Raw genomic sequence first — 72,089 nt, 5'->3', positions numbered from 1 at the left:
TAGCTCATTAAGGTAAGTGTGTGATAGTTACAGACCTTAGGGTTAGGGTGCGGGTTAAGGTAAGTGCATAGATCGTAATGTATGTAAAGTTTAGTGTAGGGTTAGAAGTAGGGTTTCGGTTAGTGTATGTATGTGGTTTATTTATTTTGTTTGAGTGGGTAGTATGTAGCGAGCGGTGTGGTTGGCCAACTATGCTGGTTCGAGATTTTGAATTTCGCAGTTTCGGGCATTCAGTGTACTCGCTGTTTGCTCTACTAATTATTCCTTTTTTAACATCAGCTTCTGCTCTATATTCTACTAAAAACTCTACTAGCCTGGTCTTTTGGTTAGAATTGTACAATTGTAGTGTGTATCTTTGAGTGTTTGTGTGTGTGTGTGTGTGTGTGTGTGTGTGTGTGTGTGTGTGTGTGTGTATGAGTTTGAATGTCTTATGGAGTGGATTTGTTTTCTTTTCGATCCCTTGGTTTTCAAAGTTTTTGTTTTGTTCGGATAAGTTTTCTTTCAAACTGAGGGAATTGATGTATTTTGTGTCAATGTCTGTGCAGTTTGATTGAGTGTCCTGTAATCATAAAATATATTTAGATACACACACACACACACACACACACACACACACACACACACACTTTTATATCTGTGTGGTAAGTGCATGCGTGAATGTCACTTTTGCATTTTCAGACTGTAAAACAATGTAGAAGTGGTACTATAGATACATACATTTATACAGATGACGACAAAATTATACAGTCAACAAATCTGACAGGTCACAGTATCCTAAGAATTTATTATGTATATGTACGGTGTCTAACAATCTGAATGATAAAAGCGTCATCCACTTTTTTACAATTTTCTTTTTTGTATCCTTCCCCAGCATCCTTCATCTGCCATAAGTATTATCTCTCCTCAATGTTAATTTCAAAAGTAAAAGGAGATAGGGGAGTCCTAGTACATGGCCATCTTCAAAGTAAGGCAGGTTTTACCCATATTAGTCTATCTTTAAACACGGGTCTATGTCAGATGATCAACTTTTTGGAAACTCGAAAAAAATATCGAAGACTCCATAAGATCGAGTTTCTGAAAACACGAACATCAAAAACATACCTCCAAAAACCACAGAAACCTACCATTTTTACATTTTTGCACGAGGGCAAGACCTCCTGCACCCTCCACATCCCCTGCAAATTATATATATAAATTCTGAGATCGCATTACAGTGAGGAAAAGGGTAAATTTCCCAATCCCTACTGTACTGTGATCAGCATTCAAAAGCTTAAAGTTTTCAATAACTTGATCATATGGGGTTTGAGTTTTTGAAAACTCAGTCAACTGATAGGGGCCCCTTTAAATCCACTTTTAGAACACAGACTGATGCCTTTATAGTTAATATGTGCATGGTACCATTCAAAATGAGCTGCTTGGCATACCTCTCAAGTGTATCTCATTACGAGGCACGTACCTCTTTTGGGGTCTTAAAAAGTTCATGTTCCTCGAAGTACCTTGAATTTGCACATTGAAAGACTCTGTCACATATTCAGTGTTAGGAATTTTTTTAAGTGAAATCTGTGGTAAATAGAAATGAATCATATTAATTCATTAAAAGATATTCTTTATAAGTAAAACCAGCATATTTTAACCATCCTATGGCCTTCCTAGTTGAAGTTGTTGGTAAGCCGTTAGTTTGTGTTCCACATTTTGCCCATTTGTTCCATATTATGAGGGTTAGTGTTCCTCATTTTGGAGATGGAAGGTTGAGAGCTATGCTGCCTGGACTTTCATCCTACTTGAGGTAAAACTCTCAAATGATAGCTATAACAATATAAGAAACCTTTCTTTCGCCAAAGATGAATTAATCAGCATTTAGTCAACTCTTTCCCTAATAGTGAGACACTCCAAAGTCTTAGCTCACTGGAAAAACCCAGATCTCCTGACTCACACACTCAGGGATCCATCTGTTTGCACCAAACTCAGTGTGCAACCATTTCTTTTGTTATCCAGGTGTGCCCACTTTAAAGCAATGTCCTTTTTTAGTGGTGACCAGGGAGAATTTTCTAGCTAAGTGAATTATTCAGAGTGACTCAGTAGGTAAATGGAGGCTGAGGGAATCAAATTTTGTATTACTGGAAGCAGTTCACTGACAGCTTGTGACCTTAATCCTGTGCACTAATTGTGAGACTAGTTGACATCCCTAACAGAAAACAATGAAATCATGCAGTCATCTCAATGGGGCATATTACTTTTGTCATGCTATTTTATTATCATTCAGTGTTTTTTTTCTCCAATCTCAATTATTATTTATTTATTTTATTTACTGACATTTGTTTACCGGGTTTGTCCAACTGGGCTTGTAGCCCATTTTCAGTGGAGACCCGTGGAGAAAAGCTCCAGTAGTACATTTTTAAACAAGTACAATTTTAAACAATACTGATATAATTGCAGTTATAGCAAAAAGATTCACATATGTTGGGTAACATGCATAAAGTTAAAGTTGCATTAAAAAAGAAGCTTAGTAACATAATTTTACATTGATATAGTTCAATAGGTCAACAATAACATTTTTTGTTTGTATAAAATTATGCAAATGCATAGTAGACACATTGGAGAGAGAGGTGTAATGAAGTACTAAGTATGATCCTTTTGAGGGTACATAAAGGGAAGAAAGACTAGGTGGGGTCATGGCAAAGGCAGGTCCTGGAATTGAGAAAGTAAGCTTTTAGTTCATTTTTAAAGTGTGAGGTGTGGGAGATTGAACGTAAGTCAAGGGGAAGTTTGTTCCAAGCATGGGCAAGGGAGTATTTGTAGAGGTAGTTTGCCTACTGACCTTTTTGGGTGGTAGATATCAAGTAATTGTTGGTTAGAAGTACGGAGGGTCCAGGATGGGACGTAGATGGAGACTAAAGAAGATAGAGATGGACAGAAGGAGGTTTTGTAAACAATAGAGTGTAGCATATGAAAGTGATATGATAGCAGAAATTGGGGAAGTTCAAGCCATTGAAGAGAGTTTAAAGAAATGCAGTGGTGTGAGTTGTATGGGGAGTTAGTAATGAATTTGGCTATTTTATGGTAAGTCTATTGGAGTTTGTTTAGAGTGGCAGACTGGATATTTGTAAGAACTGGGGCGGCATATAAGAGGGAGAGAGGAGGAGTGCCTGTCCCAGGGTAAGTCTAGATTCAGGGGTTAGGAATATTTTGTTCCGATATAGCAGACCTAGTTTCTGGTTTGTTTTTTTTAGAGTATATGAAGATTGAACTTTAGTTCATCGATAATGACCCCTAGGAGTTTTGTGTGGGTGTCAGGTTGGATAGTTGTATTGTTAGAAGATTTAATAAAAAAAGGAGGTTTTGTGATGAAAAAGAGAACGGGGAAGGAAAAGTAGGAGTTTGGTCTTTTTGGGATTTAGGATCATTAGGTTGTAAGAAAGCCATTGTTCAGTGGATAGTAGGGCTTGTTGGGTCAGGGAGTGTAGTTCAGGAATATTATTTGAAATGGATATAAGTGTGGAGTCATCAGCATAATGAATAAGGGAGGATTTTTTGCATGAGGTGTAAAGATCATTGATGAAGATGTTAACAAAAGGGGTCTCAAGATGGAGCCTTTGGGAACACCAGTGAAGATGGGAAGGAAAGGTGAGGAGGATGAGAGCCATTTGACAGATTGCTCCCTGACAGATAGTTAACTATTAGACCAGGCAAGTGCGGAGGGGGATAGGTGGAGATTTGTGAGTTTGGATAGTAGTAGAGGATGAGAGACAGTATTGAAGGCTTTGGAGAGATCTAGGAAGAGACAGGAAATGAGTTTATTTTTGTTTAGGGCCTCTGCAATGATATGAGTGAATGTGAGGAGGGCAGTGGTGGTGCTGTGGTGAGGACAAAATCCATGTTGGGTAGGGGTAGGTAAGTGGTGTGTGAGGAGGTGATTGAGAAGCTGCAAGTGAATAAATTTTTCTAATATCTTGGAGGGGGGGCAGAATGGCAATTTGTCAGTAGTTTGAGGGGTCAGTGGAGTTTCCACCTTTATGAAGAGTGATAGTAAAGAAAGATTTCCAAAGGGTGGGGCCAGTTGATTCCAGAATAGATTGATTAATTAGTATAGATATAGGATAGGCAAGTGAGTCTGGCTTAGAGGTTACCAGATTTTGGATGGAAGAGATAAAGTGTTTATTCAGGAGAGTAACTGTTTCCTGAGAGGAAGAGTTAGGGTATGTGGAGGGATTAGAGGGCTTTCCAGGACAGAGGATGTTGTTGAAAGTTGACCAAGATCTTCGAGGATTGGATTTGTTGTAAAGCTGAGCAGACCTATAGTATAACTTTTTGTCATTAGTTGTATGTTCTTTGCAAGGTTCCTCAGTTGCCTGTATTTTTGAAGAAGAGGTGGTTGTTTAGTTTTAGTTCAGGTTTTCCAAGCACTATCTCTTTCTTTCATAAGGGACCTAGTGCCCTTGGAAAGCCAGGGAGCATGATTTGATTTTACTCTGATCTTCATAGATGGAGCTAAGGAGTGTAGAGTAGTCATGAAGATGCTATTGAAAGTGCTTACAGCATCGTTTAGAGGGAGGTGTTTTAGGATGGACAAATCTATGTTGTGGAGAATGGAGTTAAATTGGGATGAATTGAAAGTCAATAGTTTTCGACAGTCTTTGATAAGGTGGGGTTTAGGAATATGGGAGTAGTGTCTTAAGATGGTGGTAGGGAGATGATCACTGAGGGAGTCAGGTAAGGTGGTGGGATTGTGGTATTGGTGGGGGAAATTGGTAAGGATCCAGTCTATGATGGAGCTGGAGGTGGAATTTTTATTGAAGAGAGTGGAAGATGTTAAAAGTTGGTGGAAGCTGTGTAGGTGGATACTGAGTTGCGGGGCGGAGTCAGTTGTGAGTTTGGACCAATCAATGTTGGCATCACTAAGGATAAGTGTCTCATATTGTGGGAGAACCAGGATAGGGTGTTTTCAAGAATGGGCAGATTGTTACCAGGAGGAAGGTAGATAGAGGCAATTGCAAGTTTTTTGTGGGGATTCAGATGGCAGTTAAGGATGATGATTTCAGCTGGGAGGAAGTCAGGAATTGGGGAAGGGTATGGTGAGAGGTTAAGGTTGTTTGAGTAGAGAATGGCCACTCCACCCCCTTTTTTTAGGTCTATCAGATCTGAAGATATTATAACCTGGTGGGAGTATTTCACTATTTGAGATTTGTGGCTTGAGCCAGGTTTCAGATAGAGAGAGGATGTGAGGGGTATTGAGAGCTATCCATGAGTGTAGCTCAGTAACTTTATTTGCTAGACACTGAATATTCAATGAGCAAATAGTTATGTATTTGGATGGAGATGATTTTTGTGAATGAGGTTGGTGACTGTTAGAGGAGTAAGATGGGGCAGAGTAGAGGTAGTTTTGGGGAGAGTGAAGGTGGGGAGAGAAGAAGAGGGGCCAGGGTTGGGATGAATATCTCCAGAACAAAGTAGGTTTTTAGTGAGGAGAGAGTGTGTAGTAGATGCTAGATGGAGTTTGTATAGTTTTGACTAAGCTTTGTGGGAAGGTTTAAAAACCTATATTATGGATAATTTATATAGACTTGAGGTAGAGGTAGTAAAGAGATTAGGGGAGATAGTAAAAGATGAAGTAATTGGATATATGTTGTATGAGTGAGAAGGTGGTGAACATAGGAGTGGGTCAGAGAGATTGGAGTGATAAGAGGTGGAGATAGAGAGAATAAGGAGTAATTTAGAAGATATTAGAAAATAATACATGTTGGAATAAAATATGATCAGACAGAGTAGGTAGAGACAGTGGTATAGAGGAAGTGGTGTTGACAAAATTGACAGATTAGTAAGGTGATTGTGGCAATAGGCAGGAAGTGTTATTGTAGTGGTTAGTGGGACAGGAGGAGGGATAGTTAGGTATAAAGGTAATTGTAATGGGGTGGGTGGGAATGGGGTAGGATAGGGGAGTGAAGTGAGCCTGAGCATAACGAGGGCGAACGGAGAGGGGCTAGCACCCTGATCAAGATGAAGTCAGAGAAACAATCAGAAAAAGATAGTGAAAAACTAGCTTGAGAGACAAGGATATAAAGTTTCTAAATGTATAGTCACCAGAAATAAATAAAAAAGAAATACAATATGAGCAGACGTATGCTTACAAAAGAACACTGGCCTCAAGCCACACAAGTAGATTTACTTGAAGCAAACCCAGTGCTGTATGGTTAAAATAAGCTACAACAGAGAGGGGTTTTGGAGGGGGAGAGAGGTCTTACTAGCAGCTAAAAGCAGGGCAAAAAATAAAAAAACAACATTAATATGTAAGAGTCTAAAGACAGTAAAATAGGGCAGGTGTACTAACAAAGGCAGTTATGAGTGAGGCTAGTAATGAATTCAGGGAAGGGTAAAGTACAGAACAGGAGAATACACACTGAAACAGTATGAGGATAGTGGGTAACAAAAGAGAAAGGATAGGAGCTGCCGGCATCTGCTTTTCGTGGCAACTAGCAAAAAAAAAAACATTGTAAATTCCTGTTGTGCTTATACATTCTAGCATGAATTAAAATATTAGCTTATCATGTAGTAGTTATTCACTGGGACACATACTTCAATGGTATTATTTTAAGCTTAAAATGGTGGTTTCTGGACCGATGGTTAGAGTTGCAGGGTATCTGTTAAGGTCCTCAAACCTGTGTTGCCTGTACTGTGGCCAGGAGAAAACCGCAGGGAAAAATTCACTAGGGCTATAAAAACAGAGAGGAGGGGGATTAGTTATGAGCAAGTAATTCAGGAAAAGAGCGAGAGACAAAAATACCATGGGTAGATAGTAAAAATGTAATACAGGTAGGCAGAGGCAGTATACCAAGCATTCATTTTCATTGTATGAGTGTCTTACACACATAGCTACCTAAGAACACAGCAGTGTTTACACTTATGCATAAAGTAATGCAGAACAACAGTAGTTTTTACTGTTTTTGTCTCTATAGGTCTGGCAGGCTGGCAGTTGTTTTAGTGGATTAAAGAGCTGTTTGCTGTCATCAGTGGTGCAAGGTTTGATTCACTGAGCCTTCATTGCCTAACTGTGTGACTGAGCAAGTCATTTAATCAGACACTGCTCCTGGGTGGAGTCTGAAAAAAGTCTGTGGAGATCAGTGCTCTACCCCAGAAAACAAATAAAAATAAAATAGGTATCACATTTGAATACATCTGAAATGTAATGCAATTATTTTTCTTGGTAGTTCATTGATGGTGTGGAGTACAAAATTAGAATGACTTGTGATCTACTGCTTATTGAAAATCCTTAATATAGTAAATCTTCTACAACTACTTTCATAAGTATTTACTTGAAATATGTCTTATTACACTAATGTGACATTTTTAAATACAAGTATTTTAGTGAATCAGTGCATCAGCAGTGTGTGTATGTATATATATATATATATACACACACACACACACACACACACACACACACACACACACACACACACACACACTGTTGCACTGCACTATATATATATATATATATATACACACACACACACACACACACACACACACACACACACACACACACACACACCCATGCACACACATTGCTGTATTTGTTTATTTTCCTTTTCCATTGCATTTCTATCCATCTTCTCATTCTTAGTATGCTGACAGATGTGCCAGGCATTTTATAAGCCCTACCTCTATACAATCTGATGACATTTCTGCTCAGTAGGCTTGGTGGCCAACAAGGCATGGCCTATGAAGTTGTGTATGTACTTTGGCCTAGGGCCACCATGTCTCCTCTGTCTTTCTGCATGCCCAGTCCAGTGAGCTCTCCATGCATCAGCCTGCACCAGTGCTTGTCAACAAATTCACCCTCCTCAGCACATGCGCTTCCCACTAAGAAGGGAATTAAAATCCTCCTTGCCATTTTCATTAACAGGTATGAATTATGTGTAACTAAAGATTTAGGAAAATTTGACTAAAATAATTTATTACTAATGATAATCTTAACTCTAAAAATCATTGATTAATCTATTTACTTGCGTATTTATATGCTTGTCTATTTTTTGAAATGTTAACTAAATTGCTTAATTAAACTGCTCCTTCTAAAGCTGGGTATACAATGATACTGTACAAATCTTATTTTCAAACTCCACTGATTTGAACTTCATTTGAGAAGCACACATATTCATCAGTACAGTTTTCCTAAACTTGAAAACTATATTTATCTTCCTTTCAAATTACTTTTACTGCTGAACGATGCTATTGATCACATTTCCCATTACCATGTTCTTTAAAAATCAAGTTGCTATGCTCTCTCTATCTCTATAGTAGTTTGATTTGATTGTTATAAAGTATGCATTTGTTAGGTTGTTGTCTGCTATGGATAATGCTCATTCTAATGCTAAAAGTTTTGGTGAACAGTAGGGTTAACCACCTGATATGTTTTTTTCTTTGATGAACTAAATTATTTGCAGTATGTTTATAAAAATCAAATGTTTGGTTATTTGTTGATAGTAGTGTTCTCATGCATGCTATAAGGACTCATTGCTACATTATGAAGCTCTGCAATAACCAGTAATTCTCTACTGAACTTCTGTAATGTAGCCACCTTTTCTGACTTAAAGGATATTGCTAATATTGTTGCAGACACATTTTCTCTCAACCTCACCCTACTTAACCTCCCCTCTCCATTCCTCATCACCCCTCACCATGCTCAGTTTATATCAAGTTCTATTGACACTTTCCAAAATTAATAATACAACTTTAATGGTTCCTGACATTAAGCCCTGGAAGCACAACCCCTCCATCAGCTCTTCAAACTGTGTCTTTCCATGAGTTATATTTCTAAGGTATGGAAAACAGCAGTTGCAGTACAGTTGCATAAAGCTGGGCTCTCTGAGGACCTTGGGGTCCTATTATTCATACTATTCTTACTAGTGCTATGTGCAAGGCTATGGAAAATATTATAGCTAAACTAATTAACAGGTAACTCGAAACAGATAAAGCACGGGCAAGTGCCGAAAATAGTCCAACTTCAACAAAAGGCACTCGAGAAGAACAAGAGGCTCGACTCCTTAGTTGTGCTTCAAACACTTTAATGTGACTCACAGCACTCCAAAACACGTATCACACATAAACGCCAATTACAGAACACAGTGTGTTTTCGTTTCGTATAACTTCTTCTGATGTGTAACTGAATACATAATGGTTCCACCCCTATCTTTAAATATGCTTCAGGCTAATTAACTAATTGATCAATAAAACATTTAAATACTATTTAATAGGCACTTCCATAGGAAACAACCTGAACATTTCTACTTAACATATACAAACAACATCTATAAAACCATTTTAAAAACTACCAATATTGGCATAATACCTAAAACCAACTTAACAACCTGAATACTATTGTAAATACATTTAAATACATAAATAAGATACATAAATAATACAAATATAATAATTTAATACAATTCTTAATCAGCAGGTGTTAGCACCATCTAGTGTTCAAATATATCATTTACCTACAGATACTAAAAAATGCACAGTTCCTTAGCATGATGTAAAATATAAAAAATTCATACAGCCTCTACCTATTCAATGAACACAACGCGAACTTATACTAATACATAAAATTTTTTGGGTATCTATAATTTAGCTGCCCTCATCTTTAATACTGGGGCAAGGGAAACTGTGTCATTTAGTCCTGGGGATTTATTAGCTTCCAAGAACAACTGCCACAGTAGTTCTTTATATTCTATAGAAGTTTCCCATAGTCCGCCCCTTATGTCTTTCTCCACTACTTCTAATACAAAAACGTTAAAATTTGCCTCCTGGCAACTGATTTTGTGTCTATAAAGTGCATTATGTGTACATTTGATCCTAATTTCATAATAGTGCTCATATATTCTATTTTTCAGTTTTCTTTCTGACTTTCCCACATAAAATGTGTCACAATGGTCACACAACCCAATGTAAACTATACCACTAGTTTCGCAATTTGCAAAAAACTTACTTTGGATCAAAAAATCTCTACTTTTAATATAAATAGTTCCTTTTGTACAAATATGTGAGCACTGTGAACATCTTCCACACTTAAATGTTCCAACTTTTCCTTCCCTTGCTATATTCGTGCTATTTTTACCTTCTAAAATTGTCTTTAAACTCTTTCCCTTTCGATAGGTACATTTCGGTGGCTGTACAAACAAGCATTCAAGGTCAGAAATTTCACTAAATCTATTCCATTCTTCCTCTAGTATTTTTCTAATTTTTATTGCTTCCCCACTAAAATCCAACACAAAGTTACTTTCACCTTCGTATTTGTCAACTTTTAATTCATCATTATTCCATCTTGTTCTGTTCCGAAGGATAGGTTTAAATTTGTCATTTCTTCCTGTCCTAACCTCCTTTTCTATTGCCTCAATAAGTCTGATTGGATATCCTCTATCTCTAAACATATTACGCAGTAATGTACATTCATCATTAAAATCTGATTCATTCGAAGTCATCCTGCTACCTCTTACGAATTGCCCCTTTACTGTTCCTTTTTTCTGGTGGTAGGGGTGCGCACTGTTATATGCTAAATATGAATTAGAAAAAGTCTCTTTTCTATAGATTTTTGAAAAGAATTCATTTTCTCCTTTTCCTATCAAGAAGTCTAAATATTTTAAAATATTCCTATCACACTGGTAAGTAAATGTCAGAAAATTGGTTGAACTGGAGATGTAGTTAAAAAAAAATATTAAATTCATCTTCTGAACCTACCCATAAAAAACACATGTCATCCAAAAACCGCCTATAAAATTTCCAACAGTGTTTAAACTCAGAATTAATAATATATCTGTCCTCCCAGGCTGACAAAATAATGTTAGTGTATATGGGAGCGCATCTTGCCCCCATAGCTACCCCCTGGATTTGTTTAAAGAACTCACCTTCGTAATGTATATAATTATTACAAAGAACTAGGTCCATTAATGTTAAGATAAGGTAAAAGTCATTCTTATTGAATTGAATTTTGCATAATTGACTAGTGCTTCTTCAAACCATTTCATTCCTTCATTATATGGTATAGAAGAAAATAGATCCACAATATCGATTGTGATAAAAATAATATTTTTATCAAACATATCCTGTGTTAGAGTCTGTAGTAAATCCCATGAGTCTTTCACTACACCATTCCCCTCCATTGATAAGTCTTTTAATTTAACGTCTAGCCATCTGGCCAGGGGTGCGGTAACAGAACCTTCTGAGACTACTATTGGTCTCATTGGGGGATTTTCTGCATTTTTGTGAACCTTTGGGACTCCAAATATTGTGGGAACTTTAGGTTTTTCAACATGTAGGTACTTGAAGGTTTGGATGTCAATTGAACCTTCCAAAAGTAAATCATTAAGGGCTAAGTATATTTTTTTATTACCTATATTTATTTAATTTAATGAAGCCCTGGCATATCTCTCTGTATTTTCCAATAATTCCATCATTTTTGCTTCATAAAAGATTTGGTCCATAATAACAGTGCCGCCTCCTTTATCAGATTTAATCATTCTTATTGATTTATCACCCCGTATATCTCTTAATAAATTATTTTCTTCCTTGGTGAGATTAAATGGAATTTTGTTCTTGGTGAGGTCACCCCTTAGTTTCATTTCCATAATGGCCTCAAAATTTTTTAGTTGCGGGTGTAAGGGAGGGTTAAAAGTGCTCCTTTTCCTTAACTCCTCTGTTCTATGGCCATTAGAATTCTGTCCTTGGAACAAGAGTTCAAAGTTTTTCTTTCTTAAAAATAATTTTAAATCTATTAATACCTTACTAACATCAGCCTTCATATTAGGGACAAATTTAAGTCCTTTAGAAAAGAGTGCAAAGTGTACTTCACTAAGCTCTTTATTACTATAATTAAATATATTATAGCCTTTATATTTACTTATATGTCCTTGTACTAAAATTGACTCTTGAGAATTATCTTTTTCAATTTTGTTATTGTCACATCCTACCACTGTTGAAAACCTTTGTTGTTATTGTTGTTGTTGTTCACCCTCCCCCTCCCCCCATATTGATATTTTTTTTGATAATTATTTTTTATTCTTTCTGATCTCCTTAATGGTGGGAACTCAGAATAATCATTAATATTAGCTAACTCCTCCCTAATATCTTGTGGCTCACTCATGGGGTGCTCTTTTTGGCCCCAAACATTCTCAGACATATAGTTTTGTCTATACGAATATTCTCTAGGTTTTGGGTAGCACACTTTTTCTTTATATTCTTTTATATCCCTTTCTAATTTTCTAATTTTCCTTTCATACACATTCCTAATACTCTTTTCAATTCTTTTTAATGTTTCACAATATTTCCTTTGACTTCCCTCTATAGTAAATAGCAGATCTTCTGTTATTTTTGAATTAATACTTTCTATTTTACCCTGTAAACATTCTATTTCTCTCTCATTTTCTTTAATTATAGTTTTCAGTATATCAAACCCACAGTTATCAAAAATAGTAAGTAGTTCAAAATGGAACTCACTACCTTCCTTAACTTTATTAGGATATTTACAAACTCGTAAGCCTTTGGGCACAATTTTTAAGCTCAAACATTCCCTCAGATAAGCATTTTCCAATTCAATATTTTTATATTTAAACAGTAAATCATCCAGCATTTTAACATTATTATCATAGGAAATATTTACATCACTTTCCTCAGATAGGGGTATTTTTTTACCATTAAAACTATATTTCAAATGCATTATACTAGCAAAATCAGTTTTGTACCTCTGTCCATTATGTTTATTTCCTTGTATTACATTGCCATCATCTCAGTGGCTCATTGCACCAATGTTATCGTTGTTCGAGGATGTCCTGAAAATAAAAGGAATATCCTGGTCTGAGGTGCCTGGGATATTGCCTGAAAAAGGTTTAAAGTTGTTTCCCAACAGCACTCCTGTAGCTACTCCTTTCGCGCCGTTCGCGCTGTTCACTCTCCTCAATAAAACTTCCTGGTTTCCTGGCACTCCAGCCGATGACGTCGGCGATGGGTGGGCTGTGGGCGTTAACAGCTCGATTAGCTGTGTTAACTGGTAGGATATTCTGTCTATCTTATCATTATTGCCGCCTACCACCTCTGAACGAAAAGAAGTCGCTGATGCCTCCTCCACTTCCATACCAAGGAACTCGAAACAGATAAAGCACGAGCAAGTGCCAAAAATAGCCCAACTTCAACAAAAGGCACTCGAGAAGAACAAGAGGCTCGACTCCTTAGTTGTGCTTCAAACACTTTAATGTGACTCACAGCACTCCAAAACACGTATCACACATAAACGCCAATTACAGAACACAGTGCGTTTTCGTTTCGTATAACTTCTTCTGATGTGTAACTGAATACATAATGGTTCCACCCCTATCTTTAAATATGCTTCAGGCTAATTAACTAATTGCTCAATAAAACATTTAAATACTATTTAATAGGCACTTCCATAGGAAACAACCTGAACATTTCTACTTAACATATAAAAACAACATCTATAAAACCATTTTAAAAACTACCAATATTGGCATAATACCTAAAACCAACTTAACAACCTGAATACAAAAAATTTTATGTATTAGTATAAGTTTGCGTTGTGTTCATTGAATAGGTAGAGGATGTATGAATTTTTTATATTGTGCATCATGCTAAGGAACTGTGCATTTTTTAGTATCTGTAGGTAAATGATATATTTGAACACTAGATGGTGCTAACACCTGCTGATTAAAAATTGTATTAAATTATTATATTTGTATTATTTATGTATCTTATTTATGTATTTAAATGTATTTACAATAGTATTCAGGTTGTTAAGTTGGTTTTAGGTATTATGCCAATATTGGTAGTTTTTAAAATGGTTTTATAGATGTTGTTTTTATATGTTAAGTAGAAATGTTCAGGTTGTTTCCTATGGAAGTGCCTATTAAATAGTATTTAAATGTTTTATTGATCAATTAGTTAATTAGCCTGAAGCATATTTAAAGATAGGGGTGGAACCATTGTGCATTCAGTTACACATCAGAAGAAGTTATAAGAAACGAAAACGCACTGTGTTCTGTAATTGGTGTTTATGTGTGATACGTGTTTTGGAGTGCTGTGAGTCACATTAAAGTGTTTGAAGCACAACTAAGGAGTCGAGCCTCTTGTTCTTCTCGAGTGCCTTTTGTCGAAGTAATTAACAGGTAAACTTATATTTCTGGATGCACTGAGGCCATGGATCAGAAGTGTAGCTAGGGTGGCCAAAGTGGGCAGCTGCCCCTAATGCGAAGTATTAGGGGATGTAGTTGGGTCTTAATCTTGGTATTGCATTTGTAATCTACAATCTGAAATAAAGTAGAGCTTTAGTGCTCTATGTTTGACAAAAGAGCACTTCTTTAATTTTAAAGTGTAGCAAATTGCTTCTTAAATTTGTAGCTAGCAGTTTGCTATACTTTGTAATTAAAGAAGAGCTTTTTCATTTTTGTTTGTATTTGCCATTTTACCTGATTCTGAAATACTTTAGTAGCCATGTCTGACATAAACTGCAGCAAATGGTTTTCTACTGTCAAGAAGAGTTTAGAAAAAAAATGGACCTGACTTCTAACATTAACAGTGCCTGATCAGGGGAGAGAGCTTTTTTTCACTTCTCAAAGAAATTAGTATAGATTATTTAATATGGGATGGGAATAATGGACTGGCTTGTTCCAGTCAAGATTGTGGAATAGACCTTTTTTTCTCCTTAACTTAAAGATGAGAATGGGGTGCCAGATCAGGGGATGGTAGCAGGTGCCAAAAAAATAGTTACATCTCTGCCATGTATAAGAGACACAAAGTGCACACTGTTTATCTGGACCTTGCCAAGGCCTTTAACATTATCCCTCATGTTTGGTTGACTGACAGAATTCATGTCATAAAGGTCAGAGGTATTTGTTCTAGATAAGATATTACCAATGGTGTCCCATAGAGCTCTGTCACGTGGCACCTCAACCTCCTTTTTCGTATGTATTTCTCTGGCGTAAAAGCTGCAGCACTCTGAAATCCTTGACCTAAATATAGCAGTAGAACCACTGGTAAAAGTGAACCACCACTCCAGAGATTTAAATCAGTATTACCTCATCAACAACTCCGGATGGCATGACAAATACTTAACAAAACATATCTCCCATTTCTAGAATATGCTTCCCTAACCTATCAGAGTACTTCCCTAGCAACCTTACCAGTCTAAATGACTATATATGTGAAGAAAGTCTGCTTAATGGAAGGCAGTGTTAGTCTCCCATCAGTACAGGGGGGGGGTCAGCTGAGCTTCTTAATGTTTTCCTTGGCTGTAAGCTTAGTAAGAACCTATGAAACTCTATGGTTATATAGAGTGTTGTTCTTGCTTATGTGATATATATAGACTTTACTTTGTTAGCAAACTGTCAAAGGAAAGACATTTGGTGGTAAATAATGCTAAACATAAAGCTATGGTAGGGATTCTTGGACATTTAACACAACATGCTGAGAAAATTAGTGTGAGTAGTGACAATAAAACATGTCTGATTCAGAGAAATGGGTAGCACAGCCACCAAAAAGAAAAATAGTACTGTATGTAGAGCATGCTAATAAGCACAGAATGCTATGGAAATGAGCAACCCCGTGGAAATAAGACAGCTGGATCATGTAAATGAAGGCATCACAAGTAGAAACGTGATTCAAAAATGTATAAAACAGGAGCACTGTGTCACAAAACAAACTACTTCTGAAAACGGGAGATTTATGGTGTACAGGTGAGGGGAGATGGTAGGTGTAGCAGCAGCTACAACATAAGAGCATGTGTTAATGACAACTATTGGAACCAGTGCGCTAAAAGATGCATGACGTGGCCTTCATTATCATCTCAAGCACCTAAATATCTCACTACCATGCAGGCTAAAAGATAGTGAACCATAAGTGTGTGGACAGGGAGACATACATGACCTAGATGAACTGTGTCATGCACAAGCAGAATTAAAGGACATGCATACATTGTCCACCCTAGCTGATATAAAGGTATGTGTAGCATTATTTGTTTTCATCTTATTTATTTATTCTCTGTTGACTTGGTTAGTCCCACTAGGCTAGTGGTCTCTTTTCATGTGGGACCTGAGGTGGTATTTCTACTACGAGGGGGAAATTTATCCAGGTCATTGGGGGACTTCTCCTTCTCTTTTCAAAAGGTTCCAGGGTGTCTTCTACATTCACCTGAGCTGCTGACTACTCAAGCAGTTAGGACCATGCTTTAACATCTCATCCAAAGGATGACATACAGTAACCCCATCCCACAATTTGAGCTGCAGTATCAATAATCCAGTCACTTGTACTGGAAATAGAATCAACAGCCTTCCTTCCAGCAGTAGTGGTGAGTGTGCCACCCATTGTATCACTGACATTACCCAACTCATTTACAGAGACATTCCATTGATTTACAGTGGACAAATTAGGGATATTGCAGCTGTCAGCCTCATGTATCCTATACCCATTCCTACATATGATGCTGCAGCATGTGGAGGAGCATATATAGTCCATCTGGGCTGCAGAGGAGAGATTCATCACTATGTAGACATTTTACCACACAGCCTTTTTTCCTGAGGTCTTAAGAGCTATGAACCGCACACATGACATCTGCAGACAACAGGGAATGAAATGCATCAATAAGAAGAATTTTTACTCTGTGAACTGCATATGATGTTTAACACCCAGGTCATTATATATAATGTGCCTGTGTGCCATCCAGGCAGTGCCCACATATCCAACATATACTAGATGTTTATGTGAAGGGACTTTCATAGTCATGAATTTCTGTTCTGCAGTGTTGGGTCATCTAATTAGTAGATCCACAAACAGACATGTTATGCAGAGCAGTACACAGTTATAATGCAAGCAGGGAGAACGACACATATAATTGTGTGACAGTTGAGTGTTGCAGGTAGTGACAGATATGCCTTGGTGCCATGGATAGTGATATCTGTCTATAATCCCAGATAATCACCAAAAGGGCATACAACACAACCCATACTTCAATGCGGAACAGGTACTTCAATATGCAGCTCTTACCAGCAGCAAGATCTTCATCATATGTTCCATGTTGAGCAATATTGCTCTTCAGAAACAACTGATGCTGTAGCAGAATATCCCATCAGGGCCCACTATAACAGTAGAAGCAGTAGAGGAAGGGCAGGGTGGGGAGTATGGCGATGAATATATAGCAGTGATACCACAGGTGAGGCAGACACTGATGCAATGCATTGCAGCACTGGCAAACAGATGACATCTGGTTCACAACTATGGAGTATGACACAAACAACTCAGACTCATATAATGTATGCATTATCACACTTAAGCTGTGCATCAGATGTAAATATATAAACTGAAGTTAGGGAGTGTGCAGGGTGCAGCCATTTCAATTGCACAGGGTAAGAATACAATGACAAGTAACATAAGCATTATAATATATGGTAGTGTCATGGTAGGTAAATAAAGTAGGCACATACTCTGGTAGGAAGTTGTGGGGAGTCAGGGGTCACATTGTCTAGTGGTGGAGTTGAGATGTCCACTATAGTGCCTTGCAATGTCAGTGAATGATATGGTCCATGGTATGGCAGGCGTAGAATCATGTGACTGTGCAGGTACACCCTCATAGGGTGCATATCTTTCAACTGTCCAGATTTTTGTAGAATTTCCAGATCTTTGACTTATATTTTTGGTCTGTTCCTCATAAAATTTGTGGTTTTCTGACAAATTGTTAGGGATCAGAGTCACTAAACAATGACAAACATTTCAGTTTCAAACTTCACAACTTTCAGAAAATGCATGCTAATGCAACACCTGTCATACTATCAACGTTCAAAGTTTATATGATCAGTATTTAAAAAATGTCCTTATGGTTTCTTTCTGTGTGGGTGTTTTATTGGAAAAATGAATAAAGATTATTGAGAAAAAAAAGTGTCCCTATTTTTGGACCTTTGTCTCCACATTATTTTTGGCTTTGCCCAGAATTCTTTTGATAAGTGGTTGAAAGGTATGGTCACATGTTGTGAGCCTACACAGCTTTGTCATCCATTAGCTGGACAATGCACACAAGCAGTCATGATGACCCACATGCCTGAAGGAGATATTGAAGGAATAGAACTATAGGACCATTCATATGCAGTCTGGTGAAGTGTACTAGATGTTGAGTCCAGGCAGTGTTAGCATCTATGACTAAGAAACTGCCAATGGTCAGGGGTGTCAATTTGTATGGCCATACCTGAACGTGGTACTTTCTCAGCAGCAGGCAGTGTAGTCTGAGTAGGTTCTGTATGTGCTGGCTGTCTTGGATCTGAACTCTTTTACAGCCAAGGACTGCATGGCTTGCAGAGGTAGACAACAGAGCAGTTAGTGTATGTCTCACTGAAGCACCCATGGTAGCAACATTTGCTGTTAGTGAATTCTATAGCACCACCTCCTCCCTGTCCTTAATCTTCCTGTCACTTTACAGAAGTTGAGTGTCATCATTGTAGGCAAAAAACACAATCACCATCTCCTCAGTATTAGTGGCAGCAGCTCTCTGTGCGAGCACTGACCAGACATTTGCAACTTTATATCAAGTGCTGTACCGAGACCAGGGATAGAGCTGAAATTATGGTGGCACTGCAATAAGTCATGCCTCTCCTTTGAGGGTATGCACACATCAGAGGCGGTGTGAGTTTCAGCTGCTGTATTGGCTGGAACTCATGAAAATCCCAGGATAGGCTTACACTTACAGGATTCTAGCTATGCACCACAATATTCTGGGGTCAGCCTCCATATCAACAGGGGTCTTTGGTGGGGGATATTGATGCCCCCTCACACAATAGTACTGCTGACAGTGACACTGTGCTATCAGGCCCTGCCATGTGCACATTGCCTCATGGCCACTGATGACCTGCCAGCATTAGGCATGTGTTGCCCCAATGTCCTTTGCCTTTCACCAGTAGAACCTATGAAAGCATGAACACATGCTAAATTTGGCAGCACTCATACATATGCCTGTTCCCCACCTGCGGCACCTATAGTGGTTGATACTGAGATATGAGCATACATAAGTAGCACATCGATATCCCAGGTGAAATCTTCCAGTAGGTTTTTCTTCTGTGGGCCCATACCAAGTCTCAGGCACCTGTGGGCTGCATATGTCAGCCAGTGGCATGCTATGGAAGTCATCTTATTATAGTCACTGTCTACCTTCCCCTTATTATGCAGATATTTAGCAGGCTCTTGTGGTGCTCCTCAAGACATACCACATTGCAGCAATAGGCATGCCCTGCCTAGATCTCTTCCTAAATCTGTCTATTGGCCTCATGTAGGTTATGTACCCCCCTTACAAAGTGGTGCCATGTCTCACCCTATGATTGGGGGCAGGGCAATAAGGTCCCCTTTGGCATTTCCTTCTCCCATGTCTCACCCTATGAATGGGGGCGGGGTAATCATGTCTCTTGCAGTATGTCCTCCTCTTGGTGCCTGAAGTCTATAGTATGCACAACTGGTCATAGCAGTGACTTGCCATTGTGCTGTGTCCCCACTCACATATAACCCATGCCATGTGTGCCATTGTTATTGCTGTTCACTAGAGACATTGCTGATGTGCCAAAGTACATTGTCATGTGAGTTTTATTCATTGGCTATTTGAAGTTTCAGTTTATAGAATTACTATGCAATGTCCTGAATTACACAGCTTTTATCTGCAAACATCCTTGTGCAAAATGGAGCCCACACTTTCATTCATGCTAATAAAGTTCTGTTATTATGCTAGTTATGCTGCTGATGATAAAATTTAGTGCCAGTGGTTCTGAATCTCTGCAGAAACAGAATGAAATAAACACAATGATAACACAATGTTCTCTAAAGCAAAAAACACAGCATCAATGGGACCGGACGGTGTCCCCAGATGTGTGCTACATGAACTCAATGAGGAACTAAACCCACACATAAGGCTGCTGTTTAATCTTAGCCTTACTACAGGATACATACCCAAAGAATGGCGTACGGCAACTGTGGTCCCACTCCACAAAGGCGGTGCTTCTACGGACCCTGGAAATTACCACCCCATAAGCTTGACGAGCCTTGTCTGCAAAGCTATGGAGAGGATCATAATGGAACTCATAAATAAAGACATTGGGGACCTACAGACACTGGATCCTACCCAATTTGGCTTTGTCAAGGGCAGATCCTGCCTCTTGAACTTGGTCGACTTTTTCGAAACAGTCACTAAGGCCATTGATGAGGGTAAGGCAGTTCACACAGCCTACCTTGACCTAGCAAAGCGTTCGACACAATACCCCACTCAGGCATCATAGAAAAGCTCACCAGCTTAGATGTAAACCCATATGTCACAAGATGGGTTGCAAACTGGCTCAAGGACAGAACACACAGGGTTAGAGTTGCTGGTGCCATGTCAGACTCTAAGCCGGTCATGAGCGGTGTCCCACAGGGCTCAGTCCTGGGCCCCCTCTTGTTCAGCATTTATTTTTCTGAAGTGCAGGCAAACATAGGGGGATTGTGGTTGACAAAATTTGCAGAAGACTGCAAACTGGGCACCATAATTGACACTCCATCAGACACAGACATCCTCCAGAAAGGTCTCATAGAAATGGATAAGTGGTGCCAGAGCCATGGCCTTAAGCTAAATGCCAAAAAATGTATAGTCATACCCTTTGGGAAAAACAAGGTAACCCCTAATTACCACATAGGTGGTAATCCATTAAACACGGAAGAAGTTATCAGGGACCTGGGGACCCAAGATGACAGTAACCTCTCTTTTGACACTCACATTGCCAAAGTGGTTAGGAAGACCTTCTACATTGCCCACCTGATCATGAAGGGATTCACATCCAGATCAGGAGAGGTCATTGTACCCCTGTACTCTTCACTTATCAGACCAATGATTGAGTACAATGCCCCATTCGGAATGTACCTTACCCGACACCTGCAGCAGTTGGAAAGACCCCAAAAGTTCCTCACCAAAAGGATAAAGGCTCAAACATATGTCATACGATGCCCGACTGAAGAAACTCCAGCTCTATTCAGTCGCATACCGTCTGCTCAGAGGTGATCTGTGCCTGACATACAAGGCCATGTCCAACCCGGAATTAATGGACATGCTGCACCTCAAAAAATCCAAATCCACCAGAGCCACGAGAGCAAGAGACTTAAACCTCAACACGGATATAAATAGGACGTGCTGGAGGGACAGATTCATCACCCAGAGACTCCCTACACTATGGAACAGAATCCCAGTCCATGTGAGGCAGAGCCCCTCACTGCCTCTGTTCAAGAGAAATCTTGACGAGTGGATGGGAGATCGTAGGTTTACCCCGGGAATCATCTCTGTATCACTGCTGGACAGAGGCACAGCAAATTAATGGGTATAGTATTCTCATCCTAAGGGGTGGTGAAAGCCACACACACTCTGGCTAGGCTTATAAATGCCCTAGGGCAGATAGCCTAGTATGAACCTATGAACCTATGAACAATGGCTAGTGCTACCTTTGCTCAGCATGGTAGTTAAGAAGAATGTGACCAATATTCTCATGTACACATATTTTAACCCATGGTACAGAAGCATAGTGCTACCAATATTTGGTATCTCTCCACTGCAGCACTAGATTGGCCACCATGGGCAATCTGATCTGAATATACATCCATTTGCATAGTGCTGCCACTTTGTGCCTCAAGTGAACCAGACTGACTGACTATGGCTTCCTCAGTCACTGTGGGCAATAGAGCTCTAGCATGGTGTGTCAGAGAGAGAGCAATATATTCTTACTCTTCCTGCATAGGAACTTTGTAGAACACCTACTTAGACAATGCAATGGACTTTTGTGCAAAGTAGATGCCTGGCACAATCTTGTTACCATTATGGTGAGTGATGTCACTGTCGCTGGCATCAACCATTCTGGTGAACAGTGCCAGAATCAGTACAGTGATCTGCAGTGGTTTCACTTTTCCTGTTTCACCAATGGAGGCAGAGGTAAGGGAGAGAGATGAAGACAGACAGACATACATACAGATAGACATGAAGTAAAAGCATTTTTCTCTTCTTCTTATTAGGTTACCTGGTATTTGTGTGTACTGAGGTTGCTTGCTTTATATTACAATAATGCAGAAGTGAGAGATTTACATGATATGATGATGGAAAAGGTGAGAACAACTCTCACAGCAGAACAATGCATATGCCATGTGTGCCAGTCTACTATATATATCTATATCTATATCTATCTATATATATATATATATATATATATATATATATATATATATATATATATATACATATATATACACACCATACATGTGCACTAGTATGTTCTATTGCTTCATTTTTTCCTGCAGGTCCAGTTGTGGAAAATGTGGAGCAGCAGCAGTGACCACCTCACCTGCAGCAACAGCTGATGTCTCTGTCGGTCATCACATGTCACTCTGCTGAGTGTGACCTGAAGGGATCACTGGTGGCCTCTGCCACCACTTCTCAAGAGGGGGCATAGGATTCTTTTCTGACAGTAGTCAACGTTGGTGTCTACTGATGATGTCAGCCTAAGCACCTTGGAGTATCTAATGGCATAGCTTGTCAAGTAATTCAGCTAGCAGGTTCTGACCATCTGGCCACTGAGGAAACAGCCTCTCCATAACATCATACAAAAGGATGACTGATAGGTGTGTTGTCCCTGTGCTGGATTGGTAGCCCTCCACAGACCCTGCCTTATTTCCATCCAGGTGTTATTTCTCCTATATGTCTTTCCTCATGCCTTGTTCTTTTCCAAACCTCCCCATCATTGCTGTTATGTCCACCCTTTATCTTTCCTCTTCCCCTTCTACTATCATCCCCACCTTTTGTCTGTATACTGGGCCTGTCTGTCTATGCCTGTTTCCACTCACACACACACGCACACACACACACACACACACACACACGCACACATATATATATATATATATATATATATATATATATATATAAAATCTTGATTTTGTTTGCCACTTCTACCTTTCACGCTCTCTCTGTCTCTGTTCCATCACTGACCATTCCTCATTGTCTTCCTCATCTGACCTTCCTCTGTATATTATAAATGGGAGTGTATCCAACAAGGAAATATTGCCCTTCACCCCTGCCTTTCAAACTTTATGGTTATCCCTGCAAGTTTTCATCTTCTTTTTATTCTTTTCTTTCTAACTTTCTTGTGTCCCTCATTTACTCCTTGTTTTGTATTATAAACTGGATTCCCACTTTGCTTACCCTCAATGAGCAATCTGTCTGACTGTAAGTGGTAAAAAAAAAAACATCATTACTTGCATGAAAGGACATTAACTATGTCACACTAGTCTGTCTGTCTTAACTGTGATGTCTGAAATGCAGTCACACACTATTCTATAATGTTATTTGTCCATTGGACCTACCTGTGCTGCCCCCCAGCTTATTGCTACACCTCTATTTTACCATGCAGTCCTCTGCTATATAAACCCTACTATCTGTCTTATTAGTTGTGCCCTGCATTGTGCAGCACTTGTCTTTGAATCCAAGACTATCTCAATCTAGTGTTTTGACATTCACAGTGTAGCAGATGGGAAGAAGATTGATTTTATTCATGAATTTGCACATTTTTGGTGTCTTTACTGATTTGCATTTATGAGTTCCTTGTCACATGGTACATTTCACTTCAGTAGTTTTACAATGCCTATTTAATTTAAGATCAGAGACTGATTTTTTGTGGAGATAAGACAGTCGAGTACTAACTGATTACTTAGCAGTTTGATCGTAAGGAAGATGAATCATAGCTTAATAACTCATATTTATTGCCTTAAATATGACTTTCAGTACTGAATACTACATCAAATTGTATATTTTAATTATTTAAGATATGTAAGGATATCAGATATTGTCATCTGTGTTAGCATGTCTGGCTGCAGTTTTGTAAATACTTGTAAATAATTGTCAATTATCCTGTGTTATAAATGCCACATGACTAGCTATAATTTTGTAAATAAGTTTATGTTTCCTGATTATTACTTTAGTTTATGTAAAATGTTAGAGTCAGACAGTGTTCTTCTGGCTGACCAAATGTACATGTCTTTTAAAAAGAATTCTGAATGCAGGTTGTGCCAGTCAACTGAGCTAGAGTGATGTCATCATGTGCTAGAGCTGAAAGGAATGAAATCTCCACAGCAGCTGATTTAGCTTACTTTTCAAAAGTTTGAAACGAGAGAGTAGAATTTTCATAACAGCTTTATGTGACTTTTAAAAGATTCTGCTATAAAAAGCAGGTTCTGAGTCAGTTGAGTTCAGTTGTTCAGTAGTCAGTCGTTGTTTTCCAGATCAGCATTTATCACAGAGTTTTTCAGAGCTGTTCAGCAGAAATAATAAGATTTGCTATTCCAATTGCTGAGGACTGGAAAACAACCTGAAGAGTGGACATATATTCGTATCTCACCCTGCAGAAGTAAGAGTATCATCTCGCCTTGCTGACTTAATGAGATTAGACAGGGACAGTTAATTTTTAGACAGTTAGGAAGCTACAGTCAGATAGAGTTTTTCTTCAATCAATGTGAAACATATCCTTAAGTGTTATTTTCATAACTCCTGTGTGTAAAACTCTGTGGTTTATTGAAATCAGTTATTCAGTGTATATATGTTTTAAATTAATCTTATTTATTAAATATGTTACTAACTTTTATTGTGGCTGGTTATTGAGAAAATACTTTTAGTAACCTGAGAGTGTTTATGCTTACTATGACAATACCAGGGCCACTCTGAAAAGCCTTATTGCCTGGATTTACATGCTACCTTACATATCAAGATTTATTTTACCCAATATATTTGAACACCTATAGCTGAAGGGTATTGTGGTATTTTGACTGGTGGCAGCAGTGTAAATTGGGAAGGAGGACATAGTAGGTAAATCTGTACCAGTCTTTCCCAAGAGTGTTTGTGTGTGTGAATATCAAATGTTTAAGAGTGAGTATGTCAAATACCTAGAATTGGGAGACAGTGATCTACAGTGGTTAGTGTGAAGACTCACTTGGGGACATGGATTGAGGCATATAGTTCAGTCCCAAGTTTGGAGCCTGTTCTCAGTGTACCCTTAGGGGAAATTGTGAGTTCTGCCCCTGCTTTCAGTGCTGCTCCCTTACTGGAGATAGTAGTGAGGATTGAGGCACCTTAGTTACTGCCCCAGCTTTAAGTGGGGATTGTCACAAGGTATTCAACCTACCATGAGTTACTTTATTATTTATTTATTTATTTTTTTATTAGAGGGAACATTTAAGTTGTAATTAGTAAATAAATACAACTACTTTATCACAAAGAGACAACAAAAGATTTCTTTATTGTTGATTGGTTCTAGATTGTATTGTTATTTGTTTCAAAAAATATTTCAATAAACAATTACATCTTACAAAAATACTTCCAACTAATTTGTTTTTCATGCAACAAGGAAGGCAGCTTTTCAAATCTTTATTATTTTTGCAGTACTTTATTTATATTTCTACTACTCTTTGTACTCATTTGTTTAAAAGTGCAGAGTTAATATCATTGTGTAATGCTATGCTTTTGTATGTATATGTACAGCTATAGGACTAGCTTATTTTATTTTGTATGTCTTGTAGAAATTCAAATAGTTTTAAACTAATTTGTTTTTTTGTTTCTCCTAATGTGTGCCCCCAAAACACCCCCTACTTTAATATTCTCCCTCCGAGACCATACTACAGTGGGGAAAAGGGAAATTTCCCTTATCCGCACCATAGTACAGCCTCGGCAACAGGCATACTTATCCAAAAGTGCTTCTTCGGTGAAAAGCACTTTTACGTAAATATGCCCGGCCATTTGGGTTTCGGTCGTTTGCTCACTCGCAAACATCCTAGATCTATATATATATATATATATATATATATATATATATATATATATATATATATATATATATATATAGTGCTGTCCCATCTCACACATTAATATCATATAAAGGGGAAGAACTTGCCCGCATAGCTGACCCTTTTAGTTGTAAATAAAATGTATTATGTAATTCAAAACTATTTTCATGGCAGAAATGTAATATTCAGACACATTAACTTTCTGTTGACCCTGGCACACAAAAAAAATACAATTACAAAATTTAAAATTTAGAATTATCTCCCCACTTTTAATAGATAATAAAATGTGTACACCTCTGTTTGTAAGCTTATTGAATGGAAAATAAAGGGGTTCAAAACAATTTTAATATATTTTGGAATTCAGGCAAATTAATCTGACCTTATTGTTTATTGGAACAGTTGAATGTACCTTTTGTAGATTATTATACATGTTAGGTATTATGTTCAGAAAGTTGAAAGTTTAATTTTGAAGGATCATAATTTAAATTTTAAATATTTGTAATAAACATGTTTCATTTCTGCAAGTGTTAATATTTTTTTAAATGTACCAATGTTAAAAATTTCTAACTGAGGAGAAAAATTAGATAATATGATTAGAACTGCTTTGGAGTTCAGAAAGTTGAAAGTTTGGTTTTGAAGGATCATAATTTAAATTGTAAATATTTGTAATAAACATGTTTCATTTCTGCAAGTGTTAATATTTGTTGAAATGTACCAATGTTAAAAATTTTTGAGGAGAAAAATTAGATAATATGATTATAACTGCTTTGGAAAACTTACTGAAACAGTTTTTTTTATTAATTCTGGAGACAACTGATGTTATTATAAAGATTGGTATGGGTTTCAAAGCTGACTTTTAAGATTGTAATAATGTCTTTGACTCATTGCAAATATCAAAATAAAAATTTTTGAGGAGAAAAATTAGATAATATGATTATAACTGCTTTGGAGAACTTACTGAAACAGTTTTTTTTATTAATTCTGGAGACAACTGATGTTATTATAAAGATTGGTATGGGTTTCAAAGCTGACTTTTAAGATTGTAATAATGTCTTTGACTCATTGCAAATATCAGCATTTATGTATTGATTTGACTCCTATAGCTTTATTTTTAGGAATGGCCAATTATTTTGATCTTATTCCTAATTGTCATTTTCTTTGCAAGTTAACCTGTTGTTTTTTTCCCAAACAATTCATTTAAATCCCCTTGCCTTAATCGTAATCCCATTTGTATTTATAAAATAACACTTGCACTGGATATTTGTAAACATTTTTCTGAATGTTATTAGATACATCTGCACATAGCTTTGCTGATATGAATCTATTTATTCATTTATGCATTCAAATTCATTGAAAGCATATGTTTGGATTGATATAACCCATTTAGTTTAGATTTTGGGAGAAAAGCTCCACATAAAACATAAATTATTAGTAAAAGAGGACTGCAGCTAGCATGGTTGCTTTCAGTAAATTAGCACAGATAATGGTTAACATTTACAACAGAATCTCTTCTATATAAATTAAATTATTAACATTTATCCTTATCAAGTGCAAATAATGTCTACATTAATCCTCAAGGTATATAAAGAAATGTCCAAAGCCACTGGCATTATTACATTCTGACAGCTGCAAGGTAGCTATCTAGGAGAATAACAAGAGTTTTGTTATAAAGATGAGGACATTTTGTTGCATACTGGTGATGACAGAAAGAGAGTGAAAGAGATGACTGCCTAGTTGCTTTACCCTTTTTGTAATTGATGACCTTTCCATGCCTTTTTCCTATATCACCTCATATCCCACCCAGGCTTACTTAAAAGCATCTATGATCTAGCAATCTACATTATTACTCTGTTAGCCTGATCCAACTACCCCTTGCTGTTTAATAAAAAAATGAAAATCTCATGTTAGACTGAAATTTATTTTATCACTCTTCTTCCTCAATACCTCAGTACTTTATGTACCATACACTTTCTCTTCTTTCTTTCCTTTCATCCTTGGTGAAAAGGTTTAACACCTGCAATCGCTCTTCTTATCATTTGTTTCTTTAACCCATTTATTATCATAGCAACCTTTCTTGTTACCTGCTTATCTTTCTTGATTTACTTTTTTCCTGTAATAACAAAAAAAAACATAGGCATCAATTTACCTATGATCTTACTTGACGTCTGTAAACATATACATCAAAATTTAAGTAACTTACCTTTATTTGGAGAAAAATCTATTCAGGTTGCTGGTGGGTACTTTTGATTGTAGTCTTGAAGACGTTGCTGCTAAATCCAGTGAGAGGTGCAGAAGTCTGTTTTCTTTTTTGGGGTTTTAAGAAAGACACTTACTCAGTTCTCTCAGAGTTCAGAAATAAATCTATTGGCAGATGAGTGCTGCTTAGGTTTCTGAGAACATAGTGTAATGTCAAGCCTTTTGTATTGCAAAATTGGTGGGTTGGGTTGAAGGTTGTCACTGCCCATGCCATCATTTGTGTGTGTGTGTGTGTGTGTGTGTGTGTGTGTGTGTGTGTGTGTGTGTGTGTGTGTGTGTGTGTGTGTGTGTGTGTGGCAGGGGTTATTTTATTATTATTATTATACAGCCCTTGTTGTCATGATGGACATACCCCTTAGTGCATGGGGGTGGGTTACATTAGTATTATGAAAGCTCATTAAAATTGCAGAATGTTACAATGGTTGATAATTCATTAAGACAATTCATCAAGAAAATTCATAAAATAAAAATTATTTTGGTTACCTATCATTAAATCATTTTGTATTGCCATTCCACAACTATTTTTGTAAGAATTACCAGGCAAATTATATATGCACATTAATAAACCATTCCATTAGTGATTTTCCAAGTTCTGTGGCACTCCTGGGTGTTTTTTTTAGATCTTCCTATTAGTTATGATCATTAGGTGGGTGGTCAGGAGTCTATTAGATCATGAGTGACTTGGGTGAAGTCATGTATGGTGTTTAGCTATTAAAAGTGGTGGAAGCCTGGTCAAGGAGCATATGGTGTATGAGTAAACTCAGGCATATAGCTGTTTTAAAATAAATCTGCTTTAAGAACAGGTTGCAGAGATGCAAACATTCTGGTGCTTTTTCCTCAAGTCTGCAGACCCATCTTTGTAGTTAAAACAAATTCACTTTAAAAGAGCTGGAAGGTACCCATTGCTTTGCTGTTAGGTGGATAGGAATTCTCCCATTTATGTGAGTTCAAAGGTCTAATATGGAATGTTGATCTGCAGGGTAGACATTGAATGTATGTTATGAATGTTTTGTGGATTTAAAAAAAACTAGTATGTAGCATGGATGTCACCTCCAATCCCTTTGGTGTTACCGAAATGAAGCACTGTCTGTTCTATGCTTTACTTGTGATTTTTTAATTTTCTGAGTGGGTCTAGCTCAGTACGTAAAGTCCTGGTTTTGACATAGAGGCTGACTGGACTTATTATGGTGAAAAAGCCATGCTAACGGTGGGGTCAAACTTGTGGTTCATTTATGAGCTAAAATTATACCTCTCCTTGTTGATTTACTTAACTTTAGAATGGTAGCTGAGAGGTAGATGCTGTGCTGGCAGATGGGTAAAGCATGTGGTCCACATTTGGGGACAAAACCATGCTTCAACTAAACAGTGTGGTGGGATTGGCCTGCTGGTTGGGGGAAGTAGTGCTACTACCTGCTACACTTTTCAGGGGAAAAGAAACTTTTTTATTGATGGCTTAAAGGCTAGGAATTCATAGGTTCATAGGTGTGTACTAGGTTAATTGCCCTGGGATCTTTACAAGCCTAGCCCATAGGATTACCCTGGCTTCGTGCCACCCGACCTTAATTCCCAGTGCCTCTGTCGAGTAAAGCCACTGGAGTGATCCCTGGGGTGAATTTTCTAGTTCCCATGCACTCATCAAGATTTCTCTTGAAGAGACCTAGTGAGGTGCTCTGCTTGACATGTATGGGAAGTCTATTCCATAGCTTGGGCAGTCTCTGGATTATGAACTTATCCCCCCTCCATGTTCTGTTGATTGTGGTAATGAGGTTGAGGTCTCTGGAGTGTGTGGGGCAGAGGGATGGGGATTTCTCTAGATGTAGCATTTATAACAGAGCTGGGTCAGACATGGCTTTGTAAGTCAAGCAGAGACCGTCTCCAAGTAGGCGATATGAGACAAAGAATAGTTGGAATTTTTTTAGTCTGTCCATATAGGACAAATGTTTAAGGCCTAGGATCGTCTTTGTGAGGTACTTTTGTGGCCTCTCCAGTTGTTGTAGGTGTTTAGTGAGGTAAATGCCAAATGAGGTAATTGTACTCAATGATTGGCCTAATGAGGGAAGAGTAGAGGGAGACAATGACCTCTTTCTTCCTGGATGCAAAACCCTTAGTAATGAGATGTGCCTTATAGAATGACTTTGTGACCACAGTGGCAACATGGTGGTCAAAAGAGAGGTTGCTGTCAATCTGTGTTCCCAGATCTCTTATAACACCTTCTGGGTTCAGTGGACTACCATCAATGTGGTAATTCATATGTTTCTGTAAGTTATGGGAAGGGACAAGCCATTTTCTTTGTAGCCTGGTTATGGTATGTGGGAACTTTAGTTTGTTTTATTTTTCATTTTTATTTTAAGGTAGTCTACTAATACAAAATTCCAAATGCAGTGTGCGGTAGTATGTGCAGGATTGCTAACTACATGGATGTGGTTATCTGTTTGGTGTTAATTAATTTATTAAATTTAGTCAGGATATGAGTGTGCAGACACTAAGGTCAACCAAGTGGTTGGGTCTTGGGTAGAGAGCTGACCTTTCATGCAATATTAGTTACTGACACAATATACTCATGTGACTAGGAGTCAATCATGGCTGTGGATCTGTGCTTTTGAGTTAAGGAAACCATGGTGGGGTTAGAAACATTGTCTGTTTCTTGGGGGCCAGTATGTAGAATCATTTCTGTACTTTCCAAGTCAATACCTTTGTGAATATGTTACAGTATCTTATCAATTTTGGCCACAGCTTTCTTATCTTCTGCCTACTAGAAATTTCTTTTTTGCAGTTACTATCATTTTTATGGTTTGTACTCTTCATTTATGCTAAATGATCAACTTGGTGAAGTAGCTTGCTCCTTTTTTACATTAAACTTCAGATATAATTTGCCTTTCCAACCAACTAGCCTCCTCAGATCTATCTACAGGCTTATCCCTTGATTCTCCATTGCCATAACTATCTGAATTCCATCTGCAAACCATTTGATAATGTTCTCAGTACTCCCCCTGGTAACACACAAATACTAAACAGCACTCAACCTAGAAATGAAACCCATAGGACCCCACTCATCACATCCCTTGGCCTTTTCATGGTCTTCTTAACTACCTTTCTTTGCAACCTGGTAGTCATCCACTCTTTCATCCATTTTGTTAACCATTCCATTACTCCAAAACATTCAACTTGCCTAGCAAGTCAACTGTGTAGGCAAAGTCAAATGCCTTAAAGAAGTCTAGATGTACTACATTAAAATAATTAATTAATTAATTAATGTATGTATGTAGTTGTTAACCTGGCCAGAGCACTGATCCAAATGGAACTTTTTCAGACTCATCCCCAAGAGCGCTGTCTGGTTAAGTGACTTGCTCGGATTTGCACAGTAGGCAAATGGACACTGAGGGACTCAAAATGTGGACCACAGGAAGCAGTTTGTTAACAGCTCATAGCTTTAATCTTCTGCACTAATTGCTAGACAATTGACTTCCCTTTGCCTAATTGTAGCATCATCCAGCCATTGAACATGATCACTTTGAGCTGGCATGACCTGTGGGCCAAAGGTCCAAGATGATACCTAGCCTAATGGTTATATACCTCAATGAAACTAACTGTCCTTTCCCTCATTGTCTGATCCATAATCATCCTCATGAAACAATTGCCTACAGTTCATATTAAACCACATGTATTTGTGTGCTTATATCTAAGCACAACAAAAGTAGCAAAAAGAAAGACAATAAAATCAGCAACATAATAAAATGTTGTTTGTGATTAACTATAAAAAAGCAGGGAACATCAGGAACTTCTTATGGCTTGTGAGAGTGGGGCAGTCCCAAAGCTAGAAAGCTAGTGAATTCGTCAGGAATGGTTTTGGTATGAGAAGGCACAGCTACCTAAAATTTCCGTCAGAATCCTAAGAATCATTATCAGTTGCTATGCAAGCAAGTAAAGAAATCAGACCACATAATAAGGAATACACATTTCTTTCTGTTGGGTGAGACCCAAATCATGTTACTCTGAGCAGAGAGGTTTAAAAGGATTTCATGTTATAGGCCATACAACACCATGAGTAATGCAGACTGCAATAATTCAGTTGCAATGAGACCAAATGGTATACGGCAGGGTTAACTTGTGGTACTGGCTGCTGGACTGCAGCCCACCCCCACTAAAAAAAGAAAAATAAATCACATTAAATGTTAACAATTACTGTTTTTTTGGACTTGCATTCTCACAGTTACTTGAAATTCTGCATAAATATGCACATATGCAGAGTTCTGAGATGACTAAAAAAAAAAAAAAGAAAAAAAAGAAAGAAACAGATAAATGATCTAATCGTCTTGCCAGGCTGTTATAAAAACAGCTCAGCATTAGACTTATTTTGCTAATACACATTCTTGTTCAGGACATCCGAAATGTCACTCAAAAAGCATCTCACAAGGTTACTGCATGAAGCAGCGAGGAGCCCTTTCCATTGCTTTAGGCTGCTCAAGTGACTGAGACAGCCTGAAACTGAAAATGTACATAGGAGTTGATATACAACCCAGAGTGCAGAGGCAAAAGTGTGGTACTATGTTTTTTGAGCATATATTGTTTATTTATTTATTATACTAGCCATCTGCCTGCTACTGCCAGCATGTAGGAAGGTAAGTAATTAATTTATTTAAGAGAGTGTATGTGTGTGTGTGTGTGTGGGGGGGGGGGGGCTGTAAATGCTTTCAGTTGTCCTTGATTTCACAAAACATCACTGTTTTTATTACCTCCTTATTGTTTTACATTGCCCTGTTCCTCATAATATTTGTGACCTTTCTGGCAAATGAATAGGGGATTCATTTACTAAATAATAATAGCAGACATTTCAGACTTAATAACTTTCAAAAATTATGTTAATGACAAGCCTGTTTCTAAGTATACTAATTTAATTGTGTGTATATGAGATTGTGCGTGTGTGTGTGTGTGTGTGTGTGTGTGTGTGTGTATATATATATATATATATATGTGTGTGTGTGTGTGTGTGTGTGTGTGTGTGTGTGTGTGTGTGTGTGTGTGTCTGTGTCTGTATTGATTTTTTTTGTGCCTCGTACTTTGATCTATTCTTCATAAAGTTTGTGACATTTCTGGTAAATCAATGAATGCTGCAGTCAATAAATAATGATGATTGACATTTGAGTTTCAGAATTAATGACCTTCAAATATCATACAGAGCAGCACTACCACCTTCAAACAACTACTGAAAAATCCTCTCAACTCTTCTTGGCTATGTACCCGCTCTATAACCTAACCTCCTCTTTCTCCTTATATGATAACTTAGCTCCTGTGTTTTTATTACTGCTGACTGATGATATTTTCTCCATAATTATTATTTTTATCACTTGTTGATATTGGTACAATAATACTGATTAATATATTCTGTTTATACCTCTCTGACTGAATTCATCTGGTAATCCACAAAATGCCTGCTTTTATGTATATATATTCTGTATATATTACTGTAATCACTGTCTCTAATACTGTATCTACTTTTGTACCAATTAATGTTTTATATTTTCTGTATCTATGTTCTTGTAGGAGCGTTTCTCCCCAGGCGTCCACTGAAAATGCTCTCTTTTAGGCCCAGTGGACTTTCCTAGTAAATAAATGCAATAAATAAATAAAATAAATAAATAATACTAATGCTAAGCTTGTTATTCTAGCAAGTCTATATAAATATATATATATATATATATATATATATATATATATATATATATATGTATACATATATATATATATATATATATATATATATATATATATATATATATATATAAATATATATATATATATATATATATATATATATATATATATATATATAGCTATGTACATATATACATATATACACACACACATGGTTCTACTTTATAACATCATCTCACCATAACGTCAACTCGCTTAACACAGAGATGACAACATCTAACTTTTAGAACAAAGAATTCCCAGAATGACGAATTTCACCTCTGGGATCCTAGCCACTTGGCCATCACTGACAAAAAAATAAAAAATAAAAAAATAAAGAAAGAAATTAAATACACCAAAGTAGAGGGCTTAGACCCCCACCCCCCTACTTAAATATTCCAACTCTGAGATCACAACTACAGTGGAGAAAAGAGCAAAGGTCAACAGTGGTAGCCAAGTGGAGGCTCTCCTCACACTGGAAGATGCCGACATCTGTGCCATCACAGAAAGTTGTTTCACAGCTGTGGAGAACACCCCTGCCTTACCAGGCTATACCTCATTCCACACATTCTGGCTGCAAAATGAAGTTGGCAAGACTAAGGGTGGTGGAGTCTATGTCTTCATTAAGGATAGGCACACCTCCAGGCTGGTTTGCCAGCATGATGTATTGGAACTACTCCAGGTGCAACTGACAGTTGGCAAGACACCCATCCAAGTTATAGCCAGCTATAGACCCCACCTGTATGACTCAGGACACCCACTTCTCCTACCCAGACCTACTTGACTCGATCAAGGTGCAGCTAACACCCTGATCCTTGATGACTTTAACTATCCCACCATAGACTGGGTGAACTATTCCTGCACTAATGCGCTTGCCAAACGGTTCCTTGACTTCATCAGTTCTAATGCACTCGACCAGCTCATTTCATCCCCCACAAGGGGAGATAACATTCTGGGCTTGGTTCTCATCAACATGGGTGACTTCTGCACACAACTCTCATAGTATGTTCTTCCCTGGTGAGATCAGATCATCGGACTGTCTCAAGTGAAGTTTCTATACCACCCCCCTCCAGCTGTAACTAGACTAGGAAATCTTCTCAAAAGCTGACTACAACTTCCTATAGGAGGGTATCAGTAGCTTCACACCACTGCCTACCTCTGAGGATGCAGACAACTATGCTGAACAGTATGTCAATGCAGTATACAAGCACCTGTACAACTGCATGGACTCAGCCATACCCAACAGAACTAAAACTTGCTCCTCAAAAGAAACACAAACCTGTCTGGTGGACATCCTCCTCTATCAACAGGCTTTACACAAAAAGAAAGAAACTGTTGCCCAAAGGTAAAAAGGAACAAATTCCAAATTGAAAAAAACTCCCTCCTTAGCCCTAACAAGCAAATTAGATCACTAGTGAAAACCTCCAAAGCCAATTCTGAATTGAAACTAGCCTCTGAAACAAAGGAAAACCACAAAGCCTTCTTCAGTTACGTCAGAAACCTCCATGGCAAAGCCCAGGTTTGTTCTGAATTAGTACTTAATGGTATCACTTACACTGATCCTGCTGACATAGCCAACCTGCTAGCAGACAGGTTATTTGCAAACTTCACCTCTCTGCCCCCACAAAGGCCCATTCAACATCTCCAATACTTGTCCTGCACCTCACATTTCAGTAGAGCAAGTGTTAAAGGCTCTATCCAAGGCAAAGTATACAGCTTCTATGGGACCTAATAGTATCTCAGGCTGTATTCTGTACCATCTGCAGCAAGAACTAGCTTCACCATTGAGCATCCCATTCAACCACAGCCTAATTACAGGCTCCATTCCGGCATGAGAACTACCATTGTCATCTCTTTGCACAAACGTGGTGCCACTACTGACCCTGGAAATTATCGCCCCATTAGCTTGACAAGTCTGATATGTAAAGCCATGGAGCATATTATTATGGATCTCATAAACAAGGACATAGGCAATCTCCAAGAACTTGACCCCACCCAATTCAGATTCGTCAAGGGCAGATCTTGCCTGTTAAACATCATCAGATGGATGGCCAACTGGCTCACCAATAGGACCTACAAGGTCAAAATAGGTTCCTTCACCTCTGATAGCAGACCTGTCACTAGTGGTATTCTCCAGGGACCTGTCCTGGGACCCCTACTGTTTGGCATCTATTTCTCAGATGTCCAGGGAAAGACAAAAGGCCTCTGGCTAACCAAGTTTGTGGACAACTGTATGTTGAGTGCTGTCATTGACTCCCTAAATGATGTTAACATATTGCAAGAGGTCTAACAGCAACAAATGACTGATGTCAAAGTTGTGGCCTTAAGATAAATGCAAAAACATGTATTATCATACCATTTGGCAATGGCCCCTACTGTTTACCATGTCAACGGCAACCCCCTAAGAACACAACCTGTGGTAAGAGATCTGGGTACTCAGGTTGACAACAATCTCACATTCAATCATCATGTGGTAGCAGTGGTCAGAAAAACCTTTTACTTGGTTCATCTCATAAGTAAAGGGATTGCACCCAGAAAAAAGGGGGTTATTACTTCTTTGTACTCCTCCCTCATTAGGCCTACAATTGAGTATAATGTCCCATTTGGTGTGTACCTCTCCAAACACCTGCACCAACTGGAAAGCCACAGAAACACCTCACAAAGAAAATCCTGTCCTATGTGGACAGGCTCAAATCACAGTCACTCTACTTGGTATTGTACAGATTGCTCAGCGGTGATCTGTGTCTCACCTACAAGGCAATTTTGGACCCTGCCCTACTAGAGATGCTCCATATCTGTAAGTCTAATTCCTTGCGCATTACCCACTCGAAAGGCCTAAATCTAATATGCAACATCAACAAAATCTGCTGGAGAGACAGGTTTGTCTCGCAGAGGCTGCCTTGTCTATAGAATAGACTTCCCATACATGTCAAACAGAATACCTTGCTGACCCCCTTCAAGTGCAACCTTGATGAGTGGATGGGAAACCACAAATTTGTCACAGGGGTTCCACCTGTGTCCCTCACTGACAGGGGTGACAGGTGCTGACTGAAGTTTCTTTTTTGGAGGATAAACTCTTGGCTAGGTTTGTAAGGGCCACAGGGCCACTAGCCTAGTAACCTCCTATGATCCTAGGACCCTGTGAAGTCTGTTGCAATCTGTTAGGATGTGTGTGATAGCAACGGATCATTGGCAGAGTGCTGCATCAAGTATTGTTACCACCTAACAGTGCTTGGTCCTCTAGCTGAGGTTTTGGCTATGATTAATTCTGTTTCGAGTCTGCATGTACTCTTTGATTCTATGTGGGTTTTACCCATGCGTGTGGGTTTTATCCATGTGCTTTAGTTTCTTTTCCCAGACACTCAGTTGTATAATATATGCCTCTACCCATCTGCATTTTTAATTTCATCCCAATCTAGCAACACAGTGGAACACAGAAGGTAAATATATATATATATATATATATATATATATATATATATATATATATATATATATATATATATATATATATATATATTTATATATATCCTTGCAAGCATCTGTCTTCTCAGTTTATTGGGGGACACTCCCATTTTGTTTCCTCTGAACATTAAGCATGAGACACACTTATTTTCCTTGAAAAAGTAATAAGACTGAATTATTTCCTTACTCATGTTTTTTCTTCAGGCCATCACTGGATCAAAAGGTTGTGAAATAGCTCTAAGATGTATCTCAGAGTATCGAGAATCCTATGACCTCTGGGAACCTGAACTCCCATTTAATTCATTTACTTCCTCCGAACTTATTACACGAGAGGGTTGATTAGTTACTATGTGTTCACAGAAAGAAGCTGAAACGTAAGACAGTGTGTGTATGAAAAAAAAAAAACAACTAATTACCTGGATGGTGTTGGACCAAGATAGAGGAAATACAGGGGAGAGGCACTGTTTACTTGCAGGTGGGCGAGTGTACAGCTGTGTGGACCAGTCAAGGGCTGCATTTCATCTAGGGATGATGTTCATTGCAGTCAGACATCTGAAGTAAATATAATCAGCAAAGTGACTATAATAAGTGGGGTCATATTAAGGCAGTCTGTGGGTGAAAGAAAATTACCCCCATCTGCTGTTTTGATCACAGGTGATAGTCATTGATATGATGTAATAGGTCCTCACTCCATTCCAATTAGCTCCTTCCTTTGCTTCCAGCATTTGTTTAAATGTTATTTTGGCAGTGTGTGCCTGTCCTTTGTTATAGCTCTTTGCTACAGTTTCTGTGTTATTATGTCGCAAATAATAACACAGATTTGTATTTGTACACATCCTGGAAGAATTGTGTGTGTGTGTGTGGGGGGGGGGGGGGGGGCAGGGGTTGCCAAATAGGAAGCTGACCTTTTCACAGGTCTGTGATATGTGATTATTACTAGCACCTTACCTGCTAAGTTATCCAGTTCTTCTTAAGGAAGGCTGGTGAAAACCAGTGAGAAAGATAAGCTAACATTTAAAAAACAAAAATGACTATGGCGATGATCCAAGAGTGAGATGGAGATGCTAGGAAGAGTAGGTAAATGTAACACAATGCAAAAATAATTGTTATGTTTAAGATTTTCCTAGACCAGACATAATGCCTATAGAATTACCTACTTTATTTCCTGTAAATTTCATTCTGAAATTGTTGCAGTCACAACCATCTTGCTCAATCATTCAGCATGCACTTTGTTCAACTCTACTATGAATAATCATGCATTTTGTTTAATCAACACACAATTAACACACAATTAATCAAACCCCAACAATGTACAACCTTGGGAGGCTGCAACTCAAAACAGCGACACTCATAAGACCACAAAACACACAAAAATATTTATGCGTTCATAGGTGTTTACTAGGCTAACAACCACTAGGGCCTTTATAAGCCTAGCAATGCAACCCAAATGTGTCCCCACAGATTATATGTTTTATATAGGAGTGGCTGTTGGCTACAAAATGATTTACTGACTGCCTCTGCCCATCAGAGACATGGGTGCTTTATTATGAAAAAAAATATATAGTTATTGCAGACTATCTCTCTGCACTCCCTAACATCAAAATGCATAAATACATATATCTATATAGCTGTACATACATGTATGTGTGTGTGCGCGCGCATGCGTGTGTGCATGTATCTATACATATATATATATATATATATATATATATATATATATATATATATATATATATATATATTAATACCAAGATCCTGAGATCACATAAGCTCAGAGAAGGGTGAATACAAAACAAAACAGAACGCTTGCCTTCTCATACTTCCCTGAATTTCAAATCTATTAAACCAACCCGGTAACCTTCCAGTTATAACATCTGAGTGTCTCAAGTGAATCTTGACATCCGGAAGGGACGACATATTGTTCAATACATCTTTAAAATGCATTTCAAATTTAGTAGTGCAACCCTTGTACTTCATAAAGAAATTTTATTTAGCATTAAACTAAATAAGTGTATATTAAAAATAAGAAGATAACATTTATAGACTACAGTATTTTTCCTATTTATGAATATTACTTATTGGAAACATATAAAAGGTACATTTTTTCTAAGTATAATTAGAAAAAGTTTGATTGCTTATGAGCAGTAATCAGTTCTTTTCAGCTCTGGATCCTTTCTTGACAATGGCTCTTGCACCTTCAGGGGAATACCAGTTTCTTAATGAAGGGACTATTTTTTACTTATGTATGCTTTCTAAAGGGAAGCCCTGTTGCTCCTTATGCATGAGGCATGCGGATTGCATTTCTTCTGTACACATGTATAGAGACAACTGCTCTTAAGGCAGAATGTTTGCTCAAAGTGTTAGCAAATTTATATACAATCCTGTAACTAAGCATGCTCATTTAAGCAAAATAGGACAACGTAATCTGTACTTGATCTACTTTCATACTAAATTTCTTAATGCATCCATGAAGAATATTCAAAGATAACTGTAACTAGTTTGAAATCTGTATAAATATGCATTTAAATTCACAACTGTTTTCTGCATCTTTTTCCCCTAAGTCTTACATTTTTATGCCTGGTTTGCTTTTACCTTCAAACAAGGTTATCTTAGAACTCTGCAATATTCCCCTGCTTACCTTCAGCGTCATTTAGAATTCAGACACGCACAACCTAGTAGTATACTGTAGATATTTTACTTTTCTAAGACATTAACTCTCCAGCTGCCTTGCATTATTGCATGTGAAAATGAAAATGGCGCATACCTTATTATCAAGAAAGTTGCTTTTCCCAGTTTTCAGATTTATGTTTCTAGTTTTCAGTACTTAATGTCTTAGCTCTCTTTGTCACATAAAAGGCTCCTTAATGACTTATCTTAAGCTCTGGCAACACTGAATAACACAGAGTGCCACAATAGCAGAAGTGGAGATGGTTATCATTATGCTGAAACATTTCACTGCAAAAATATTGCTTAAAAATCATCGATGTTTAGGAAAGATAATAGAGACCTTTATGTGCCTTCATTTTAGAAGCAGCAGAGTTGCTATTAATTTTATTTATAGAAGTTAAATAAAATGCATTAATTATGTAATTATAGAAAGCCATAGGTGTGCTTGTATGTGTGCATAATATTAATATATATATATATATATATATATATATATATATATATATATATGGGTCTAGGACACATGCTTGACTAGCATATGTCCAAATCACAAAACATCGAACACACATACACGAAAGCACTTAACATCGGAAAGCGCTTCAGTGTATGTGTAGTTTAAAAAAAAAATCTATGTTTCTGCATGGGGGGGTCACCCCCCTGCACCCCCCATACCCTCCCTACTTTATTATTCTCAATCCGAGATCGCACTACAGTGGGGAAAAGGGAATTTTCCATTACCCGCACTGTAGTCCGATCTACGAAACAGGCACACATACACAGAAGCACTTGTCGATGTTAAGCACTGTCGTGTATGTGTGCTCGATGTTTTGTGATTTGGACATATGCTAGCCGAGCATGTGTCCAGATCCCATAGATATATATATATATATATATATATATATATATATATATATATATATATATATACATACACACATAGGTTTACTATCATTATGTTGAAAATTAACTGGAAATGTGTACTTATCAGCAAATTATTTTGCCGAAAGTACACAATTCCATACGTACCTAATGTCGAAACACAGCTGTGAAGTGTCGAAAATGGCACTCGCAACATTTCTGACATTTAACAGCACTCCCACCCTTCCCTTAACTGCCTACGGAACTAGCCTAAACTCACATTTATGCACACCCCCCCAACTTAATATTCCAACTCCGTGATCGCACTACAGTGAGGAAAGGGATGTATTTCCCTAACTGCACTGTACCGCAATCCCCTTACATGACCGAACGTTATAATTGCGAATGCACAGTCCATTCGCAATAATAACGTTCGCTCACATAACCTGCGAACTATGAAGTATTCGAACATATGTTGTTCGAATACTTCACAGCTGTGCAATCGCACGGCAAAATATTCATAGCAAACCATACACACACACACACACACACATATATATATATATATATATATATATATACGTGTGTGTATAGATAAATAGATGGATAGATAGATATAGATTTATGATCATAATATTGAATTAGATAACAATAGAAATTCATAATCCAGAAACCATAGTATTGAAAGACCAAAATGTTGAAGACCACAGTGTCTAAAATTCTTGAATAGCGAATCCCCCTAGCAGTGTAAACACAGCAACAAGTGCTAAAATGGATCCCACAGGGAAGTGGACCCAAGAACAAGTACTCGCATTGGTCATGCAGGGGGCATACCTGTGAGTTTGACATTGTAGTCTTCAATGTTTTGGTCTTTCAATATTATGGTCTCAGGATTTTGATTTTCAAGATGGTGTGGTTCAAGATTTTGATAGTAAACTGGGCCTATATGTACATATGTGTGCATGTGCATAATGGATAACTGAATGTTGACAAATGGTCATCTTTTCAGGATGGTACAGAAAGAGTGAAAGTCATCAAATGTTATACATATGGATGCATGGTATTGTCTTCATTTGTTTTGTCATTGATTGCATATGAACATAGTGTACTGTTCTTATTGTTGTCAGTGAAAGTCCCATTAAGCTGTTGACACTAATTCACTGTGTGTGAGGTATTATTGTTTAGTATCATGATTGTTTGATTGTGGATAAAATATATGTAAATAAGGAGGTTTTCTGTGTAGGTGGCATTGGTGATTGGAATCACTGTCAGTGTAGTAGTTATGTTGCTGCCTGCAGTGATACAGTGTGTTCGAGTTTTTCACTTGGCTCTGTCATTGTATGACTCTGGAGTATATATTCTGGATAAAGAAATGTGTTTCTGTGTTTTGTTTAGGAATAGGTATATTGGGCAATTTTACAATATTCAGAGATGTACAGCTTCAGTGCTTGAGTACTGATGTGCTTGTTTTTATTTGTTTGATACTACAGTAAGTTTACATTTGTCTATCTATCTGTTTATCTGTTTGTATATCTATTTGTCTATCTATCTATTTATATGTCTATCTATTTATCTATCTATCTATCTATCTATCTATCTATCTATCTATCTATCTATCTATCTATCTATCTATCTATCTATCTAAATATCTATCTACCAATCTATCTATGCAGAAAAAATAGTGAACATACGACAAAACTTATTTACAGAGTCAAATTGTGCTGTTGTGAAGTTTCATACTGGAACCTCTAGATTGACAGTGCTTTTGACAGCCGCTGAAATAGTTTTCAAATTACGTGGTTTAGGTAGCTGTCAAAACAGCTGTCAAGAAACAGCACTTCAAAGTTAAAAAAAAATCTGCCAGTAATTGCAGCACTAACCAACAATGCAGAATTTAACTTATGCTATTCTTTTCGGTAATATACTTCTATTTTGCTATGAACTGCAGTACAACATAGCATAGCTTTGCTAGGACCCCCAGGTCCCAGCTGCAGCCAAATAGGCACTGTTAGTGTTTGGCAGAGTAGTGCTAGCTTGCTAGTATTTATTCTATCTCATAAAAGCAAAACCGGATACCACAGCTCCAGACCAGATAGAAAATTACTAGAGTAAAAAGTGATATTTTCTGGAATTATTTTAAAGTACTGTTTGCTACTTCTACCTAATACAAAATGTCACTGATCCATTTGGAAACCCGTCCCTCTCTGTATTGTTAAAATATATTATCTGCTGACAAAATGAAAAGAAGACTATCACGACTTCAGTCAGATAAATATTATATGTAGAAAAAAGGAATTATGAAAAGTATTAAAAACAAACAGTCCTTGGAACTGTACATACTGTAGCACACACCACAAGCATGCTGATAACTGCAAAACATCTGAGAGTCCTCCAGTTGGGCTTTATAGGAAAATAATGGGTATGTTTTTGTGAACTACATATACATGCATGTATATTTATAGATATATAATGTACATTTAATGTGTGTGTGTGTGTGTGTGTGTGTGTATGTGTTCCATGGGGTCAGGGTGTTATGTCAGCTGTCACCATCTCTCTCTATTCAATGACACTCTCCTACCTTTATTGACACTGACTGTCACAGGTCTTCTGTCGCATAATCCGTTCACCTATTTGCTGGATGCCCTCATTTCCACTTGCCTTCTTCCTGTCTGTCCCAAATCTTCTTCACTCAGTTGTCTTTTAATTTTCTACACAAGTGCCTGTATCCGTTGTCTGACCTTTTCTGCAGCTGGAACTACTTTGGTTTCTGCTCTTATGTCCTTATTTCCACAACTGTCCTACAGTGTGCATCTTACCACCAGTGGCAGCTGGTGACTTCAAATCAAAGGGGGGCTGCAGGAGACAGCTGAATGGGTGAGGCAATGGGAAGTGTGGCCACCTAGAAAGGGGGTTGAGCTATGCTCAAAATCACAAAAACTGGAACTTTAATTAAATACACTGCCCTGGGCTAAGCTCTCAACCAATCAGGGACAAATCTCAACAGAATCAGGGACAAATCCAGAAAAAACAGGGACAATCAGGGACATTTTAAAAATATTAGTTCTATTAACTTGAGGCATTAGCAGAGTTACAGAATATGAAATAATATACATTTCCTGAAGTAAAATAAGTATTCAGCTCTTAATCATTGTCATTATTTATTAAGTATAATTCACCGCCTTTTGTCCAAAAGGCACCAGTGTTAAGAGGGATTAAGAGGGGCAGAGCTAAAATCTGAGTGAAAATCAGGGACTTCCTTGAAAATCAGGGACAGTTGGGAGGAAACCGTCAGTATGAGAGTCCAATCAAGACAAAATGAAGTGTAGAAGAAAAAATATTTCATTGCATTGGTTACATGACAGCATACTTAATATCTAAATGGAAACAAAAAGGTTGTGAGGCATGAAAAAATAAATTACTTTTTAAATACATTACTGGAATGCCAGTCAAAATCAAGTATAAAAAAGCAAGCAGCGCTCAACTCAAACCACTTCTCCTTGTACTGTAGTTTTAATTATAATTTATGTTCAGCTTTATAAAAGTACCAAGTAACATGCTGAAAGTAGCAACCTCTGTGATACCCCCACTTGTAAAAATGTTTCTTATCCAAAAAAGACCTGTTGCCTGACAACAACAACTATCTACTTGTTTCATGGGGAAAACATGATCAAAGTAAAAAATGAATAGCAAACAAGAAACAAGCTCAAGATAAATTGCTTAAAGGATTACTGCACAGGTTATGGACCACACATGATAGATTGGCATTCTGTTTAGTTTAAGGGTAAAGCCTGCAAAGATGACTGCAAGTCTCCAACAAATGTAATGAGCTTCTGAAAATACTGCAATCCTGTCCTTTATTAACAAATACTGTCATATGCATTTCAATACCCAAGGCTTATACGTTATCTAGTTATGTAAATATTCTCTTCATGGTAACAACAGAAAGACTTTCAATGCTGGTAATTCTTTAACAGTATGCTTATTAAAGCTTACTTGTATCTTACAATATCAGACAAGCTTACCTAATGGTCATTAAAGCATTGCTACTTAAAGGATTGCTACTTAAACACAGAGAAACACAGGCACTGAAACATCATGCATTTTCTGAATAATAAGAAGCATAAATCAACAGTATAAAATATGACAGAAAACCAGAACATTCTGCAAAATCAAGGACAGATGAAAAGCCACTGTCATACTTGTTTCTATCTTGGATGGGGGATACTCTGCACACTTACACTGCATAACTTCTCCTTGCCTTGCTTGGACACATCCAGAGTCACTACATGGGGGAGTGGGGTGCAACAAGTATGTTCATAGGTTGGTACTAGGCTATCGGCCCTAGCACCTATACAAGCCTAACCATAACAATTCCCTGGCTATTTCTTCCCACACTATTTACTTCCTGACCCCTGTCTAGCATGGCAACTGACATGATCCCCGGGGTGAATTTCCTTTCTCCCATCTAATTGTCAAGGTTCCTTTTGAAGAGGGCCAAAGAGGCACTCTGCTTGACATGTATGGGCAGTCTATTCCAGAGTCTGGGGAGTCTCTGGGTCAGGAACCTATCCCTCCAGCATGTTTTGTTTATTGTGATGACAAGGTTTAGTTCCCTGGAGCAAGTGGCTCTGAGGGATTGGGATTTCTTTAAGTGTAACATGTCCAACAGCTCTGGGTTTGACATGGCCTTGTATGTTAAGCAGAGATTGCCTCTGAGTAGACGATATGCGAAAGAGTATAGCTGGAGTTTTTTAATGCGGTCAGCATAGGACATCTGCTTTAGGCCTGTGATTCTTTTAGTGAGGTATTTCAGCGGCCTTTCCAGTTGTTGCAGGTGTCTTGAGAGGTACATACCAAATGGGGTGTTGTATTCTATAATGGGTCTAATGAGGGATGAATGCAGTGGGACAATAACCTCCTTTTTTATGGATGAAAAGCCCTTAGCGATGAGGTGTGCCACATAGAAGGATTTCCTGACTGTTGTGGCAGTGTGGTTATCGAAGGTGAGACCACTGTCCACCTGTGTCCCTAAGCCTCTTATCACACTTTCGGTGTTTAGTGTACTGCCACCTATGTGGTAATTCACGGGTACATGTTTTTCCCAAAGGTGATAACTATACATTTCTTGGCATTGAGCTTGAGCCCATGGCACAATTTGAAATGTCTCTGGCTGACTATGATGGCCCTGACACATTTGTCATACCTCTCAACCTCAGAGCAAGAAATCTGGACAAAGTCATGCATAGAAGTGTGACAAAGGCCCAAAAATAAGGACAATTTTTAAATATTGCTCTTATAAACTTAGAAAGATAATAGAATAGTAGGTATTGCATTAGTATGAATTTTCTGAAGGTATGAAATTTGAAACTGAAATGTCTGTCATTATTTTCTAACTTCAGTCTTTAATGATTTGCCACTAATTTGCCTGAAAACCACAATTTTATGAAAAACAGACCAAAAATGTGATACAAAAATCTAAAATTGCCACACAATACAGCTGGGAACCTGTCAAAGGGACACTTTTTTAATATTAGTACTGTTAACTTGAGCAGCTGACAAAATAAGAGAATCTACATGCATTTCTGAAATAAAAGTAATCTATAACTCTGATCATTACAGTTATTTATAATAGTAAACCCACCACGTTTTTTTCCAAAATTGCCATTTTCAGGAGGGATTATTAGGGGGAGAGCAAAATTTTGAGCCAAAATCAGGGACAGTTGAGAGGTTTGGATATTCCTAATTCTATGAAGAGATTTATTTGCACGCACCTCTCAACCTCTTAGTTTAGTAAATCTGGACAAGGCCAAATATATTGGGGGAACATACAAACAGTACTAAAAATTTCTCTTGTATAAACTTAGTTGATAGAATAACAGGTCTTGCTTTAGCATGCATTTTTCTGAAGGTTATGAAGTCTGAAACTCAATGCCTGTCATTATTTAGTGACATCATTCCTAAATGATTTGCCAGAAAACCACAAATTTTATGAGGAACAAAACAAAAATAAGAAGCAACAATCTATTCATTCTGCAAAAATCTGGACATTTGAGAGGTATTGTCTTTGAGTTTTCCACCCTTCCCCCCTCACAAAATCATGGTCGAATGGAGCCTCCCCCCTGCAGCCATTCCAATGTCCCATTACTTGACTATTTTGCCCCATTTACCATAAACAATGTAATGTGCATACTTTTTTACTTCTGTGATGATTTGGATTTCATTTGAAAGTTTTATTTTGCATTTTACAGCACAAACATTAATAGACATCTGCTAAAAAAGCAATGCAGTTTCATAATGAAAATAGATTTAGCATTAAAACTTCTCTGCCCTTGAAACTCACATTAATTGAAACAGCATTGAAACCCATATTCAAAGAAAATACATTTTGCCAGTGGCAGATAAAGATTAACTTTGGGCTGTTTTCAAATCATAGGCCCCTTGCACACAAAACACAAACATGTGTTCTTTGATACACCTTCCTGATTGTATTAAATAATATTCTTTGTATAATGCAGTACAGTTGTTAGAGGGCGTTTTAAAACAATGAAAAAAATGCATGCACCAATAATGACAAAACTAGCCAATTTAGAACATTTCCATCATAAAAGTCTACTCAAATTTCAAGAATCCACCAGTATCAGTAAATATGCACAATCTCTGAAGAAGTAAAAGCCATCTAAATAATTCCACATTAAAGAGATCTGTAACTAATGAAGAGGTTGCTGCTAGCAAACAACTTTATATTTCATCATTTCATCTACAAATAAAGTGCCTGTTGCCCTTGAGGAATAAATTGCCTGTGTTACATTACAAAATGATAAGCTAGTAATATTGCAATAGGGAATGGATGGCAAACTAATAACAGGTTCATAGTTACTAGGTATCTTTGCCAAAAAAGACTTCAGCATCCACCCCCTTTACAATACAGTACAGTATCAGCAAGGCATCTACATACTGTGGGGTAGAACCCACAGCTCTCTGCATCAAAAGCAAATACATTACCTATTGTGCTATTAACAATGCAAGCTGACTCAGCATAAGTAGCACTAAACTTATCTTCCCCTGCAGCTCTCAGCTCCTTGTAAAATCTACTAGACATTCAGCTTTATCTCTCAACTTTGCAGCACAAGAAATCTGGAAAAAGCCAAAATTTATTGGGGGCAAAAGTCCAAAAACCAGGGACACATTTTAAACATTGCTTGTATAATCTTGGAAAGTTGCTAGAATAAAATGCTGTGTTACCACCATACATTTTACTGTCAATTCTTGAACCCGGGACCCTGTGCAAAACAGTCAGAGCAATATACCACTATGCCAAATCAGCTGCTATGTGAAAGAGAGGAAGACTGAAACTTAAATGGCTACCATTTGGTGAATTCAGTTCTCACCATAGCTGTCAACCTATTAGCAAAAACACCTGGACAAAGCCAGTAATCGGGGAATACAGCCCTCAAACATATTCAGTGAATTCAGTTCTCACCATAGATCTCAACCTTAGCACAAACAACCCGGACAAAGCCAATAATGGGGGAATGCAGTCCCAAAATAGGGACAAATTTCAAATATTCATCTTATAAACTTAGAAAATTGTTAGAATGTGTTACCATGTACTTTCTGGAGAATATGAATTCTGAAATCCAAATGCCTGTCATTTTTATTTATTTAGCATTTGTTAACCAGGAAAGTCTGACTCGGAACAAAAGCCAGTTTTCAGCAGATGCCCAGGGAGAAACACTCCAGACACATGTCTTTGTAACATGGGAGAACACCGGAGCACACCCACACAAACATAGGGAGGATATGCAGACTCCACACAAAAGGCACCACAGCCAAGAATCAAACCAGAGAACCTCTAGCAACAATGCTACTACTGCACCATCAAGTATTTATTGAACTAAAATCAACATATTTTATGAGGAACAGAACAAAACAAAAATATGAGACAAAAATCTGCAAAGTTTTCACAGATGGTGGTGGGTAGGGAATTCAGGCTTTTGCTACCTACACCAAAGGTACAGGGTTTAAGTCTGAGGTATTCTCCATCCACCACCAGATATCCTGAGTTTCCTGTAGCCACCAGTAAATATCAAATGGAGCATTACACCCTTCCCATTTTGTTTGTCTGCAGCAGCTTCAATCACCATTCAACACTCACCCCTTTTCCATTTCGTTTGTCTGCAGCAGCTTCAATCTCCAGTCATCCTGTGTACGCATGTCAACACATCCTTCTCTGCTAGAGTAGCCCGCTGATCTTGCAGTCCAGATCTCTTCCGTTCTATGCGGTCATCACTGCATAAAATTCTGGGCATCAGAGTACCAAGATTCCTTCTTCCTACTCCGGACTGCGGCAACAGCAGTCTGGATCCCTTTGAGTTCCAGGAACACTGAATGGGCATGCACGGAAGTTCCAAGACTCGCGATTTGTTTTTTTTTTTTTTCATTCCACAGCTGGGGGGGTGCAGTCCTGCAGTCCTATAGCTTGAGACGCCCCTGCCTACTACCAGCCTTAGGTACTTCATCTCCATCACCTCTAGCTTTCTCAATTGCTCTGCCTTTACTGCCCATGTTTCTGTACAATATAGTAGTACTGGTCATACCACTGTTTATACACCTTACTTTTCATCTTATTAGGAATTATTCAGTCATACACTACCCCTGACACTCTGTGCCAGTTGTCTGCAACCCCTCTGATTCTAGCTTTAACAACTTCAATTAGGCTTCCCTTCTCCTCAAACACCCCTACAAGATAACTTGAAGCTGTTAAACTGTTCCATTATTTTTTATTCTATCTCAGATCTCATCTTCTGATTTCTCCCATTTGCTGCATTACAACTGCCTTATCTGTTTACAGTTTCATCCCATGTGAATTCAGTTTTGCTTTCTGGTTCCTTATTCTTTGCTGAAGTTCTTGTTCAGAGACTGCTTGTACAGCAACTTTGTAGATTTGTCCCCTCTGACCGGTTTAGGAACAGCAGTTGGCTCAGAGCTGAACCCTAATGCACATTCATCCTACTGGCAACCCTTCTGTGAGACCAAACACTGTTTGTACATGAGTCATCGTGCCCTTGTACATAGCCTGCACTAATTCTATCAGTGTTTCTGGGACTTCAAACCACTCCTGGACTACCTAAAACAGCTTTTTGGGACCTTGTCATATGCTTTCTCCAAGTCTAGGAATGCCTAGTTGGACTCTTTCATCATCTGTAGCTTCTTCTCAACTCTCTGTCTCACTGCAAACATAAGGTCAGTTGTTCTGCATCCTGGCATGAATCTAAACTGCACATCTCCTATCTTATTTTCTAACACTCTGTGTATTTATTTATCAGTCACCCTCTCCAGAATTTTCATGCAAAGTGACAGGAGTTTGATACCTCTGTACTGCCCACAGATGTGAGAGTCCCCTTTGTTCTTAAACACTGGCGATAGTATGCTTATTCTCCAATTATCCAGGATATGCCTTTCTCCACATAGTGCTCAGGAGCCATATCTCCCCTATCTAACCCAACATGTTTATCATATCTGTTGTGACCTTACCTGAGCCTGCTGCTTTACCTGACTTCATCTTCCTTAGTGTTGTTCTTACTTCTTCTGTAGTGGGGACCTCCTCTTCTTTCATTGTAGGTGGTGTATGGAACAGTAGAACTTCTGTGTGGTTTTCTTCATTCAGAAGCTGCAGGAACTACTTCTTCTGTCTGCCTTTGATGTCTGTGGAGTGGTGAACAGGTCGTTGTTGGAATTCCTTATGAAAAATGTCTAACTATCTTCTTTATTTTTCTGTTTTTGCAGTGCAATCTGCTATAGTTTATTTGTGCTATCTACTGAGCCACTTTTCAGAAGCTGGTAGAGTGCCTCTGATGCTTGTTCTTTGCTATTGCAACTCCTCCCTTAGTCTCTTTGTTAGCCAATCAGTATTCCTTCCTAGCCTGGTCAGACTTTTCTATCTCTCACCTTGTCTTGCACTTCTTTCTTTTGATGACCTCCTAGATTTCTGAATTCCATCATCAACTTTCTTTATGAACCTTATTTCCATACCTGGCTCAGGCACATATCTGTTGTGTAGTCCTCACACATGTTGTTTTGAGGTGCTGCTATTCTTCTTCAACGCTACCTATTTCCTCTTCTTCTTGAGGAGCTAGAGCCTTGAGTAATTGCTTGAACTGTTGTGCTTTCTCTCTAGTCAACTTCCAGGTCTGCAGCCTAGCTTCTGTTGATGTTAGAGCCTTCTGTGACCACTTCTTGCAACTGATTGTGGCAACCAGTGGTTTATGCTGTGGACCTACTGTTTCACCAAGGATGACATTGCAATTGCTGATTCTACCCCATTGCCCTTTCCTTATTAGCAGGAATTCTACCTGAGTTGCATGTTTGGCACTCTTGTATGTGATCTTGTCATTGTCTTTCTTGCTGAACCATGTATTGGTCACCATCAAGTAATTTGCTAGACAGAAATTTAGTATGGCCTCTACTTCTGAATTCCTGTTGCTCCCATCCATGTAGGCCCAAGCAGTCCTCATATCCTGCACTGCCTGTCCTGATGTATGCATTCAGGTCACTCACTATTAACAGCAATTCATGTTGCCCTGCCTTATCTAGTAGGCCCTGTAACTGCTGTATGAATGCACTCTTTTCATCACTATCACAACCCTGCTATGGGGGCACAGGCTGAAGTTATGAATACTGCCCTATCATTACACTGGAGTCTCATTGCCATGAGTCTGTCACTAATTCTGATAATATCCTTCACTGCCTTCTGATGCTTCTACCTCACCACAATTTCTTACCATTCCTAACCTGTCTTCCTCTTGAGTAATAGACTCTGGATCCCGAAGCCAGGTGGCTTTGCTGCACTACCCTTCCATCTTGTCTCCTGGATACATAGGATGCCCAGTCTTCTTCTCACCATCATGTCATCCACTTACAAGCTATGTCCTATCAGTGAACTACAGTGAGTGTATCAATTAGTTCATGTTTGGCAAGTTCATTAGTTTTACGTCCAGCTTTCACTCAACAGATCTATACCAGGTAACCCAAGCTGGGCAAGTGGACACCATCCAGCCAGTAGCTTATTGACCCAGGGCTGCTGGGCTTTATGGTGGGCAAACACTGGCCAATAGGGCTGCATACACTCCTCCCATCATTAGCATGGGTCCCTGGTGTAGACCAGACTAGGTTAGGACCTCAACCCACTTATCACTGGCAAATATACATGGCCATTTGGTGACATTATTCGACACAACCAAATCACCTAGAGTCATATTTTAAACCATGGAGTAGCTAGTCCTGCCATGGCATGCAGCCTGTAATCCACATACTCCTATGTTGAGGATATCATACACCATAGTAGATGCCCAAAGCGGTTGGTCTATATAACTCTCCCCAAAAGAGCACTATCTGTGCTGGTGGCCACAACTCCATTCTTATCAATATTTGACATGGAAACACTCAACATATTTTTGGGAGGTTGGAGGAACCCACCAGTGACACAGGGAGAACAACCAAACTCCATACAGGCATTACCTGGAGGTCAGGACCAAACTGTGTACCTTGTGCACAGGATGCAATGACCTTAACCTTTATGCTAACTGGCACTTTACATGTATATAAAATATATGTATGCAGTAGACTCCATCTTATAGGCTGGATAAATGAATGGCTGGTTAATCAGAAAATGCATACAAAACAGCATTTATAGGTTATAAATCAGCTAGAATAACAGGGTTTCTGATAGTATGTATTTTTCTAATGAATATGAAATCTAAACCTCAAATGCCTGCCATTATTTAACCCAGAGGAGGTAGAAGTGTTGCTCTTCTCTGCTGTCTTTTGCTAGGGCTACGGCAGAAATCTGATGGCTGGTTAAAGAAGAGTCTGGTTAAAGAGAGACCAGATAAGAGTGAGTCTATGTGTGTGTGTGTGTGTGTGTGTGTGTGTGTGTGTGTGTGTGTGTGTGTGTGTGTGTGTGTGTGTGTGTGTGTGTGTCTGTGTGTTTATATAGAAATAAATTACGAAAATAAAATATAACAAAAAACAAGCCAAATGGCTCAAAAACTTGTAAACAGTGTTTAATGTTAAATAAACTAGTCTTTCACACAAATACTGCCTTGGTGGCTCCCTTTTTTATTTTTATTACTGTTTACAAATTACGAAAATGATTAAAAATGAAAAGGTCTTGGAACAGTGAATTCAATAGCATGCACTAAAACTTAAAATTTGACAGCACCACCAGATCAGATGACATCCACCTCTGTTACTGTACAGATTACAATGAAACACTCGTACCTCTCAACCGTATAGATTTTCACAGAATGTACAGATTTTTGCCTCATATTTTTGGCTGTTTTTCATAAAGTTGTGTTTTTCTGGCAAGTTAGTAGCAAATCATTAAAGCTTGAAGTTAGAAAACAATGACAGACAAATGAATTTCAGACTTCATATCCTTCAGAAAATTCATGTTAATTAAAAATCTGTCATTCTATTAACTTTCTAAGTTTGTAAGAGCAATATTTAAAAATTGTCCATATTTCTGTGCCTTTGTACCACTTTTACTTATGGCTGTGTCCAGATTTCTTGCAGTAAGAGGTTGAGAGGTATGAAACCCTCCTTCAGCATGTATTCAATCTACAGCTCATACAAAACACGATACAGACATATGGAACCTTGCTTTATTAAACCCAATTCCAAAGCAACCCAACCCCCATTTAATTGTCACCCTACAGTCCAATCTGTATCCTTCACACCCTGCAAAATGCTTTTGAAAATGATTCATACCCAATTATCACAATATACAGCAGTCTAAACTATCCTCTGTAACAAAACATGAATTTTGGTCTGGTCAGAGTACCACAACAGCCCTAAGGACCCTAACCAATGATGTCCTACTAGGGATGGGCAAAGGTCATCTCAAAATAACATCTTTATTGACCTAACAATGCCATTCAGTCTAGTAAATCACAATCTATATCACCACCATCTACATGATATAGACATTATCTAGGATGCCATACTTTGGTTCCAAAGCTATATGTCTAATTAACAGTGTTAAAATGTTTTCCTTTCTGCCTCCTCTAGCCAAGATAAAACAAGGTGTTCCACAATGGTTCAGTCTTACACCACTCCTTTTCTCCATATATATTAACAAACTACTTCTGGATCTTTCTCAGCTCACACTCTTACTCCATACTGATGACATCAAACTATACTGCTCAAATAAATCCCTTACAGCTTTACAAAAAAAAAAAAACTTCAGTTGGACTTCTTCCACTTAATTTGCTGGATCAATAGCAATAACAGTAAACTGTATTCATCCTAAAAAAAAAAAAAAAAAAAAAAATGCTCCTCGAGAAAAAACAAAAACTTAGCAAAGCTATTTCCACACTACAAATCATTGATCATAACTAATATTGGAAACACTAACTCATTTAAATACCTTAGACTCTGGTTCAGTCCTTTCAGAGACTCCATAAACTTGGACAATACAAGAGAAAAATTTGTTTTTTTGGCTAACAAAAGTCCTTTTCCTCTAAAAACCCTCCATAAAAAAGGTATTTTGCTATCTCATTTAGAATAGGGCCTTTCCTTAATAGCATCTGCTTTAAAACAAAATCAGAGAGATAGGTATATATCCCAGAGACTATCCTGTCTATGGAACAGGCTCCTCATCCATGTGAAGCAGAGTTCCTCCCCAAGTGCAACTTGGACAATTGGATGGGAAACTGGAAATTCATCCCTGTTTTGTCACCTGTGTCTGTAATGGACACAGGTAACCTATAAATGGTTCATCTCCCATCCCTGTTTACACTTATTAAGGGTATCAGAACTTGTCAGAGACTTGGGATGTGTGGCTAGGCTTAAAAAGGCCCTTTTGGTCATTAGCCTAGTAAACACCTATGAACCTATGAACACTCTCATTCAAAAACTCACTAATACAATATGCAGGTCTTATCACACACTAACCAAAAGAAGAACACTATTGCAAAACACTTAAAGCAAAATGGCTTCTTATCAAACAAAGGGCAGACCTCCATCTCAGATCACAACTGTTTAAAACTGATATGGAAACCAACTTTCTCACCACTAGCTTCCAGACAAATACAAAACTCCCCAACCTACAACCTTAGAAACTGTAAACATTCTGCACTCTTAATTCAGGCTCCTCAAACTAAACTCCAAAACACAAATCCCTGCTTTTGTGTACTAGTTCCCAAAATTTAGGAAGCCATATCATCCTCACTTGCAGAAAAATCCTTTTATCCAAAATTCCATTTTCAGCTGAAAATGCACCCCTTGAAAATGGTAAAATACCCATCTAATATCTCAAATCACAAAACCTAGTCATGCAATATGCTCCCACTTACTGATACATTCCCTTATCACTCAGCTTTAACCTCTCCATGCTAAAAACTCTTATACTAATGCACTGCTAAAGTACTTCATACTCTAGATCTGTATTTGTAAGCAACTGTGACCATCTATACAAGCCACTGTTTAAAGATAAATTAGTGTAAGTGTAACTTTATGTAACAATGCAATGCAAAGCATGCTTGATAAACTTATTTACCTCTCTGTATGACTCTGCAGAAGCTGCATATATGTACATTACTATGTATAATCCCTTTGCATTCTCAACAATTGTATAATTATATACACTTCAGATCTTGCAATATATTGCTGTATTTGTCAAAATGTAATGCTTTCCCACACTGAGAAATAAATTGGTCATTTGTGATCAGTGCTATATCTTGGTTAACAAATTTTAAATAAATAGATATATGTGTGTATAGTATCATAGGATCATAGCATCATGGGATGTTACTAGGCTAATGGCCCCAGGGCCCTTAGAAGCCTAACCAAGTTCAACCTGTGTTCCCAAAGGTGTCTGGTTCAAGCAGACACCAAAATAAGCACCTATTGCCCCTGTCAAAGAGGGACACAAATGGAGCCCCTAGGATGAATTTCTGGTTACCCATCCAATCATCCAAATTAAGCTTAAATAGGGCCAATGAGGGGTTTTGTTTCACATGAATAGGGAGCTTGTTCCAAAGGTGGGGCAACCTCTATGAGACAAATCTGTGTCTCATAGGTTCATAGGTTCATAGGCTCATAGGTGTTTACTAGGCAAATCACCACAAGGGCCTTTTTAATCCTAGCCATGCATCCCAAATCTCTGACAGGTTCTGATTCCCTTAATAAGTGTACGCATGGGTCTGGGAGATTAACTATTTACAGGTTACCTGTGTCAATTAGAGACATAGGTGCCAAACCAGGGATGAATTTTTGGTTTCCCATCCAAATGACCAGGCTACACTTGAATTGGGTTAAGGAGGACTTCTGTTCACATGGATGGGAAACCTATTCTATAGTATCTCTGAGATACATACCTATCTCACCAGCAGGTCCTATTTATATCACAGGCATGGTTTAAGTCTTTAGAATTGGTTATTATTTTGTTGTTTGTTTTGTGGATATGCAGGAGGTCCATCAGAGTGGGGTCTGACAATGCCCTGTATGCTAGGCATAGATCTCCCTTCAAAAGCCTGTAGGAGACAATACAGGGATAGGGCCTTGAGGCAGTCTGCATAGGACATTTTACTTATGTCCTGTATTCTTTTAGTGAGGAACCTTTTGTGAACATTCCAGTTGCTGGATATGCCTGGTTAGGTACATAGCAAAGAGGGCCTCTCCAGCAAGTTATGTTGATGTCACATACCATGTTAAGGTCCTTTGAGGGAGTGACCTGTGCATGTCCATTAAAGCTGGGTCAGAGATTGCTCTATATGCAAGGCATAGGTCACCTCTGAGTAGTCTGTATGACAAAGAGTAAAGTGACAATGATTTCAGTCTGTCTGCATAAGACAGATTTTGAAGACCCTGAATTTTCTTTGTAATGAACCTTTGAGGTCTCTCCAATTGCTGCAGGTGTTTGGAAAGGAACATACCAAAGGGAGTGTTGTACTCTATTATTGGCCTGATGAGGGAAGAGTATGTGGGCGGGAGGGGGGGGTTATAACTTCTTTTTTTCTGGAGGCAAAGTCCTTACTTATGAGGTGAGCAATATAAAATGCCCTTCTTATCACTGTGGAGACATGGTGATCGAAGCTAAGGTTTCTGTCAAATGTGTGCCCAGATACCTCACCAATGACTGGGTGCTTAGGGTATTGCTATTGATGTAGTAGTTTGCAGGAACATCACCTTTGCCAAAGTGGATGGTAATGCATATTTTTGCATTAAGTTTATGAACATGACTTTGGCATCAGTCATTTGTCTGTGTAAGACCTTCTTGCAGGATGGTGACATCACCAGGGATTTCACTGATCGCTCCCAGTTTGCAGTCATCAGCAAACGTTGTCAGCCACAGTCCTTTAGTTTTAGCCTGTAGTTCGAAGTAGATTCCAAACAGTAGGGGTCCCAAAACCGATACCTGTGAAACACCACTAGTTATGGGTCTGCTGAGGAGGTGGAGTCCCCTATTTTGACTGTATGAGTTCTATGAGTGAGCCAGTTTGTAACCCACCTGATAATATATGGGTTTATATCCAGCTGGGTGAGTTTTTCAATGATGCCCAAGTAGGGGATTGTGTCAAAGGCCTTGGCCAAATCTAGGTAGGCTGTTTGCACAGATTTGCCATCGTCTAGAGTTTTGGTGACTGTCTCGAATAAGTCCATCAAGTTTAACAGGCATGATCTCCACTTGACAAAGCCAAACTGGGTGGGATCGAGCATTTGGAGATTTCCTATATCTTTGTTAATATGGTCCATGATGATTCGTTCCATGGCCTTACAGATAAGGCTGGTCAGGCTAAGGGGTCTATAGTTCCCAGGGTCTGTAGATGTATCCCCTTTGTGCAAAGGGATGACAGTAGCTGTCTTCCATTCTGCTGGGACAAAGCCAGTGCTTAGGCTGAACAGTATGCCCAATGGTGATGCTAATTCCTGTTATAACCCAGGTAGAACACAGCCTGGGATGTTGTCTGGTTCATTAGAGGCTATGTTTCTGGCCTTGGAGAGGATGTTTAAGACCTGCTCCTTGGAGATACTAGGTGAGGGACAGGTGTTATGTATGCTTTGGAGTATATGTGGTGGGGTCAGGGGAGTGAAGGTTTCACTGAACTTGTCAGTCAGCAGGTTTGCTATATCCACAGGTTCTGCATATGTAGTGCCATTAACTATGAGTTTAGCACAAATCTGGGCCTTACCTTTGAGGTTAAGGATGTAACTAAAGAATGCCTTGTGGTTATCATTAGTTAGGGAATCTAATTTGGATTTGTAGTTAGCTTTGGAGGACTTCACTAGGAGTCTTATTTGCTTGTTTAAGTGGAAAAGGGAGTGTTTCTAGTTTTGAGACCATTCCTTCCTACTCTTAGAGTGCAATTTCTTTGTCCTATTGTATAGCATACTAATGGCAGTTATTCACCAGGCAGCTTTGTTTTGCCTTGAAGATTTTGCTTTGGTTCTACGAGGTACATCAATGTCAACAGAATTGTGCAGGTGGTAGTATAAAGCATTGATGTATAACTCAGCATAGTATGTATAACTCAGTATACTGTCATGTAAGAGGTTGTAATTGGCCTTAGAGAGGATTTTTAGTCTAGTTGTTGCAGGTTTCTATTATATAAGTGAAGATGCAATCTTTCGAATGCGTCTTGATTGAACTTGAAAGCAAGAAACAACAAAATAATGAAACAGCATAAAAGCGATTTCTTTCCCTGGGAAAGAAATCGCTTAGCCGTCTCTGTTACTTTGCCATTTTCGTCACTGTAATGCAATCTCGGAGTTGGTATATTTAAGTAGGGGGTGTGTGGGAAGCACAGGCCCCCACATCGGGGATGTGGGGGGGGGGGTGAAGCCCCCCATTTTATGTAATTTTTTGAAGTTTTTATTTTATTTATTTATTTTTTGTGGGTCAGCGATTTTTTTCCCCTGGGAAAAAATCATTGTTCCGCGTGTTCGGGATTGTAAGCTTTCACTTATATGAGGTTGATAAATTAGAGTTTGCTTTTTTAAGCATTCACTGATTTAGTATAGACCCGTTGTTGCTAAGGGGGGTCTTGTGTTATAGTTACTTCTAGCGAGACTGATTTGTGGTCAGATTTCACCAGGGATGGCCACACACTGGAGGTGGTACAGCGGTCTCCCATGTTGGTGGCCACCAGATCCAAGATGTTTAAGTCCTTGTGGATGTGTCAACCAGCAGGTCCAGGATAATGGAGTTAATGAAGTCTAGGAACCTTTGGGCAAGTGAGTTAGAACACATGAATATTTATGTATATATTTGACTAAAATGATTTTGAATCCTGATATCACCTGCTTTTCCATAAACAAGTACTTAATCATGTGAATAATGAAGGATACAACCATTCTGGTGGTGTTTGCCTGAACTGAGTCAAATGATCAGTCATTCTGGGGAGAAACTGATGGATTCATTATTAAATGATCTGCAGAAAACCATACATTTGAGCCAGATTGATTGAATAACAATTTGATAAAAATGTGAACATTTTTGGGGTTTATATCTTCCACTGAGATTTAATTATTGAATTACATCAATAATTAATTAATCCTTCCTTATGGTACTATACATGCATGGGCAGGTTCTACAGCTGATTTGTGTTCTTCTAGGAAATTTCTTCAGTTCCTCCTTTGAAATAAGTGCCATCCTTCTCACATCTCTCCATAACAGCTCTAACTTACGAGGATTTCATCTAATTATCCCATTCTCTCACAGCTAGCCTCTTAGTTGTGACAATTTGTAAGACAGGCCTCTTTTACTCATCCAACAGCCACAGTATGAAGTTTCCCTTGCCTATAAGTAGTTATCAGTAGATGTGATGCTTCTAAAAGAATGCACCAACTTTTAATCCGTAGCAGTTCAGTAAGTAAGCACAGTCCATGTTTTGGAATATTTTATGGGGGACTGACCTATGGAATATCAAATTAAATATTGTGAAAACTTCTGAACTCAAAAACGTTATCTTCCCAGAGTTCTATAACAGCAAAACACGTAAAATGGAATATTTATTGAACTATCTACAGATCAAGGTATACAAAATATGAATACTGAAGAAATGTCAGCAATCATTTCATACAATATTTTTTATGATTGTTCAGTACATAATAGTAGTAAAAATGTATTTGAGATTTTCCTCACTGTAACAATACCTCGTATTCATCTATATAGCTTTCTGTTTATTTATCTGTCTGTCTGTCTATCTATCTATATCTCTCTAACTGTATGTCTATCACTCTGTCTATCCTTCTATCTATTCTATAGCTATTGATTAATTTTGATAACCCATTGGCCTTTTTGGGCACAGCCTATTTTTACCAATAGGATCCATGGACAAAAGCTCAAGATAAAAAAATGATAAATCATTTACAGCACAGAGTAACTTAACTCATTCTCTCCAGCACACCTCTTTTTAGTGTGTTTCTTTAACTCTCAGGGGGGTGTGTCTTGACACTTTGAAAAAATGAAGTTATCACCTTACAGTTCTAACAAATACTCATTGACAGAGGTCAAATAGCAATATAATTTTGTTTGCCATTGTGTATGCTTCAAGATAAAATATTTTGATACCTTGTATGTAGAATGGTTTGGGAATTATTAATGCAAATATGAACAGGCAATATTTAATGCCTAGAGGCACAGTAGAAGTAACTGCAGAAATGCCTGGAGGTGTACTCAGCAGTAATGGTAGACATACCCTTGAGTAGGAAACAGGGTGCAATAAGATGCAATAGACACACAAATAAATAATGCTGTTAGGGATGAATATAAGCCACGGAACAGATATACACAGTAACACCCAGGCACCAAAACATGCATCTTTACAAGTCATCAGAACCATAATATGAGCCAGTAAATATCACTGTGGCATATAGAACTAGGATTAGGTCATCAATTTTAACCGGGATGTTACATATTTGAGACATAGATGATAAGAAATTCACATCAGCTGTGGAGATCAAGAGGTGAATCTTGACATTCATGTTGAGAACATATAGCTTCCTGGGTTACGATAAAAGAAAAAAAAAAAGCTGCTTGTAATCCATGTAGTTCATGGAGCTTTACCTGCTTCCATACAAAAGCAAGTGAGAAAGAAAATAATTATAACACTGAAGTGTTACACTGCTTAGAAAGGGATAATTTATTTATGTATCTGTTTATTCGTTCATTGATATATTTATTATTTATTTATTTATTTACTATTTGGTATCTGAGTAGGTGGGCTAGTCTGAAGACCCTTTTCATCCACTATCTAAGAGTACAGAAATAAAAGCAAAACAACATGAATAATCACGAAGCATATAGTACATAAGAACAAATACAAAATCAAATGTTTTTAAGGGGTCTTGGAACAGATATAAGCTTGGTGCAGATCACTACACTTGTTACAAGTACTATATAAAGTGAAATGGTGCAGCGATAGAGTTAACAATAAAACCAAAATTGTTTGTAATATTTACTGTATATACACAAAGTTCATTTTGAATTTCAACACTTCAGAAAACAAACAGGATAACATTTAGGATAACAAGCAGGGAAAGAGTGTCATACTGGTGAAAGCTTGTTATTAGAGTTCAGCATTTTATGGTGACTATACTGCTGGAGGTAGTATGCTGCTTGATAGCAAATGATGAGGTTAACCATTATCTGTAATGCACTTACACTCAGTTTTCTAGTGCAAGTGTTCAGATGAGGACGTTTTGAACTCAGTGAAAGATTCTTGGCCACTTAGTTCAGTTGAGAGTCTGTTCCATAATGCCAGGCCTAGTCAGAAGTAGGCACACCCTTCAGTAGCTGTTTTACATGTAGGCCTACTTAGTGATGTAGCTGTCTACTGTGTATTTCTCAGGGAGTAAACTTGGTCTTGGATGGATAGTTTTTGTAAAAAAAAGGTATGCAATATTCACTGTTATATGTTTAAGAATAACCCACAACTGGGTGTGGGTAATGTTGGATTTACCTATGGTTGGTATGGTTGATTACAAGGGCAAAGCAGGATAGCTGCATTTGTCACTATTGGATTATTAATTTGTAAATATCCAATGTTTTAATTAAATTAATAATTTGTAAATATTGGATTATTAATGTCATGCAGTATTGAATTTAAAATATCTTCTTAACAGTTGTGTGTAAAAAAAAATCAAATATCTGTTTTGGGTATTGAACCCACACACAATTAATCTGATGTACTCATTGCCTAGTGCAATAACATAGAGCGACTGGAGAAGGTGTTTAGGCTTGTTATTAAAGTTAGGGTATGCCTGCTCAAGATGATGCAGAGTAATGGACTGAGAATACTTCTGTGCCTTGCAATCAGAACAGATATATACTTACCCCATGTGTCTCTGGTTCTCAGGTTCATAGGTCCATAGGAGATTACTAGGCTAATGGCATAACAGCCCTTCCAAGCCTAACCAATATAACCCAATTTTACTTACTATATGGTGCTTAGAGGTAAGAGGATGGCATGGATTTGTGGCTATGCTTTGAGTATCTTATAGAGTGCCCCATCCATAAGGGACATAGGTTCTACTCCAGGTGTGAATATGCAATTTCCCATCCATTAGTCTAATTTGCATTTGAAGGCAAGTTATTCTCTGAAGTGAGTTAGTCTCTCCTGATACTTCTCATGGCTTTTTGCTATCTCTGCTGCAAATGTACAATAGAAAAAGAGAAAAATATGTATAAAAGAATAATGAATATCTGTGTTGGCTGGCTAATTAATGCCATATCATAACAGATTATAGGTCAATATACTTACACAAATGAAGGGTATTTGCTCCTAAATTCATACTTCCCTTGGCTCATGAGGTCCTGCTTGTGTTTTTTCATGTCACTCTAGTGATGATGACAGTGTTCCCCAGTGCATGGGATGTCAGTTTCAGTTGAGATAGCCTTGGCCAAGCTATTCCAAACCTCAGCCTTATATTGAGACCCAGTATATTCCCTATACAGTAGCCTCCAGGTATAGTGCTTCATGAGAAATGCCACAAATATCCTGGACTCCTTAACACCCCACTTTTGTGCTTTAAATGGAACACCGTCCCTATCACTGTCAGCCATGTCTGCAGCAGTCAAGCCAGAAATATAGGTCTGAATTAGTGCCTAGTTCAGATCACATATGTAACAGCTTGTGAGCAAACATGCACAGCATTTTGTACCACATTTGATTAATTGAAAGCAACAGCTAAGGCTTGTAATACACATTGGCACTCAGAAGCACAGAAGGTTTTAAAAATGGCAGTGAAAGTTGACCATGTGAATTACCTCAACTATTGAAACATGTTCTGATGTTTAACAATGTTACTGTTTATGGTACTGGTTATGGTTGGTTTGAGGAAAATAGCATAACTGGTGATATATTGGCATGCTGGGAATTAGACACTGAGTAGTACCATCTGGGAATCAAATCCCCATAAAAGGATAAAATGTTAAACTTTGCTGCCACAGGAGAACTTGCTTGCTAACATAATAATTAGAGGTATACTAATTTAAGACTGACTGTAGAAGTACGTAAGTGATGTCTGCATGGCTGTAACTCACTTAGTCATGGGACTGCATTTCTATGTGTATGGCAGTATTTGTGTTTGCAAATGCATCTCAGATGCATGCAGTAGCATGACCTGATTAAGAATGGTGGGTTAAGTTACATATATAATTTATAACACATATTCTCATAAACATATACTTATGATATGTGAGAACTCAATAATTAAGACAAAAATATTATTCAAATCATGCTTACATATGTGAATTCCACATTAAATATCATCATCGTCATGTTTAACATAATTTACACATATATTGGGCTTCTATTCCAAGCAGTAATGATGCATTTATTAAAATAAACATAGTTACAATGCTCATGCAGTTGCTGTGACATTCCTAATCAAAATGTTGTGACAAATGGCATTGTAAACCTCTCTTAAAGGTATTGGTCAACTAGATTTCCTTGCATCAGCTGTCTTCACTCTTATAGTTTGTGTCACTAGGAAAGTTACCTGACAAGTGATATTTAGTCATTGACTACTATCAAGAGTGCTATCCAAAGTGCTGTTGGCCAAATACCACTGCCAGGTTCATTTGTAGTATAGAAGGTTGCCTAAATTAAAATTTTCACTTTTTTCTTTAGGCAATGAACTGCATTTGCCCACTGCTGAGTGCAGCATGAATACAAGAGACATTAGAAAAAATATAGATCAAAAAGGCTGACTGGAGAAATTAATTCAGTCAATAGGTATATCTAGCAATGACCAGATTTAGAAGTGCATTATAATGCCACAGTCATCTCAACATCTCCTTGCTACATCAAAAATATAATTTCTGGGATACATGATCAGACTTGTAGTTAATGACAAATAATGTGACAGACAGCACATTAACATAACAAAATTTGTCTAAATATGTATTCAGACCTTCACTCTCAGTAAAAGTATCAATAAATTGGATTCAAACCCTGCATCACTTGACTTATTTTTCTACACCACATTTGTATATTCAGTTATACCCTGTGACACAGGAATAATTAACTGAGAGGTAGAATTTATTCAATAAGTACTGTCCAGAGTGCTGACCGATACATACTGGTGCTAGGCTTGTTGGTGCTATAGAAGGCAAATCAAATTAAAATGTTCACTTTTTTCCATATGCAGTGAAATGTGTTTATATGCTGCCAAGCTGAGAGCAAATGGAAACAGAATTAGAAAAAAGACAGAAAAACTTGAAAGGAAAACTTAATTCAGTCATAGGACTAGCAATGACTAAAGCAAGAAGTACATTACAGTGACACCTTCTTTCTTCTCACATCTCCTTGGTACATCATAAATTTAATTTCTTGGAAAAATTATCAGAAGTGTAGTTCATGCCAAATAATGTGAAAGTGGACAGAGAACAGCTTATATGATATTATCAATATTGAGAATAGTCGAGTTTTAAACAGCAACACGATATACTAACAAAATGTGTATAAATATGTATTCAGACCCACTTCTGTAAAATTATTCATTAACTGTATTTGAACCTTGCATCAGTAGTCCCTGCACTTACACCTCTGGCCACAAACAAAGTAAACTGACAGGTGCATTTTCTTCACAGAGTGCTATCCAGAATGCTGACAGCCGCACACTGGTGCTAGGCTTGGTTGTGCTACAGAAGGTAGGCTAAATTAAAATGTTCATGTTTTTACTTACACAGTGAACTATAGTTCAATGTTAAGGACCACTGTCAGCCTAGAAAGAGTAATGCCAAATGGCATGCAATGGATGAAGAGAAAAAAAAGGCTAATGAAAGAGAGGAAACATTATGAAACAAGTAGTTAAAATGGGGTCTATATTTGGCTATTGAAAAAAACAGATCCTCGAATGGCTAAATATTGTATGTAAAACATCTAAACGGAAAATGACCAAACAGGTATGACTTAAAAAATAAATTAATCAAACAGCCATAGTTGGCCAACAACTAGGAAGTAACACGATCCATAAGGTAATTGAAGGAAACCTTTTAAATTTGCCTTATTCCCCACCTTGGTGCAATCTCAGATTTGGTATATCTATTTTGGGGGTACAGGGCAAAGACCCCAACCTTGGTTGGTTGTTTTCCTGATGTTGGCCAACTTTGGCCATTTGATGAATGCATTTTTGAAGTTATACATGTTCTGTAATTTTCTGTTTAGATATTTTATGTACGATATTTAGCCATTCGAGGATCTGTGTTTTTGCTAGCTAAACATAGATGCCTTAAAATGTACAGTTGTCATATTTGCTCAAAACCATTGTGTTTCAACATGAACACATGCTCCTTAAATATCATTATGTCCACAGAAACACAACCATTTGTGGATTAGACCCCAGCACACCATAGTATTCACAGGATGCACTTGAGATTCTTAACAGTATATGCCATGCACACACATATAGTTAGACTGTGAATATTGAAAGGTTACATATACTCAAAATGTGACATAGTATCAATTGACATTATCAGATGCAATTGAAACAATTTCTGACCTTCTTCCTGTGCAATTTGCAGTTAGATGTGTGGGTGATTGTGATGCTCGCAACAGGGAAGTTAAATATCTTTTCACACAATATAAAATGAAAAATTGGAACACTGCACCTCTTTTCTTCTCTTTATTTTGTGAACATCATTTCCATATCTAAGCTTCTCTAACAAGGCTGTTACATGCTTCATCTTGCAATTGATATATGTTTTATTGATTAATCTACTTCCTGAGAACTGCAGATACAATTGTAATTAGAGACAGAAACTGTTGTCATAAACAATTCATATAAATGTTAGGAATGTTGATGTCCTAAGTTAGTCAGTGGTAGCCACAAACTATCTTGTAAGTCCCTTCTCACTGACACACCCTCATTAGGTTTACATCAAAGATGCCTGACTATCAAAAACTGATCGATACTACAAGCAGAGTAATCATTCATACTTGCAAGCAATTAGCAGGTAACCATTTTCAGTGCTCGTCATTGCAGAAGTAGGGTGTGTGCATCTAGTCATGTAGGTCCTGACACCATGTTTAGATTCCCTGCACTTAGTACAGATTGTGGAATTCAAGAATGAATGAGTTCACACCACATTTGTATATTCACAGTGCTGAAAGGAATGAAACTGTACAATATAAAGATAACTGTGTAGCTATGGAACTTGTATCATAGTGGGGGAGAATGTTTGGATCCAGACAGTGCGATACTACTACTGAGTGCTACTTGCTTTGAAAACTTGTTTCTACTTTCACAGCTGACACACCACAAAGATAGGTTGCTGTTATGAGCAAATTTATGTATTTTAACCTTATTTATGGATTGAATTTCACAATACTACTTTTCTTTACTGTTTGCATTATTCTCAGACTCTGTTGGCATTCAGATGTATACCACAATTATTTCTTGACTATGCAGTATTTTTTTATATAATGATGACAGTTTAATGGAAATTTCAGTCCTGAAAGCTGACCACTTCGTCCAGAAAATGGAAGTATTAATTATTATCAAGGACATGGGTTCTTGCATTAGTACCCGTGACAATTTTGTTAAAGCTCTGATGCTCACCTAGCTGCCCTCCATGGAAAAGCATATCAGACAAAAAACTGCTAATCATATTTCCTTGACAGGTGTACATTATTTTTTTGCTGAAATGTAGTACAGCATAACAGAAATGTTTGTCCTGCTATGAATTTATCAAATTCTTTCTTTGTTTTGCATTGGGGGAGGAGACAAAATCTGTATTAAGTTGTGTGCACTCATATGAAATGTTCTTTTTTCATGTAGAGTATGATAGATGGATACATTAATATATATTTGTTGTATTTAACCATATTTTTTTTTACTTATGGATTTTTTATTTTCTATTATGATTCTGCTCATTGAGGGTTATGATACCAAAGACATCTCCATCCCGTAAACTGCCATACATGGATGCAGAAAATGATGTGATCATTCAGGCCTTATGCTGCCATAGGTCATTGCTATTAGAGAGAAAGAGGAATAAAGACGGGAGTGCTACAGAATCCTGAAAGCCCAAAATTTTGAGAACAAAATCCTGAAAGTTCAAAATCCTAAAAACTCAAAATACTAAGAACTCAAAATCCTGAAAACACACAGGATACCAACACTTACTATATTCCAGTACAAGTACATACAGAAACAAAAAAAACACAAACCATATTACTCTTCTCCAAGTATAAGCAGGGTAAAAGCCCCCCTGCAGCCCCCATGTGGGGGGCTGTGCCCCGCACACCCCCTGCTACTTAAGTATATCAACTCCAAGATTGCACTTAGTGTACCCTGCACATGGGGGTGCAGGGGGGCTTGTCCCTATGCATATAGTTGGAGGGTAATATGTTTCTGTATGTACTTGGGCTGGAATATAATAAGTGTTGGTATCCTGTGTATCTTCAGGATTTTGAACTTTCAGGATTTTGGTCTCATGATTTTGGGCTTTCAGTATTCTGTAGCACTTACATAAAGACACCTTATTGAAGTTTCAAGTAGTCTATTCAAATAAACTACTTGAAACTTCAACATGGCATCTTTATTCCTCCTCAGGAAGGGTATCAGAAAGATAGTCTTTTAGAGCTGCTAGGTAAACCCCACCTCAAACACTTAAAAAAGGAACTAAAACTCTACCTTCTTAACATTAAGACTTGTCCTTGTCATGCCCCTACCTAATCCACTACACTGCCATATTTCCTCTCCCCCTCTCCTCTGACTTCCATCTACTTATCTCTGTAACTTAAGTATAATATGTATAATATTTCTCTATTTTGGGCATGTAACTACTATTGTAATTTAGCCTGTTTGAAACTCTGTATGTGCTTGTAATGTAAATGCCTCTGTTGGAGCTTTTCTCCTCGGGTCTCCACTGAAATTGGGCTACTGGCCCAGTTGGACTAACCTGGTTAACAAATATCAAATAAATAAAATAAATAATAAAGAGATCTTATCTGGATTAATCATTTGTGCTCTGTTTCTTTTTAGTCCTGTCACTCTGTGGGTCACAGATGGGATTACAGACTTGGCTCAGGTCTTGTGGATTACCTCAGTTTTCTTTTTTATAAGTAGGACACCTGGATCTGTCATTACATTATAACCTGCACATGGTAAGCACATCCTCTGTATCCCTAATACCCACAAGGTAGATATATAGGTAACTGAAAGACATTTCATTTCAATGCATTAGCATATTTTAATTTGTAATATATATTTCATATAACATAGGTTGGATTGTTGTTTATTCTATTTTTCTTATTTTTTTTTTTTTGCTTGTTATCATGCATTTATATCATGTTATCGAAAGATGAAAATAGCGAACGCTATTTCATCGACCCCAAAACATCTAAACATGAAATTATCGAACATTGAAAACAGCGAATTTTTTCCCATGGAATAAATTTGCTGCTCTGAAACACATACACACAACACAAGAACATCAAACAAACAGCAACCACACACATACACTTAAATTCCTACTTATAACACTACACTAAACTAAACATACACTACTATCTACCCACTTACCTTAACCCAAACCCTAACCCTAAGGTCCATCACTATTGCACACATGACTAACCTGCTCCCTAACCCTAACTCACTTAACCTGCCCCTAACGCTAACGTACAAACAATCGCACACTTACCTGAACCCAACCCATAACTTTCCACCACAGCGCTAAGAATGGCGAAGCCACAGAAATGGCCAATCAGATTCTTTCCCGAGGAAAGAATTTGCTGTTCTCCAGCTTCGCTATTCTTAGTGTTCACTGAATAGTGTTCGATATAAGAACATTTGAAGTTTTAATACTTCGATGTTCTGATATAAACCCTTTAACATAGGTGATCCTGGCAATAGCACTGTGGAACTCCTGCCGCTGGATGTCAGAGTATTGGTAGCCTTTGATGATGATGATGATGATGATGATGATGATGATGATGATGATGATGGTGATGATGAACAGGCACAGTATGGGGGTGCAGAGGGTCCATCTGGCATTGAAGTTGTGCCCCAAAAATCTCCTTCCCTATTTCAGACACAATCAATATGACAACACATAATTATGACACAGAGACCTCAGACTTTGGACAGGTTGAGGGTGACATAGCAGCTTGGTTACTCCAGTTGCAGAACTTTTTGATTTTCCTCATAGCTATTGTGAGGGTGAGATGTAGGGGTCTATATTAGAATATCAAAGTTTCAGAACTTCGAATGTTCTAATATCAACCCCTAGTAACCAAAAACTGATAACATCGAAAATTCTGAACAGCGAATTTTTTCCTAGGGAAAAAATTTGCTGTTCCAAAACACATATACACAACACAAACACACCAAACAAACAGCAGTCCACAAACATTCACCTAAAATCTTACATCTAAACCTACACAAAAACTGTACGTACACCACTATCTACCCACTTACCTTAACCCAAACTCTAACCCTAATGTCCATCACTATCGCACACACACCTCACCCACGCCCTAACCCTAACTCACCTACCCCACCCTAACCCTCACGTCCACACATTCTCACGCTTACCTGACCCGCACCCTAACCCTAACTCATCTAACCCGTCCTAACCCTCCTGTCCACACAATCATACACTTACCTGAACCCGACCCGTAACTTTCCACCGCAGAGCTGAAAATAGCGAAGCGACAGGAACGGACAACTGAATTCTTTTCCTAGGAAAGAATTTGTTTTTCTGAAACTTCGCTATTTTCAGCTTTTGCTTATTAGGGGTCGATATTAGAACATTCAAAGTTCTGAAACTTTGATGTTCTAATATAGATCCAGATGTAGCACAGGTGGGTTGTCAAAGGTGCTTGGAGGAGGCTTGCTGTACACCTTGCTGCTAATGTTGGTGTGTCAGGAGGTGGCACATGATGTATGTGTAGGGTCATAATGGAGACACAGGCCTCAGAAGAGGTAGTACAAGTACTGAATATTGCATATTCGGATGTGCATGACTGCCTGAATCATGTGAGTGACTTCTTATATAGGATCAATGACACACTGGATTGGGCAGTGCCTGTAATGGAACATTTGCAGGGAAAGGGTCAGCACCTATGTGACCAAAGAGTTGCTACATCATCTGATGTTAGGCAACGTGGTAGTGCAAGATCTTGCTCCCATAGTGGCACTACTGCCACTTCTCCATCAGTGATTGCTGTGTCTACAGCCAGACAGGGTAGGTAATGCAGTCATGGTCTTGGGTGTAGTCATGATGACAGCTCATCCAGCAGACATCATTGCAGTCAGGTAGCACACCAAATTCTAGCCAGGGCCATGGAACTAGCAGTGCAACTCCTGCCAGAGTTAGTTTTTGTGGTCAGGAGCAATGATCTAGAACTGACTAGTTTACCATGTATGGCTTACACCTATCCAAGATGCCAGGACATAGTGCTAGCACATTGCTTGATTGTGTTCATGCAGACACATACACATTCAAAAATGTCCATACCACCCCCACACACACACACACACACACACACACACACACACACACACACACACACACACACACACACACACTCTCTCTCTCTCTCTACTTATCTAAGCAGTACTGATGACCACTAAACATATCTTGCTACTGGTCTGTAAGTGATGATGACTGTGCCCTGTACTTTACACATTTCTTTGCAACTTCAGGTTGCATATATGTTTCTTGCACAGTGTAGATACCTAATGCCTGCTTACTCAGAAACTTCTGTTACTTTAAATGTTTTGCAGAATAACTGCTTTTAATTAAAGTTCATAATCAGCCATACATGATTGTTTTCGTATTTCTTGACCTTCACTGTATTTGTGTTACTGTTGTTGCTAATGTAGTCAAAGTAGATATTTAAGTCTTGTTTATTGTTATACTTGACCAAATGACACTACCCTTGACCTGCTCACTGGTTTGTATACAGTGGCCAAATGAAAGGCTTACTACACATTAGTGGGCAAAATCCACACCTGTGTGTTGCAAACATCAATCATACTGTATTACTGATGTTACTGTACACCTGAGATATCTATCACCTTAGGGACATAATAGTAATAATGCAGATGTTATGCTAACAGAATGTAACCATTACATGACTAAGTAAAGGTTGTGCAGTTTGTCAGGCATAATTTTTAATATTAACTTGTTAAAGCTGTTAGTCTTTCTTTTTAGGTATTCGATGTGTGTACTATTACTTCCTCTTGGCAAGAGCCATGGCATATTGTACATGCCTATGTTTAGTGGCAACATCTGCAGCTGATGAATCTCCTTCTGACTCCTTATCTATATCTGCTGGAGCTACTGGCCCAGCCTGTGGTACTGGGAACTGTAGTGCTGCCCCTAGTTGTCCTTGTTGAAGATGTCTCTTGAGAATGATTTTGTGCACCATTGAACAGAGTGTAATTATTTCTGCAGAAGTGGCTGGTCTTACTGCAAGGCACCTGCTGAGGAACCTTGATTTTGAGCAAGCCAAATACACTTTCTATAATATTCCTAGTTTGAGCATGGGCATCATTGCAACCTTCCTTGATGCTGTTCTGTGGGTTTTTCATGGGTGTCATGAGCCACTGTTACAGGGCAAAACTTGCATCACCTACTAGATGCCCTTGTGGAAAGTAACCTCTAGCAAACCTTGTGTGCAGCTCACAGATGTGCCATATGTGTGAGTCATATATGTGTGTTCAATATATGGTGTCCGAAACTTCAAAGAAGTATATTATTGCACAAAATTCCTCAATTGTTCTTGCTCTTTCCTGTGGGGTATGTGGGAACAGAAATGCTCCCTTGTATGTTG

Source organism: Protopterus annectens, chromosome 8.part0 (assembly GCF_019279795.1).
Source record: "Protopterus annectens isolate FY-2018-M chromosome 8.part0, PAN1.0, whole genome shotgun sequence".
Lineage (NCBI taxonomy): Eukaryota > Metazoa > Chordata > Ceratodontiformes > Protopteridae > Protopterus > Protopterus annectens.
This window is presented reverse-complemented; position numbering follows the sequence as displayed.